The following is a 71,170-nucleotide window of genomic DNA, read 5'->3' on the forward strand; positions in this document are numbered from 1 at the left end:
TGCTGCATCTCACCTACCACTTTATGATTATCTGTTTAATCCACCCAAGGCCTGCCTTTCCTCATGATGCCCCTTATGGAGCAACCTCCCGGATATGGACCTGTCTGCAGATACCCTTTGGATCAAGGAATGGGAAACATGGGAAGTCATAAATAAGTTCCTTGAGACAAACCCCACCCATCAACTTGCTGGTTTGGAATTAATATGGCAAGAGTGGTCTCTGCTAAACAGGTTCAGGACAGGCCAAGGCTCCTGTGTAGCCAACCACCACCACTGGGGCGTCAGTGCTAACCCACTGTGCTTTTGTGGAGAGACACAAACAATGTTGCACGTTATTGAGGAGTGTCCCTTCTACAAACTAGGAGACGGATTAATAACTTTAAATGCAATTAACGAGGAGGCTATCGCTTGGTTCCACAGATTTACATTTGCTAAATAAATAATAATGGCATGTGTAGATGGCTCTTAGCGTGCCTTTCAGTGTCTTATTAAATCACTCTACCGTTCCATCCATCTGTGGGTGTAGATGAGGGTTCACAAGTGTCCAATATGTAGTGTCTTACAGAAGCCATGCAGGACTCCCAACATAAAATGTGTCTTCTGATCAGTTACTATCTCTTTCAGTGTTCCCACCCAGTTCGTTAACTCCATGGTGACCTTAGGAGCCATCACCATATGTAGAGGAATCACCTCGAGGAATCTAATCGCATAACCCATAGCAGCTAGGATGTACTGATGCCCAGAGCTGCTTTTTGGAAAAGGGCTGGTCACATCCATTGCAATTCTCTCAAATGGTCATTCAATTATTGGCATAGGTATCAAAGAGGCCCTCTTTGGGAATGTCTGGGAGGTCTTCTGGCACGCTGGACAAGCTTTGCAAAACCTTTTGATCTCTTTGTATATGCCCAGCCAGAAGAACCTTTTTAGAAATTGGGTTTCAGTTTTATCCTGGCTCAAGTGCCCTCCTGTGGGGAGAAAATGGGATATCTGAAGCAGATTCCCTCGGTACCCCTTAGGAACTAATAACTGGGCTATTTCTTCCCCTGGCCCTACTCCCTTTATTATTTTGTAAAAAAGACGTTCCCTTACCTCAAAACAAAGGTACTGTGTTATTTTCTCAGGTTTTCTGACTTCATCATTCCATCGGACCACGTCGTCCTTGTACACGTGTTGAAATGTTTCTTCTCTCTCTTGATCCTCACAGAACTGTCCTCATTCTGCCAGGTATTCCAAGTCTATTTCTTCCCCATTCTCTCTGTCATCTTCTTCTTAGCCTGTCATGGCCTCAGTCTCTTCTCTTGCTTCTTTCCAGCAGCATGGGAGCTCTGACATCTCTGTGACCTGCCAAAAAACTGTCTCCAATTTCAGCCAATCATGCTGCAAAATCCTTGGGCCTGGCAACTGGCTCCCTGTGACCAGGGGGGGGATTCCGCAGCAGACGGCAGTGGAGCCAATTTCAGGGGTGGGCACTAGCGCTTTCTGTGCCCCGCTACCAGCCAGAGCACTCGCTGCCAGGAGGGGCAACTGCACTCACACCCATACCTCTTCTATGCATTGCCTATGGCCATGCCTACTGGTAGTGTCTGTCCCAATTTTGTTATCTTCAGTTTCCTACGTGGATAAACCTGACATTCTCCATGGACACATATCAGCTTCTTTGGGACAGTGGGTTCACTTACTTCAAGAGCTACCAATGATTCTCTAATCAAGGTTTGGATACACCCAGTATCAATCATAGTGGGATACTCCTTATCAGCTATCAAGATCACTACCACTGCCTGTGGCAGAACCCCGCTGATACTGGCTCCAAAATTACAGTCCATGGCTTCTGGTCTTTCTGTGTCAACTGATCCTTCCACGGATATGGCAGACCCCAATCCTCCTTCAGCTTTGGGCACACCTGGCTCCATGTCCCTGTTCTCTGCAAGCATAACATCTATCTTCCTGCAAACCCCCAGGGTGAGGATCATGCTCTCCCCAGTTCAGTCCTCACACCCCTCACCTAATAGGTGATGCCGCCTTAAACCCCTTAGGGTCGAATCTTTCAGCTTCCAAAAAAGTTTCCACCAGCTTTAATGCCTCCTCTGCTGTTTGTGGTTGGTGTCAGCATACCCACTGTTGTGTCCCTTCTGTTAGGTCCCCTATAAATTGTTCAAAAACTATGGTATCAATTACTTTGGCCAGGGTTTTAGTCTCCGGTTTAAGCCACCACTGGGTCAAGTCTCTTAAGGACTGCAGTAGCACCTCTCTTCCAGGTTTTTCCAGGCCCTGGACTAGATATGATACATCTCTGTTGACACCTCCAGTCTTTATAATAATCTTTTAATTTTTTTTTTAATAATCTCTGGCCTCTTCACAGGGCATAGACTGCCTGGGCTCTTCCTGTTAATAGAGGTGCCAACTGATATGCCCAATGTTCAGGGGCCCATTCAGCTGCTAAGGTCAGTCTCTCAAAAGCCTCTAAATAGGTCTCCAGGTTGTCATCCTGGTCCATTTTAGGCATCCTGAAACTTTCAACCAGGCCTCCTTGCGCGCCCTGTTGTAATTCTGATTTCTCATTTAATGTCTGTTGATGGCGAACAACACACTCTGGGCCGCTTGTTCTTCAGCTCTGGCTCTCAAAAACTTGTCCATTTAGCTCTGTTGTCCCTGCAGAGGCTGGATAAGCAATTCCTGTACTTGTGACCCTGCTGCCCCTGGGGCCAACCCCTGACCATCTGTATCCATTATGTCTTGGTGCTTCCCTGGCCCTAAGGCTCGTCCCAAGGGAAAGAAAAGGAAAGGAAAATCCCCGTTTTCTTTGTTTTCACTGGATTTCTGGCCAATGCACCAAAATTGTGACCGAGCCATCTTCAATTTCCTTCTTTTTAAAGAGGAAGACATCTTGGTTATATGTAGCTGAGTCTGCACAACACAATATCCATCTGCTCTTGCCCCTCAGAAGGCTAGGGTATCCTGGTACTTACAATCTCACCTGCCATTACTTTGGTGTAATACAGATTGGGGAGGTGATGTTTCCTTTAGGGATTATCCCATCTTCTTAAGAGTGGGAACCCATGTGAGCTGCTCATCTCTGATACTGCTGACTGCATCAGATATTGGGCCTTAGGGGCCAAACTGGGAGCTCCTCTGACCCATACGCTCCTGCTTCAACCTCCTTGTGGATATTGCTTCACAGACCCTCAGTCCTTAGCAAATGGTCACAGTCACTTTACCTTGCATAAAGTCTCACACACTCCAACTCTTGTCGAAGGCTCTGGGTTTTGCCCTGGGGATACACAGCAGTACATTATAAATTAGTATGATGAAAGGTGAGTTGCTCTGCTGCTCCTCACCCATCCATCGCTCCACATATGCTGTTGTCTGTGTTTCCCTGTGGTTCAACTGCTGTGACATCTTAAAGAGTCCATCTGATCCCTGATGCCAATCCAGTTCTGGCTCTGGCGCAGAGCTGTAGCTTATACTCCCTCAGGGGTTAACAGCTGTGCCTGCAGCAGTCGGCTTGCTGCTCATCATCAGAGGAGATGTGCCTGGCTGGCTCTGCTCCCACACAAGGGTGTGGCTTGCACCAGCAAGCATCCCCACCCCTGGTTCCCAGTTGGGCCATTCTCTGCAGTGCAGGCAGAAGTAAGACATAGCTCTGATACAGTTAGCCTTGTTGCCAGAGCCCCACACTGTCACAGAGGATCCCAGACCCCTTCCAGGTGATGGGGAGGATGTGCACAGGGTTCTTTTCTTTTCACCCCCCGCCATTCTGTCACATGCCTGCTGGCTACAACCTGCAGTCCTGGGACCGGGTGGCAGCCATTTGCTTTGAACAGCAAATGAAATTGCTCCTGGGTGCCCATGTAAGGCAGCCAAGTGATTATTAATGCTGCCAGGGGCAGCACAGCCCAGGTGGGCACTCTGGCCATGGCCATCTGGAGTGGGTGCAGGGGTCCATGCAGGCAGTGGTGGCTTTCTGGGGCTGTCTGTTGCCAGGAGGCCCCTGGGTCTGACTGTGCTGTCAGTTCATGCCCACCCCGTTAAAACTGCAGGTTAGCTTCAGGTTGGCTCAAAATGAAAAAAAAAATTATGATGCCTGCAGGCTATGACCTGTAGTCCTGGGACCGGGCACCCACTGTTTGCTTTGAACGACAAATGAAACTGCTCCCAGGTGCCCATGTAAGGCGGCCAAGCAGTTATTCATTCTGTGCATTAATCCAAGGTGAGGCTTAGCAGCCAACAGGGACCCTGGCAATCAGGTGCACCCTGGGGAGCCAGCCCCTGGTCTGCAGGGGGGCCTGATCCTTCCACTGCGTGGCAGCGGTTTAGAAATGCATGTAAATAGTAATGTAATTACTGAAATGACACTAAATTCAATTAAATTAATGAAAATCCCACACGTTTCAGTCAGCTGTATATGTTAGCAACCTGTGAGCTAGACATCACCAACCATCCTGTAGCAGGGATTAGCAGTTTGGCAGCACCCCCTGCTGTAATTCAGTACCTCAGAGATCAGTGGGCTGGATTGTTATGTGGTGCCCCATGCAGTAATTTCCTGTGAATAGCGCACTGAGATTTATGATATTTAAGGACTGTCACTTGTATACAGTGACAAACTAAAACAAAACACACCATTTCAATTTAGGGCTCATAAAATAAAACCCTAAGGAATAAACCCCTGTCATGTGTACAAGTGTCGCCTCCCCCTCTGACCTTTTTCTTCTGAGAATGCCAAGTGATCTAGTCTGATCGTCTAGGTGTCTACCTCCCAAGCAAATGCCATTTTAGTCCAGATTAATTCTGGAGAGACACCAAAGTCATCAGAGGATCTCATAAGTATGCTCAGAACATGCCCAACACTGATCCACCACAATAAGTTGTGCTCAAAAACACCCCCAGTCACTGCCCACCTTTTGCGCAAATCCTCATGTTAGAACATGTGCCCAGTAAATGAGACACCTGGGATTTGGGCCCTCCTCAACCTAAGTGGATTAAAACTCACATCTTCCTGCTCCTGGAAGAGTGTCCTGATCACCAATCTCCTGACTAGCCAAGAAAGGAAGTCTGCCTCCCAGGATTCTTGAGAATGAACTCAAGTCTGTAATGTACCATTGGTCAGATCCAGTTTGATCCCATAGGCACCAACACTTAGTATACAACTATATTTGCATTAGCAAGTACTAAATAAATACACAGTAACTGGAGTTACTGTGTAGTAGCACTGCTGAGTGTGTATTTTAGGTGGTGCTACTGTGAAGTAGCCTAATAATACTGCATAGCAGTGTATTAGCACGGTCCATGTTGTGACATGCCACTGTACAGTATTTTTTGGCTACTGTTCAGTCAGCATCTTGTGCAGACATGCTCTAAGGATCCTAACTGATAAAATTGTGACACCTGTGGAATTTGTGGCAGCTGACCTGGGTTTGGAGGATGACAAATTTATACTTAAATCCCTGAAGTGGGAGTTAAGCGGGACATCAGCACTTATGCTCTTTTGTGGTTCTGACCCACACGACCTCGAGCTTTGTCTACACTAGGACATAGCCCAAATCAGTAGCTGATCTAGTTCAACCTGTGTGGATATGCAAAGCAGAAGCTTGAATCAAAGGAGGTTTTTTCTTTTTATATGCAGAGCATCACTACTCCTAGCCCAACTACTGATTCAAGGATATTCTCACTCTTAGACTTTTCCGCACCTTTGCAGGGTGGAGACAGTTTTTCAGACACACACACAGAGTCCTAAATCACAAGAAGATGCAAATTCCATGGAAGCCTGGGTCATAACTCCAATTATTCCCCAAACCTGCCGTCAGGTCAAAGATCAATGAGCGGGTTGTTGCAGAACTAGGAAGTAACCCAGATTATGTCAATGTCAGGGTTGGTTTTAGTCATCGGACAATGCTCCCCCTCTTAGAGTTTGTTTGGGGCTCCTAAATTACACCTTCAGTAGACACGGGAATGTTCTTACTATCTACAGAAATGCAGTTTAAGATTCCCTATACTGCTCAGCCTTTAGCATGGATGGATCAGTCTCCGTGACTCACTTAGCAATGGTGGCACTGTGTACGATAGACAGCAGTGCAGACTGGATTTGGACCATACAGTGATTTCATGCAAGACATAGAACAGATAGCGGATGACAAATGAATCACAGCCACCGCTGATGAGCTGGATCTGGATTATTGACAGAAATCCAAGTCTCAGATTTGGTAAATCGGCATTCCTCACATTTCTGGTGTAATATAGTTTGAAAATGAACCGTAAATCCTAATGTATTTAATCATTAATCTAGAATATAAATTTGTACACTTCTTTGTTAAAACAGTTTTATGGGAATGTGAGATATGAGGTCATATATAAACATTTTCATCCAGTGTAAATCAGTGATATATGCCAGCAGGAAAAATAATTATGTCTCCCTTTTGCATGAAAATCTGGATCCACTCGTCATCTTTGTCTCAAACATCAAAGTAACCACTTTCTTCAAAGATGTAGAGAATTTCCTCATCCAGGTGTAAATGTTCTTCATAAAATATTTTTATCTAGCTTAGAAAGAAAGATTCGAAGAAAGAAGTTTATTTTTTTAAATTTGCTGCAAAGATGAATAAGTTTAAGTATGACAATTCTACCAGTGCCTGTGAAATTTTTCAAAGGAGTCTAGAAAGATATAAAACACTTTTTAAAAATATTATTGGTACACTAACTAATGCACTAAACCATGTTAACTGAGCAGAAAGTCCAAACCAGGTTTACCAGGAAAACATCCATCAGGAGCTGGATATTTATCTTGGACACACACAAAAAAGATATAGCAAGTCTTCCTGCATGTTATACAGGAAAAAGTAGCTCTGACACCTACAGTATCTAATCTTCTGGTTGGTCTTAAAAGTAATAGAAGTAATTATTTCCAAATGGGTTGCCTGATGCAGTGCTTCATATTGCCAACAAAAGACATAACCAAGGATATTTTCTGTCACTACACGGATATCTCTAGGCAATTTATGAGCTATAACGCTGGGCTTTGAAGGGGCTGCTATCCAATCCAAATTGTCAGGAGGTTAAAAAAACTTTGCAATGAATGGAGCAGGTCAGAGAGAAAGTGATAAATGAGTGAGTTCCTCAAGGCTTCAAGAAGGATATTGAAGAAAACACTTTTCTATCCAAGCTGGAATGGCACGTCAATGTACGCAGCTGATGAGGAAGGACTTTCATTCTGAAATACTTCACTGAGAACTTGATATTATTCATATTGATCTTTTTTGAAGCAGTCAGGACGTTAGTTCCCAAATTAAAGTATTTTTCATTTGGGTAACTGCAAAAATCCCTCAAACCCCCTCAAATGTTTAGCACATTTCAGCCTTAAAAAAACCTAACTCAAGGAAAGAAAACTAATTAAAAACTAAATACATTTTGTATGCAGATAATCCCTACAGTATACTTAGCTCTATGGGTGGTTCAACTTTCAAACTGCAAAATAAGCATGCTCATACATTACTTCAAATGTATGGGAGGTCACAAATCCCCTTCAAAATGAATTTGGCAGAAGTTCCAGTTCCCTCTGATGGTGATTATATTAAAATATTCTTGTCACTTAAAATCAATCACCTTGACAACCAGGCAAAGTGAAGGAAGAGTAGCCTCCTTTTTTCTGGGAACACCAAGAAATTACTTATGATACTACCAGGTGGTTTGCTACTTTCATTTAAATTACCACCATGTATCGCACAGCAATAACCAAGACTAAGGTGGACTGTTACGAAATCCACTGGGCAGATGTTTGCCAAAGTTCCCAGCTGGCAATGATCTGACCTTCATTTAGATGATATTCTCACAGTGTTTCCTAGTATTTGTAGGGCTTTGTACACACCTTAGTCTCAACGTGTCAAATGAGAACTGCTGTTAATACGAGAACTACTCTAAAAGGCATCAGGTATAAGCTACTAAAGGGAAAATAACTGCAACCCTCTTGCCCACCTCCAAAAATCCTTGCTAGTTTTAAACATGGAATCAAACCTGTCATTCTATGAAACACAGAACATAATTAAAAAAAATAGGGAGAACACTCAATCTTTGAAGTTTGGGATCTGTGTGCACACTTCAAAAAACTGTGTATGCTTTAATTGCAGACTTGAGAACTTATGCCTTCCACAATCCAACCTAGGGCAGATTTACCTTGTCTTCATAGTTTGGGAGTTGATCTTTATCTATAGTTATTATATCCATCCAAGAATAGTTCCTTTGATCCAGAGCTGGCAAGGATTCAGATACAGTCTCATAGTTGTCAGCATCCAACTGAGGGGCAGAAGGAAAAGAAAAAAATTATAATGTAAACTTCCATAGGAGAGTGTCAAAGAGTACCCTAATTTGTGTGTGGGGACAACATTTCCAGTTATATAGCAGCTACTAACAAGTACGGCAGGGTTATCTGTAGGTTATCATGTAGTCTATAGGAAATTTTTTTTTATAAAAAAGCTTGTTTTTCAAAATCAGGCCTGGTGTGCCAGAAGGACTGTCTGGGGAAGTGAACTCAACATGTCTTCTGAGCTGCTCCTACAGGCCGCTGAGAGAAGTGACATTTTGTCATGTGATTAGCCACATGAAATGCTCTACAGCCATCCCCTGACAGAAGTGCACAGCTGCAAAATGCTTTAAAAAGTGCCTGACTCATTACATGAGAAGTGGAGCATCTTCATTAACTTCTTTCAGCGCACCCTGGGAGCAAGGCTGGGCCGAAGCAGCCCAGTTGTGTCCCCCACACTGTCTTCAGGATGGGAGGAGTGAAAGGGGGTGGAAAGAGTGTGGTCTGCAGTTTCCCCAGACTGGGCTGGAGGATGGGGACAGGTATATTGGAGCCCCCTGTTAGCAAATAAAAACCTAGGATTCTGGACTAGCCTAAGGGATTGACACAACACCTCATCTGGTGTGTGACAGAAAGGTTTTGTTTACTACAAGTAATGAGCCCAAACCAAAGCAAAGTCCAGTAATTAGCTATAAGGTGATGCTTTCTCACCAAAAAGGCAACAAGGGAGATAGTCTGTTTCTTCTAGTTTCTCGAGATGGCTGGGGTGCAGCAGCAGTTCTTGCCAGAGAGATCTTGAAGTGCGCCCTGCTAGCCATTTCACTTCTTTCTTATACCCTTAGTCCAGCATCTTCAAAGCATGTTTTTAGCTGTATAAATCAAGAGAGAGTCCCAAGCAGTATTTGACAGGAAAATCCTGTTAATCAAACTGCTCATTATTGGTTATCAGAAAGTTCCAATTTGAATGAATTACCTTCCTGAGTGATAAGAGGTTATCCCAGGGGCAGGCAATTATTTTGGGTGGAGGCCACTTACTGAGTTGTAGCAAGCTGTCATGGGTAGCCCCGCCCCTTGACAGGCACCCTGCTCCCTGGTTACCATTTTGTGACTGGAAGTCCTGCCCCCTAATTCCTGACCTTTGCCCCCAGAAGTCCCTTCCCTTGCCCCAGAAGTACGCCTTTCAGCAAGGGGTTTTGCCATCTCGGAACCAGAAAAGTACCAAATTATATTCTAAAAGTCAAGTATGTACTACAACATTCATTAATTTGATTTCAAAAAATATTTTTGATCTGATTTACACGTGTTTGTGTAGTGTGCATAGAAGTGATAGTATAATAGATTAAAATGAAATCTTACTTTTGTATATGAGGGCATGGGGGTGTAGGTTTGTGGGGGGACTGTGGGTATATGGGTTGTGGGTGTCTGTAGATATGTGGGGTGTGGGTGGGTATGGGGTTTGTGGGGGGCTGTGTGTGGGGGGGAGGGCAGCTGGGGTATGTGAGGGGGTGTGAGTATGGGGGTCTGTATGTATAGCAGTGCGAGGGGGTGTGTGGGTGCATGTGTATTGTGGAGTGTACATGTGGGGCTCGCCCTACAAACACACACACACACACACACACACACACACCTCCCACTCATGGCCCCTGTAGCTGGAGCAGCTGGCAGGAAAGCAGGGAAATGGCAGCTACAGGCAGAGAGTAGTGGCAGCAAGCAGGCATACAGGAGCTCAGGGACAGCTGGGTGGGAGCATGGGGCCTGTGCTGGTATCCTGGGGCCAGCACCAACAGGGCCCAAAGTGTGGTGGCAGGAGTGCAGGACCCCTGCCCCCATCCAGCTAGTGCCAGGCCCCACGCTCCTGCCACCACCAGCACTGGTCCTGGGCCACTGGCCCAGGCCCATTGCTTGCACCCACTCACTGCCTCTTGCCCCCCCACCCCGTAGCTGCCATTTGCCTACTTTCCTGCCAGCCACCAGCTGCTCCAGTACAATGTGGCTCCCAGCTGCATGGCTGGACTGTGGGACTCAGCAGGAGCCGGCGTGGCCTGGCCCTGAGGACTAAGGAAATCATCCAGAGCCCTCCCCTGCCTCCTCCGCCCCCCCCCCCCCCATTCTTATCTGGATTTCCCTCTCAAGCACAGGGAAGCAGGAACAGCCCTAGGGGCCCAGGCCAGAAGGCTCTGCTAAGCACAGGACTTCCAGGTGGGGGTTGGGAGTGGGAGGGTGCAGGGGCAGGGGGTGGAGCGGGGCTGAGCAGGCCTTGCTTCTGGACTCCTAAGTCATGCCAGCTTCCCCTGGGTCCTACTGCCCCTGGCAGGCAGGGGCAGATAAATATTAATTTTCTAATTTTTTTAGGGGCCCCACAGGCCAACTAGAATGGCCTGGCGGATTGGATCTAGCCTGAAGGTTGTATTTTGCCCGCCCCTGGGTTATCCATTTCTACTAAGTTTGTAATGTATAGAGAAACTGATTAACAATCAGGAAAAACACAAGTGTCCTTGGAAGAAGATCGAGGGAACCACTAGGCAAAACAAGGTAAATCAAAAGAAAACAGCAAAACGAAAGTAAATCAGGAAGAAACACTTATCACATATGGAGAATGTCTCTTCCTGAACATAAACATGAGTTAATTGCAAAAGAAATATTTACCATACTAATTAATCAAGGACAGACAATTCACACGGTTACATACCAGACAACTAGGAGCCTGCTTGAAATCATGAATATAGTAAGATAAGCTGGAAGTGATACCTCATTATTTCTTCTGAAATAGCCTTGCCATGAACTTGCAACTTTTTGTACTATGCAGTTAGCATCAGTATTTTGTATTTTAACTTTTGTGAGTAAACCCTAGCTTAGCATGAGTTTCAGAGTTGGGGGCCTCCAATTCACCCTCCCCACACTTCCAGTGCAAGCTGGGCAAACAGCAGACTGAGCTCCTCCCATCCCCTTCCATCCTTGCCATCCTGAAGACAGTGCCAGAGCTGGATGGGTGGGTGCAAGGCTAGGGTACAGAGGTTCCAGACTTGCAGCCGACTCCAAAGTGGAGCTCAATCTCCCACTTTGCCAGGCCCAACAGAGAATATCTTTTGGGTTGAGAGGATTGCTGTAACACATGACGCTTCCTCTGAAGCACTATGAGTTACAGTGGGGCTGCACATCTGTCAGCAGTCACAAAGACTTGTTTCTCATTTGAGAGCCAGATCCCTTGTATCAGAGCTAATCATGTCTTGTCCTCCCTCACAAAGAAAACAACTGGAAGTCCTTTATGAGCAGGGATCCTGGTTTTCTGTTAAAAAATCCAAAATTCTCTGATTAAAATCCAAAATTATCTGATTAAAAAGCCCCAAATCCATGTTTTTCTGTGATTAAAATGAAACACCACTACACGAAACACCCCTAGACACTGAACACAACGTTATATTGATATACTTGTGTAACCTGGGCCGTACTTCAAAATGTACCCTCTCTCCAATTGAAGGGATCAGAGCAGGTGCACAAGCGCTGTGGGAGGTGTAGGGACCCTCCTTCCCCTATACAGCAGAGCCAGACCACCAATGGGGACTTAACCATATATCTTTTAATGAGAAAAACAGCAGTGGGAACCTAACATGTATAAACCAGGAGGTATAGGGGACATGACAACACCCTGAGGGGGCAGGATTCAATAAAGGTTAGGCATTTACATTCGTAGACATATTCTTCCAGTTGACAAAAGACAGGTTTAACAAAATATAAAACACAAACAGCACAACAAATAATACTGGTTGGTGAAAAATAAGAGGCACAAAATACAAAACATCAAATATCAAGAAATATCGGGCCTAGATACCTGGAGGGGGGAAAGAGGGAAAACACACTAACTCCCCCTTCCACTGCAACAAGAATTTCTCCCTGTTATTTCACTCACCCTGATTCAACCCTGCTGGGACTAAAACTCAGATCTCCTACATGGTAGGCACAAACCCTATCACACACAGCCACCAGTGCTGGCACTGCTCTAAGTTGCAAGGGGTTTTGACCTTCCAGGAGCCCCTGACTCTTGTTGAGCTTCCTGGCCTCTTGGTGGAGGAGCAGGAATCAGAGCTGGGAACCTCTCAGGTCACTGCTCAGCTTCTTGCTGGAGCTGGGGAACCTCTCCTGCTGGCAGCCTCTTGTAGGGGATCCTGGAGCCCAGTGGGGAGCCCCTCCTGCCAGCCGCATGCCGTGCTGCTGAGGGTCCAACTGCTGCCTGCAGGTCCCACTCCTTCAGGCTTTTCTGGGGCAACTGCTCCTGTCCCACTGGCCCAGCTCTTGCCAGCTCTTTGCAACTCCTTCCTTGTGTTCCCTCGCTGGTCTCCCCTGAGTCAGCTGCGCTGCCCCTTTTATTCACCTCTGGGTGACCCAAGGGGTCAATCTGGGGACATGGAGGGTGAGTCTCTGGGGCCTGACTGGTGAAGAAAAGGAATCCCAAACCCTCCAATCATCTTTTACCCTTTCAAAACCCCTGGGCCAAATCATTACCAGATAGCCCATCATATCTGCAATTTTAACACAATTTAGAAGCCTATCAGTGCCTCAATTATTATAATAAAATAAATTCTAAATACCTATATATTTTGCCATTTAATTTTGCAGCCCCTCTCCCCCGTCAAGCCCTGCCAGTGTGACCCTCACCTCTTCCTCCCACTAACCTGCAGACAGGGCTGGCTTTAGAGGTGAGTAGTGATGGCAAACACCCAGGACAGCGAGGCAGGAGGTGGGGCGGTGTCACGATATCCCAGGGCAGGGCCCCACTGCAATTTGGGTGGGGGCAGAGGAGGAGGCAGCTAGCCAGGTGTGTCCCTCACTCCTGAACCATGGTCCTTTGCCCCCTGGCCCTGCTGGAGGGGGCCCCTATCTGCTCCCAGCATCCCAGTGTGTGGGGTAGGGTGTGGGTTTGTAGAGAAGTGGGAGTGTGAGGCTTTCTGGAGCTTGCCCCCTGCCCCAATGGTGAATCAGACATGCCAGAGCCTGGCCCCTGATGGCCCAGACCAGCTCTGCACCATCGAGGCTGTGCACCAAGCTCTGGCATTCCCAGACCACCCCTGTGCCATGAGACTATCACCCAATGGCTCAGGGCTGGTTCAGACTTGCCAGAGTTCAGCCCCTGCCCCTGATGGTGCAGGGATGGTCCCCAACCCCTGGCCCTCCAACCCCCAACATAGATGACATGTCAGGGGGACACGGGGTACATGTGTCCACCCCTCAGAGATGGAAGCTGTACGGGGGGGGGGGGGGGTCCTCATCACCCTGCATCTCCTCTCTGGGTCTGGAGTCCCCTCATGGCAGCTGCACAGACACCCCATGCCTAAGGGAACTGCAGCCACCTGCTTCGGCCCTGAGCCTAGCCCTGGCTCCAGGCCCTGGGCACTACCCCAGCTAAGAAGCATCCCAAGTCCCAGCATCTGCTCCCGGATGCTGCCTCTGGCCAGTCTGCAACCCTGTGACATACTCTCAGTGCAGAAATCTGGGGGAGCAAGTGCCTTCCCGATGGGTCACTAAAGAGGCTAGGAGCAGGGCTGGGGAGGGTCCAGGATGGCTGGGGAGGCTTGGGGCAGGCAAAGGATGGCACCATAGTCCCTACATCCAGGGGTCAAGGGTGGTTCCCTCCCCCAGGCTGTCAATACCTGATGGGGGCTGCAGGGTGGCATGCAGGGTGGCAGAGGTGGCTTCCTGCAGCTGGTGGGTGCCAGCCAGGATAAGCAGAGTGGTAGTCTTCATGGTGCCATGCAGTGCTGGGGGGAAGCATGAATGCATGCAACATGGGGGCAGCACAAAAGCAGTGCAGGGGTGCTGCTGGTGCTGCTGTGCCTGCCTGTCTTACTACAGGTCCACCCCCATCACCTGGACCAGGTGTTACCCAAAACTTAGATTAATGGCAAAAGTTAGTTTCTTTTCAGTGGGGTAGCTTATTGCTTAGGGTACTGGGGAGTTATACACTTATTAGAGACCATTAACTTATTAGAAATTGCATTATCCTACACACACACATGCATGTTTACATACATACACACACACATGCATGTTTACATACATACATTCTCGCAGATAACACACTTACATAATCAATCCCAAGGGCATTGCAGGTAGGGGTGGCCAGTCCCTATCCACTGATGGAGCGGGGTATCCGACCTGGCATGCACAGGCACGGGCTCCAGTGGTGAGGCAGGCTCTTCTCCCCACCATTCTCCCTTCTTGCCCCCTTTTATAGTTTATGTTGCTGGGCAAGATTTCTGGATGCTTCTTCTTCAGGCATGTGCTGCTCGGTCGGCACATAACAAGCTTCCCCTTATTTCACCAGTTAGAACTGGTCTTCTTGTCAAGGATGTTGCACAGACATCTGTCCTTCAATGGGCAGCTTTTGGTTGCTGACACCACAACTTCTTCCCATTACTCTGGCTGGGCTTCAGCTCTGCACCCCGCTGTCAGCCCAGAAACCTGGAGGTGGGGCTGAGTGCCCTCCCAGACCCCTCCTTAGGAGTAATGGTCCATACCGTCCGTCCAACTGCTCCACTACTGCTTTCCCGTCAGGCAGCCGCTACCCCTTGCAGGGCGTGTGTCCAAAACAGCAAGTGAGTCTCGGTAAGGGAAGCAGCAGCATGAAAGCAATAAATAAATAACTGGCAATAACTGGGGATCTTCAATGATTATTTTTAAACTTCACTAGACTGTTCTGGCTATATATTAACTTTGCTCAGTATTCATGACAGTTCCCCCTTCTTGGAGGTGGGAAAAATTTTAAGAGCAAACCAAAAGGTTGTCTGAGGTTTTGCTGTCACCTCTGTTCTCCTCTGAAATGCTGCTGCTGCTCTTGTTCCTTCCTACAATATGCTCAGTGAATTGCCAGAGACATACCTACACCTTACACACAACATAACAAGCTATAAAGACCTCTACATGCCTCAGCAGGGTACATGCTGCAGTCCCAAAAGATTCCCTCATACTGTTGTATCAGCATTTCCTATGCTCCACTGAACCCAGCATGATATTGGGAGATAGGAATACTTGATTTCTACCTTATATATCCATAAGGGATATATTTTACAGTCAAAGAACGTCTGACTTGAAGCTTCGGTGCCAGAAATACTCAATCATGTAGTCCTTCTGTCTGCACCACCTACAAAATGACACTTGCTCCATAAATGCAGCCCAATAGTTATACAGCACCATAAATATCTGCAGTGCTTCATTTTAGGAATCCCTTAGCAAAAGCTATCCCAATGCCTGTCCGTTGTGCTTTCAGGCACAAAACAACCATGTCAACTTCACATCATATTTTTCTTTGTGTCCACTGACCTCACCCATCATCCCTGACCCCAAATCACTTCTACACAGTAGGGCTATAACATGCCTTTCACTTCCCCAGAGGTATGGCTTAAAATTTGCAGTTTGCCAATATAAAATCCAGACTAACTACACATTCAAGAAGACACTTGGAAAAGGGGAAAGAAAAAAAAGGGGCGAGGGGGTCTGCTCTTTCTTGGAACTGGAAACCTGGTCCCCCTCGCCAGGAGCAGGGTGCCCAGGAGGTCCGGCTGGGCAGAAGGATGGAAGTGGCAGCTCTGAGGGGCTGAGCTCCTGTGGGACCGCAGAGCGGCCAGGCAGCAACTGCCTCCACATCCCCCGGGCTGCGGGACACGGGAGGCTGTGAAGGGGCGGCGGGGCCCGGGACCCTGCACCTTGTAGCTGGGCAGCCCCCGCGGGACCCAGGTTCCCCCCTCACCCCACCTTGCACCGCAGGCCCCGGAGCTACTTTCCAGGACAAGATGCCGAGGCGACAGCTGTGGCAGGTCAACGAGCTGCAGGGGATTGCACTGGTGTGGCTTCACAGGTCCTCAGTTGAGTCGTCTGTGTACCAAGCCTGCACCATGTAACTCTTGGTGCCCAGTCTGGGGAGGACCCAAAAAGGGAAAACCCAGACGTAGTTCCCCTCCCATCCCCAGTGCTGCTCTGATCCCTTGGCATACCTGATAGTTTTCCACTCTGAGGGACTGTGCTGAGTGGAGCAGAGACAAGGCATTGCTCCAAAGAGAGTTCTTACCCCCAAGAGCCAGGTTAACTCTTCCCTGGGCCTGCAGTTTTATAAGGCAATTGCTGTGCTTTTCATATAGCAAGCAAGGATCCAAAGCCCTTCAGGGCTGGGAAAGGGCTAATCTGGCTTTTGGGGGGTGACACTTGACACCTCCACAGCAGCTCTCTCCTCTCTGCCTCCATAGGGGCTCCTCCCTTCACCGAGGCTCTCCTGCTACGCACACAGCAGCTGCCGGGTTAGCCAGGGCTGCCCTACAGGATCACAGCCTGCAAGGCCACTTGTCAAAAAGTATTACGTGGAGAAAGATGGTGGGTATGTCTGTGCATGCATGTATGCCATGGGCAGATCTAGGATTTGAAAAGGCAGGGTTCAGAGAGTGTAGTACATCATCATGTATAACACAACACACATTTTTCTTCAGTAATAAGAAACTAGATGCCTTACTAATATGTTGTCAGGTATCCAGGCTGTAGCCATATTGGTCTAGAGGCAAAGGGAATCAAGGCTTGTGGCAGAGGTGATATTTTTTATTAGACCAACTAGAGTTTTGCGAAAAAATTCTTTCATTGCAAGCTTTTGGACACAAACACCCTTCTTCAGGCATAGGAGAAAAGATTGTAAAAGTTTTACAACACTGTTACAGTCTTTTCTCCTATGCCCGAAGAAGGTTCGTTGTGCCCGACAGCTTGCAATTAAAGACATTTTTTACTAATATGCTAGCAGCCTGGGGGCTCAGTTTCAGATTTATGCAAAATCAAAAGTGACAAGTCTGCAAGGCTGTGAAATAGGAGTTATTTCCAGTCATTACCATTCCAGTCATTACCAGGAAGAGCTAACAGGCAGCAGAATTGCAGAGGAATGGCTAGCTTGAGTAGTAGAATATCTGGACCATTAAAAAGGTGAGAGGGTCATTAACAGCTGTGGAATGAAGAGTTTAGAAGGAATCAGTAAATTTTAGTGATCCATGAAGTCAATGGTCTCCTTCACTACTGCCAGAATAGAAATGCTGCTGCTGCTGCTGCCACTGCCAGGCAGTTTGTTTTACAAGTTTGGATGGAGCAGGAATCAAAGTGGGGTGCAACTGCACCTGTCCACCCCTCCTGGATCTGCCCCTAATGTATGCATATAACTGGGCTCATGAGTTCTAGTTACAAGTTCTAGTCTCTGGTCCTAGGAGATCTTATATATTTTAAGCCTCTTAAATGCAAAATACATAAATGGTCATGAGTGCAAGAATCAGAACTCAGGATGTCATCCCCCTGGACACTAGTCCATTGTGTGTGCATGTGGGTATTGGCAGTGGCAGCAGCAGTGGTAGTCCCCCAATATGAGGGTTTTCCAGTATATAGGGAAGTCACTGCTGATTCTAGAAACATCCATTGATGCCCTAATTTATTAATCAAATAATTTAGACTTGCCCAAGATGGAGAATCTTTATGAAGGTTTTCAAAAAGGCATCTAGGGAGTCTACTCTTTTTATAAGAAATGGAGGGAATAAAAAACAAATCACTTTTGGTCATATTTTGAAAGCACAGTCTGCCCTGTGCCTGCAAATGTAAGAGCCAGAATGAACCAGACCAATGCTGACCCAGATCATATTTAATCTTAGAATCATATATTGGTCATCTCTATTTTTGGGGAGGTGAGACAGATGGAAGTCAGCCTTTCAACTCCTAGTGAAATGAGCAGCAGTTTCAATAGAAGGGTTGGGGTGGGGGAGAGCCTGCCTGCATCATCCCCCCTGGGCGGCAGGCAGGGGTGGGAGGAGGTGGTGTGTGGAATGGAGCCCCCTCACCCTCACCTTGCGGGCTGGGCCCAGCTCCCTCCCTGGTACCCCAGCTTGGGGGGGGGACCACGAGGCAGGGAGACTCCATTTCACCCCTCCCAGCTCAGTCCAGACAAAGCCCAGCTCAGTGCTGCTCTCTTCACCCTGCCCCTCCTTCCCTGCTTATCACCCCTGGGGTGGGGCTGGACTGCATCAACCCAGCCACACTACACCAAAAAACTAACCCTAGGAAATACAAATTCCCTAAGGCACTGTAAAGCAGAGTACCTTTATCTAATACTTCATTTGATGAGGATTAAGTTTTTCATGAAATCTCCCATCTTGAAATGTGCAGCCACGCACATGTGTCACAGCACTGCTGTAGAGCGCTTCCAGGGGCCTGATCACAGAAATTTATAGTCATAGAAAATTAGGATTGGAAGGGACCTCAGGAGGTCATCTAGTCCAACCCCCTGCTCAAAGCAGGACTATCCCCAATTAGATTATCCCACCCAAGGCTTTGTCTACCCGGGTCTTAAAAACTTCCAAGGATGGAGATTTCCCCAGCTCCCTGGGTGGCCTGTTGCAGTACTTTACTATCCTCTTTGTGAGAAAGTTCTTCCTAATATCTAACCCAGGGGCACCAATTATTGGGGCCCGCGGGCCACATGGGAAGTTTTCACAGGCCAAGCCAGCACCACCCCCTACTCATGCAACAACTCACAAACCCCCTTATGTGGAATGGGACCACAGGCGGGCTGGGAGCAATGTTCAGGAGCAGGAGGGGCAGACATGGCTGTGATCACAAGGCGGGGGCATGGGGTGGTTACACCTCAGGGCTCAGGGCAGAGCTGTGATCTACATGTACACTCCTGCAATGGGCATGGGTTCCATGGGCAGTAGCACGAAGGGAACAGACTGGCTGGGAGCCAAGTTGGTAAGGTGCTCTGCTAGGTGGATAGGATAGGAGCTCTCTCCAAGTGGTTTCCAGCTGGTCTCCATAGAGACCCTGGGATCTTTGGGTGAGGTCTCCATGAAGACTGCCCAGGAACCACACAGGCAGGGCACTCCAATCACATTCACCTGGCAGAGTGCCCTGTCTGCATGGAGACCCCAGGATCTTGGGGCAGTGACAGTACGGAGTCAGGGCAAAGCCCTGGTTTGAAGAGCAGGGACATGTGCTGCGCACATTGCAGCTTGGCCCCAGCCCCAGCCCCACACTGTCGGCCCCAGCCTCATTCCTATGCTGTCACTGCCCCAAGATCCCAGGGTCTCCCAGACGCTGCCCATCCACCCTGCTCCCAAATACTGCTCCCCACCAGCCTGCACCCCATACCAGCTGCCTGGCCGAGTGCCCTGCCCATGTGGGTCCCATCCCCCAACAGGACAGATAGAACTGGATGCAGCCCAGTATGATGTGAGCCTTTTTTGCAACAAGGGCACACTGCTGGCTCATATTCAGCATATTGTCCACTGCAATCCCCAGCTCCTTTTCTGCAGAGCTGCTACTTAGCCAGTCAGCCCCTAGCCTGTACTGGTGCATGGGATTGTTCTGTCCTGAGTGCAGGACTTTGCATGTCTCCTTGTTGAACCTCATGAGATTGATTTTGGTTTAATCCTCCTGTTTTTTGAGGTCTCTGAATACTAGCCTTACCCTCCACCATATCTATTATTGCCCTCAGCTTGGGGTCATCTGCAAACTTGGTGAGGGTACACTCTATGTCATTTTCCAGCTCATTGATGGATATTGAGCAAAACTGGCCCCAGAACTGACTCATGGAGCACTCAACTTGATACCGGCTGCCAACTAGACATTAGGCCATTAACTACTACCCTCTGAGATGAATGATCCAGCAATTTTCTATCCACTAAACAGATCATTCATCTAACCTATACTTCTTTAGCTTGCTTGCAAAGACAGAGTACAATTTCCCTACTCCTGTTACGGATGATACATCCAGGGTTGACAGTAGCTTTTTGGGCCACAGCATTGCACCAGGAACGCATGTTCAACTGATTAGCCACTATGATCCAGTCTTTTTCAGAGTCACTGCTTCCCAGGAGGGGAACTATTATATAAGCAGAGTTTGTGTTCTTTGTTTCTAGTTGTGTGGCTTTACATGTAGCTATATTATAACACTTTTGCTTGCGGGCAGCAGATCAACTGCCCACAAGTATCAGTTATTTTCTACTCTTCCAGTCTTCACATCATTGTCATACTTGCTTTGGATGATTTTCTGTTTTCTTCCAGGTCGTTGATGAAAGCACAATGTCAAGACCCAATCCCTGAGAGACTACGTTTATAATAAAGCTTGGTTGATGACTCTCCATTTACAATTACAGTGCAAATTCCTAAGTTTTAGTCTAAATTCATGTGGTGTTAATTTGTATCATACCCGTTCCTTAAATAAGGTGTGTGATTCACAAAGAAAATGCCTTGCAGAAGTTAACAACAGTAGCTATAGCAATCCAATTTGTAACCTCAAAGATGACATCAAGTTAATTTGACAAGTTCTATTTTTTATAAGCCCACATTGCTTGGCACTAATTAATCAATAACAACAGAGAATAGTCAGTTGTTTACCTTTTTAATTCTTTGTTTTAACCAAGGCTTATATCAGCTGTTCCATAATTTTGCCCTGATTAATGTCAGGCTGACAGGCTTGTAATTTTCTGGGTAGTTCATTTACCCGTTTTAGATATTGGCACAATGGTAGCTTTCCTATAGTCATCTCAGATTTCCCCAGTGTTCCAAAACTTATTGAAAATCAACATTAATGGTCCAGAGAGCAAGTCAACCAGCACTTTCAAAAGTTTCAGATGCAACTTATCCAGCACCTGCCAATTTTAAAGAAGCCAGAGAGGGTAGCTGCTGTTTCATATCCCCTTGAGTTACTGTTGGAATGGAAAGCATTTCATCACCGTCCTCTCATATGACTAAATCCTCTGGCTTCCCCCATTTCCCTCACCAAGTACAGAAGTGTTTATTGAACATCTGACTGTTCTGTTATTATTGATACTGACACCATTTTCACCTTACAATAGGCCTGTTGTTAAAATTCCTTTTGTTCCTAAAATAAATGAATGCTATTATCCCCATGTTAGAGTTGGAAAAGCAGCAGACAAAGTGGCTTGCCCAACATCACAAAGATGGAAATGGCAGCAACAGAAACCAAACCCAGATCTCCTGGATCCAAACACTTTAGCTCTTAAACCTCCCTTTCTCTGAGACAGCAGCAGGCTGGGGCAAACACTCAGCCTGGCCTTCCCAACTCCCTTCTGCACAGCAAGGAGATAACAAGCTCCAAGAGCCACAGCTGGAGCTCTCATAATTTGCGGGGCTGCCAGGGACTTTGCAGCCTGCCAAGCTGCCTGCCAGGGAAACAGACAAGCTGGCAAGAAATCAAGCAGGTTTCCTTGGGAAACATGCCTGGCTTCTTTTGGAAGGTTTTAGTATTGTTGTTGAAAACTGGACACTGGACATGCCATAATGAAAGGCATAAAATCCCCTCTGGGAACTCACCAACAACCCTTGCCAATGAGACTCATTCTTCCTCTTGACCCACCATATTTATAGAACTGGGGGGGGGGAACCACCACAGCTCTGTAGGGCCCCCCTCCAACCTCAAGCTATAGAAATCAAGGCAGACAAGGTTCCCCCAGTTCCTTTCTAGTCCTTGTGTGGCGGGCTCTCCGCTCTTGCCCAGCAAGCCTGGCTTGGAAAAGGACACTTTGGATTGGGAACATTTCTAACAATCAGGTAACAGCTGGGAGGGGCTTGCCCTGCCCCTGCTTAGAGTGGGGATGTGAGGAGCCCCTGGACCTGCTTGAAGACTACATGTTGCAAGTCTGGCAGACTTCTGGGGCGGGGCCTCTGGTGTAGATAAAAGATGTGGCAAGGGATTTAAGAAGAGAGGAGCAAGAAAAGCTGGGGATCTCTTCTCCAGCGGGCAATAGGCCCAAGGCTCCTGAAGCCTCTACTGGAGGAGCAGCCTTGGGAACGGTGAGAGACCACTCCGGCTCTGGACGGCACCCAGGAATGGTGCATAGAGACCCAGCCCTGGGAGCGGTGTGAGACCGCTCAGGCCCATTGTGGTGCACGGTTCGGTGCATGGAGTCCAGGCTTTGGGAGTTGCAAGGGGCAGTTCGAGCCTGCAACCCTAGCGGGTGGCCGGGTGTCACGGGACGCATTTCAGCACGCAGAGCTAGGGCTCTGGGAGCCATAAGTGGTGGCTCGAGCCTGTGACGGCCAGAACCAGAGAGATTAATAAGAAATAAATATGTGCTTCTTGGAGGCATTTGGAATTTTTGCCTAATATAAAGCTTGTAAGTTTGTAACCTGCAAATGTAACTTGTCTGTCATAAGATTAACCAAAATGATAAAACTAACTGTTCGTGGAACTGACTGGGCCCCAAAGGTGAAGCTGTAGCTGCAAGATTAGCTGACCTAACGGTTTTTGCTCACAGTTCAGCCTTGACAATAAAAACTGGATCCAACCACCTGGCACACCCAACACATTTCAGGAAAGCACGTCTCAAAAAAGCATATTCAGAGAAACCTAAAAGGGTTGGGCTTAGGCGGAGTAATGTCAATTTCAAACCTAAAGGTGCTGCACTAAAGGACTCCCGGTGTAAGTGAGGATCAGATCCTGATCAAGTGATCTTCCCCAGTAATCCCTCCAACAGCATCAATCGGGGACGCCTGACTTCGCTGGAATCACTTGACGCACATCTGGCATCGAGGGACTATCGATCAGTTGCCAACCCATGTCTGTCTATTTGTTGTTTTGAACAGCCCAGTGGCTGATACCCTCACAGTGCTCAGTTGGCCTGTGACAGAATAGACCCATCTCTCTGTTGTTATTATCTGTTATTATTATTTACTATTAGCTCTTTAATACTGCATTATCTGCTTATCACATTTATCTTTCTGCTAACAGTTGGGTGTGTAAGCTATATTAAATTTGCCTTTGCTTCACTCCCAACTTTGCCTCCTTGATCCGAAACTGAACCAAACAGCCCAGTGGCTGATACCCTCGCAGCGCCCAGTTGGCTTGCAATAGAATTGATATACTCACAGTGCCCAGCTGGCCGGTGACAAATGGCATCATGAACAGGATCAAGGATGGAGAGTTTGGAGGGGAAGAATGGTGCAGAGCAGGCAGAGGGGTCGGCCCCGCTGATTGCTTTAATAGAAGAGGTTACGGGTATTAAGAATCCAGGGTGGGATAAAGAAAGGTTGAGACCCACCTGGAGTGATCCCGCCCCAGTTCCCTGTCAGTGGGCTGTGTTCACTGCCATGCAGAAGGGCAGACCAAGGAAAGGATGCCTGTTCTGGCTGCTGACAACCTGCCTAAGACTGGGGGCAGAGGAAACCACTCAGCTCCATCAGAAGATCCAATTCCTAGAGGGTCGAGTAACCCAGCTTAAAAGTGAATTAAGGGAAGAAAAGGATTCTAGTAGTGTGGCTTGTGTGGCAGCCAGAGCAGCGCAAGACCGACTAGAGATACTAGAGCATCAGGAGGGAAAGGTACTAGTCACACAGGCAATCACCTCCCTTGAGCAGAAGGTGCAAGTGGCATGATCAGTCGAACCTTCCCCTGAAAAGGTCCGGCAGTGTCTTTATGGCGGAATTGCAAAAACTGAGCTGCGGGATGACCCAGAAAGAGAGGGTCTGTATGGTGAAATTGCAGAAAATAAGCCAGGAGGTGATGAGTATGTGAGGCTTGCAGAAGAAGCCCGCGAGATCCCACCTCCTTATGCCCCTCCGGCCCAAGAGAATTTAGGAGGAGAGTTAGCCCAAACCTTCCCAGTAGTGATGACCCACGCGAGGGCCACAAGGGGAAAATCTCCGGACAGAGACACGTTCCTTTACTCGCACAGAAATCAGAGAATTAAAAGAACAACATAAGGCCAAACTGGAGGAGCCAATAATAGACTGGTTAGTTTGAATGTATGGTGAAGGAGCCTCAGCAGTATCTGTGAGTGACACCGAGGCAGCACAATTGGGTCTCTACCCCGAAATCCAGTTGGGTCAGTGGGTCAGGCAGGACCACAATATTACTCTGTTTTCTGCTGCAATACAGGCAGCTGCCACGGGTTACGGTAACATGGAAGAAGAGCTTAACCCTCACCCATCCACATGGGCTAACTTAAAGGAAGCTATCCGCTGTCTGTATCAGATAGCTTTAACTGAAATCATTCGAGCAGGAAACTGGAGGCACGCTCTAGATGAAGAACTAGTGACAGAAGCCATGTGGAGGAAGTTTTGCCGGCAAGCACCGACAGAATACACCTCAGCCCTGCTGGCCTTACAACAAGAGTTAGTAATTCACTCGGTAAGAAATGCGATCCGGCGGTTGGTACAGTTTCTGCCCATCTTGCAGAAGCCGGGGCTTCCCAAACTAATAAAAACTGCCTAGGCCACGGCATTGGCCTCCGAGAAAGATGACCCAGCAGGGCCCCCCCAAGTCTGGGAAAGTGGGAAATGACAGATCTAAAACCCCATGGGCACAAATGTGGAGGGAGTTACTGGCGGCGGGGTTTAGTAAAGAGCAAATTGACAGGCTGCCTACTATGATCCCGCAAGCATTATGGGTCAACCACTGTGAGGGCGGGAAGGGGAAAAAGACAGAACCCTCGGCACCCCCCCCCCCCAACCCCCAGCAGTAGGAGTCTTGGCCGGCCAAGCCCCCCGAGCAAGGGGCCATCGTGGGGGCAGTAGAGGATCAGGGACTGGTAACACAGAATAATATTGGCCCCTTAACCCAAGTGCCTATAAAGATTTGTTTAAATAGAAGGAAAATCAATTAACGTGCTACTAGACAGTAGTGCCCAGCTATGTGTTTTGGACTGTGCAGAATGGAAAGGGACACGGGAAACGCCCTACCAGGTAGTAGGAGTTGGAGGCACCAGACGACCAGGACATACGGTCCGGCCCACTTTCACCTTGCCTAACAGCTCCGTAGTAACAGCAGCCACTGTCATGCTCCAGGGAGGGCTGAACCTACTGGGACTAAACGTGTTGCAGGGGCAGCGGTTTATTCTTAAGTAGGAAACCTGGCAGTTTGGATGTGCTACAGTTCAGAAAGATGAGCAGGACGTAATGACGGCAGTAGCCCGAAGTTCCACGACCCCACTCACCCTGCCAGCCATGAAGGGGGTACACCAACCTCAATACCACACACCCCCTGAGGTAATGCAACCCATCCAGGACATCATCAATTGGCAGCTGGAGGACGGAACCGTCATTTGAACTCATTCTCTATACAACACCCCGGTGTGGCCAGTATGTAAACCAACTGGGGATTGGCAATTGACTATTGACTTTAGGGCTTTGAATGCCAACAGCAACCATCTGACGGCCGCCGTCCCATCCATGACTGCATTAACAGAAAATATTAGGTGTTATGGACCCCAGCGGATGGGATCCATGGACATTAAAGACATGTTCTTTGCTATCCCCATCCATAAAGATCACTGACCTTTGTTTGCCTTCACATAGCTGGGACAGCAGTACACCTACACAGTCCTACCCCAGGGTTGGGTGTACAGCGACACCCTGGCCCACAAAGTGCTAGCTGCGGTGGTCCATGAAGTCCAATTAAGCCACCCGAAAGTGCATGTCTGGCAGTATGTCAACAATGTCATGTGGGAGACCAGGATCAGGAATTAACCATTTGTGCTTTTGAGTCCCTAAAGGAGAAGGTGCAGGCATTTGGGTTCACACTGTCCAGCAAAAAGATCCAAGAAGTGGGGCCCCAGTATGAATTCCTGGGAATCCAATGGCAACAAGGTGGACCCACCATACCGGCTAAAGAGCTGCAGAGCCTGATAGATACCCCTGCCCCCAACAACGTAAAAGAACTGCAAGCCCAGCTGGGAGAGCTTAACTTCTGGCACCCTCATGTCCCTGAGTTTAGCATGTTGGCCCGGCCTCTGTATAATTTGTGCAAGAAAAAGGCACAGTGGGAATGGGGCCCTGAGCACCAACATGCTACAGGGGCCCTCAAGGAGGTGGTAACCACCCACGCCTCCCTAGCAGCACAATGCCCAGAAGGGGAGCTCTGGCTCCACATAAAATGTCCAGTGGGGGGCCCCATTGGAGGAGCTTATGCCAGAGGGATACACCTAAGACAGAGGGAAAGCACCTTGGGTTTTGGAGCCAAGGCTGGAAGGGGGCTGAAACCTGATACACTCTGTGTGAGCAGTCCCCCGCCCAGGCAAGGGCCTAAGGGGAGGGGCCCATGGTGCTGCTTGGACATTCCCCTCTCCCACAAGGGACCGAATTGGGAGGACTCTCTCACCCTGGGTCAGGGATATATCAAGGAATAGATGTTATTAACAATGTTTGTGTCTGCACTTTATATTTTGTAATTGAGACGTTGTATTATGATGTTGTATTGTATTGATGTTGCTGCAATTATTTGGTTGTGATGGGTAAATAGTGTTATCATAGAACAAAGTAATTTCTGATTTTATTTTATAGGTATATTGTTTTCTCTGTTGTGGTTGGAAGTGATTTTGCTACAGTGTTATTTAGGGTTTGGCCTTAGTTATTGGTTAATAGTCACTGTATAAATATATGTATATGATATTTCGTTTTATGTTTATGTATATTATAATTCAATAAACTGTAAATAGTTAAGAGCATTGGCATGGAGTTGACTCTATAGAGGAAAGTGGGACCCACGCTCAAATCAATGGTGTCCCTCTCACAGAACTGTCGACTGCCTCATCTACCCCTTCCAATTGAAGACGGGCTCACCCTTAGGTGTTCCTGCGTTACACTTGCTAGTTTGGCTGTGGCCTGGGAGGAAGTTTCTCTGCTTATGCCAAAATCTTTTCAATACCTTGAGTTATGACTAGTTCACATGACATTTGCATATTTATACAACACATTTGTAGTTCATACACCACCTGCCATATTGTACTACTGTGCAATGAAGTAGTTTTAGATGGTGTCACTAGACAGCCACCTAACAGAGAAGTAGGAGGCTGTTTGGGCTACACACAAACGTGCAATGGGAAAGAAAGCACCAACAACAGGGGTTGTGTTGTTTGCATAAGTGCCATTTTACAGACTCTGGTCCTATACCAGGGGTCGGCAACCCCTGGCACACGTGCCGAATGTGGCACATGCATCCATTTTGCTTGGCACGCCACGGCCAGCTCCGGCTCCGAGTAGCTGGTGCCAGCGACGGAACACGGGCTGCTCCCAGCAGGGCTTGCAGCATCTCACCTGCCTGCTGTGAGCATCCTGGGATCCCGGCTGGCAGCAGGTCCCCAGAGCTGGGGCTGGCTGCAGCCAGAAGGCTCCAAACAGCTGTGCCGGGCTCCGGCATCAGCTCCGCACCAGCGCGTGCAGGCGTGCCTCGGAGCGGGCGGGGGGGGGGAGGGACCTGAGGCAGCACAGCCCCGGTCCTTTCCCAGCTCCCGGCACGAAGGTAATGAGCCCAGTGCAGCTGTTTGTGGCCAGCCCAGGCTCTGGGCAGCTGCAGCAAACAGCAGGCAAAGTGGAAACAGCTGCACCAGGCTGCACAGCTCCAGTGTCAGCTCTGTGCTGGCAGCAACTGCGTGTGCACCTCGGGGTGGACAGTGGGGCAGTGTAGCCTGCCACAAGGTGCCCATGCAGTTGCCACCAGCATGGAGCTGATGCCGGAGCTGTGCAACCCAGAAGACCTGTTTGCACTCTGCCTGCTGCAGCTGTCCAGAGCCCGGGCTGGCTACGAACAGCTGCGCCGGGCTCATCACCTCCGTGCCGGGAGCAGGGGAGAGACCCGGGCTGCGCTGCCTCAGGCCCCTCCCCCACTGCCCGCTGCGAGACGCGCCTGCACATGTTGGTGCGGAGCTAATGCTGGAGCCCGGCACAGCTGTTTGGAGACTCCCAGCTGCAGCCAGCCCCGGCTCTGGGGAGCTGCTGCCAGCCAGGCTCCCAAGCTGTTCCCAGCACACAGCTGAGATGCTGCAAGCCCTGCTGGGAGTAGTCCGGGCTCCAGCAGCTACCCAGAGCTGGGATAGCTGCTGGCAGCCACAGGCTGCGGGGCAGGGGCTTTGGGTGGGGGGGTAAGGGGCACAAAGTAGGGCATCCTGCCACGTACCCTTGCCCTCATTTTGTTTTTCTGCCATATCGGCACTCCGGCACCTTCTGACGTAGGCATTGTGGTGTTTTTTGGCACTCCAGCCAAAAAATGTTGCCTACCCCTATCCTATACCCTGGACAGAGGGGTAGAAGGCAAGACTCCTGTACTCTTTTCCAAAATTTGTCACCCACTTGGCACCAGTGCCAGAGACCAATACTTCTCCTATGTACCAGACAAAATATTTCAGTATTGTTGGTCATGGTTTCAACAATCACAAGGCAACACTTAACCAACTTCACGGCCAATGAAGACCATCAGTATCATCTGCATTCCTTCATACTAGATGGTCATGGAACCAGACCCTGTAATTGCCTTCTATTAGGTCATTTAAACTTGTGGTTGAGGCAGAACATACGCTAACCCTCCATGATCTGTGGCACTCATTCCCATAAGGACAGTGTTTTAGCTCAGATCAATCCAGGCAAGAATACTGAGACAACCACCACAAAGCAAGGCCTATACTTAGGAGGAACCCCTCTACACCTTTTATGTCGGTCTGATTATGCCACCTGCTGGATTGGGATGCTTTAGGTCAGTGGTTTTCAACCTTTTTTGCCTTGAGGCACACCTGGAAAAATGCCAGCTCTTAGCTGTCACTCATTTTTTGACTATGGATTTCTATTTGAAATGTCTGGGTTTATTTTCTGAATCCTGTGAAGACATCTGCACACCTAACAATACTAATATTGTACAGTATCCAGCAGCACCCTTAAAAGGATATCACAGCATCCCAGGGTTCCACAGGACCTTGACTGAGCATCCTTGCTTTAGCTACTTGATTGAGACCCATTACAAAAAAGAAGAAAAATCCACAGGCAAAAAAAAGAAGACTCCATTACTTTAAAGTTCACCCAGAAGACCATCTTCAGTCACTTGCATATATGTTAAACTAAACCCAGCTGAGGTCATAGTAGGCAACTCTAATCTCCTGTGGCTTTACCAGTACTGTTCCTTAGGTGATCTAAAGGCCTCCTGTTGGTGCTCCAAGAGGGGCATTACATAGCTGCATGACTTAATTTAAAAACACGGACTTCAGACTACATAATAATAATAAAACCAGAAAAGCAAGAAGAGGCACCAGGAAAGGCACTTGAAATGCAGCACTGCCACTGGAAAAGAAAGGGGGTATTGAACACATTTGCAAACGGGACCCTAGGCCTTTAGAATTTGCTTCCCTATCTTGGTGTAAATGACCTCCTGTTTGATAGCCTTTAGGACATGCAACACATCTCTTCTCCCTTGCCAGCATCTGCCTTTGCACATTAAAAAACTAGGTAGCAGCTTAATGACACTAATGGGTGCTGTGTGAGTAAGTTAGATGTCCGTGCCATAGGATACCAAGTTGGATCTTTGGGTATGACAGGTCCTTTTAACATGTGTTTTTAAAATGGCCGAGGATAGCCCAGGTGCTGCAGTGATGTTTGATTTTACAGAAAGAAAAATTCAAATAAATTAGACAGATGCACTCTTCCTGTAGAGAAAAGAGAATAGTCAAAAACCTCTGTGGACTAGCTTGCAGAGACATGGAGAATTTCAGCCAAGCCAATTTCTTCCTCTGGCAGTGGAAGTAAAGGGAGGAGCAACTCCTTAGAACCGTTTCCCCTCTAGCCTTAGGATCAAGACCCTCTAGTTCCTGTGTGGCGAGACGAGTGAGCAAGGGATCTGGCAAGAGCAGTCAGATGCCCAAACTTTCTACAGAAATCCTCATCCCATGGAAAATGCTCTAGGACTCTTGCCACTACACAGCCACAACAGAACTCCACCTTTTCTACAGGGGTGGTAATTTGGCTCACTGCACAGTGGTTCAAATCATTAGATTTAATATCCAAAATGCAATAAAGCTCTGAACAAACAGGTTCAATACCAAGCAACCTGTATGTACAAGAAAATGTAAGCTAGTGCTTGAGTGCTGTTTCCCTTTACTTTTATACTCTTGAGCACTATTTTTTTTTTTCCAGAGGACCCCTTACATCATTTAAATCAACATCATAGGCTGTCTCACTAGAGGACAGCTGTCCTCTATCTCCACTTTTACTCTTCCTCAATGCAATTCCAGTCTTGTTTACAAGCAGACCATTCAAACATAGACCTATAAAATTAATTTGTTCACAGGCTTTTTTTGTGTTCTCACTACAGTGAAGTCCATACTTCTGAAGACTCTCCTCTTGATAATGTCCCTATGGCAGGGATCTCCAACCTTTTTATGGTTAAGATCACTTTTTGGAACTAAAAGTCACCCAGATTCGGCTGATTTGGGGGACAGTGATTTTATTCGAATCACTGTCCTGAATTGATTTGGCCAAACCAGATTGAGCCCACTGCTACCTCGAATCACAGGCCGCACCCCCTACCCGTTCTCCCAGCACCAGCTCCTGGCTTTTTGGGTGGGGGGGGGGGGGGGGAAGCCTCTGCACTCATCAGCTCCTGCCCAGCAGGGTGCGATCCCCACAAGACCTCAGAAGCCGAGGCTGCTGCAGCCGGTGAATCCGGGAAGAGCAGGGAGCTGGGCCAGGTTGGGCAGCCACGGGTGGGGGCTGGGAGAGCAGGTGGGGGTTGGGAGGGCTCATGGCAGAGCCCCCATGTGGCATGGGGCAGTGAGGATCGCCTCCCCCTCCACCCCCCCACCTGGCAGCAGGTGGTGACACTGGGCTTTTTTTTTTTAAACAATCAATCAGAGCTGGGGTGGGTGGAGGTCAGGGGGGCGTAAGAAAGCAGGCAGGGGATGGGGCCAGGCAAGGGTCCCCCCATGGTCCCCTCCCCTGCTCCCTACTTACCAGCACAGAGTGCAGTTCAGTTCCCTGCTGCAGCCCAAGGGGACTGCACAAATTGCCAGAGCTCTCTGAATGTTTTTGGAGAGCTTCAAAACGATTTGGGCCTTTTAATTGGTCCCCCAACTCAATTTGGAGATTCAGCCACCAAATCACGCCATATCTCATCCAAAGCACCTGAAGCTCCGCACAGCCCTAATAATTATGTCTAGGAGTAAAGAAACTGATCTCCGAGGCCTCGACAAACATTACACAAGACACGATAAAATAGTTAATCTCATCTTCATTAGTGACCTGGCCACACAAACAAATCAATGAATGGCGTGATAAAAACCAGGAATAAGTTATTACACTAAATACCTAACTTTACAGGTGGATCCCATAATTCCTTTAATTGAATGTGTGGCCAGTGCCCAGCTTCTGAAGCATACAAGAACCTTTCAAGATGTCCCTGTGTTCCAGACATCTTGAACACAGGGGTGGGGGGCATACCACATGCTCCCCAAGCTGGGAGCCCATGGCACACTCCCCTGCTAGAAGCTCTGATCAGCTGATAGGGCTCCCAGCCAGGAGAGTACAGGGAGAGAAATTTGTTGGTGCAGGGGTAGCCTAGAATTGGGCTCCCTGTACCAACAATGTGGAGCACTGAGATTTGATGCAGGATCCCACAATCATACCTCCTGTCATGCATGTGTAGTCAGCCAAATTAAAGGTTGTAAGGAAATTCTTCATTCTGGGATTTTACCAACTCTTGCTTGCTTTCTCTTTAAACTACACTGGTAATTCTCAGAAATTTCAGGTAAACTGTCAAGGGCTTGAAACAGGAATTGGATGCATCTTAGAGGCAGACAATGTTCTTTGGGTAAATCTAATCTCTTTTATTAGATCAACTCAAACAGTTGGAAAAACATTTTTTTAGCAAGCTTTCAGGCATAGACACCCTTCATCAGGCTAAGGAAGGGTCTGCACATGGTCTGTGCTCTTCCTGGATGGAGTGCTAAAGCAGCCAAAGGCCAGTACCTACGCAAGAAAGCTAGTCAGTTAAGATGCAAGTTGAGGTGGTCAGTAGGTGAGACAAGTTGGGGGTGGGGCCGGCGGGGGAATGAATGTAGCCGCAGTAAAAGGATGAGATAGGAAAGTCGGAGGAAGGGAATGAGAATAGTTGGTAAAAGGTAGAGGGTTTACCTGGAGAATCAGATGTTAGGCAGGTTATAATGCGTCATAAATCCAGTGTCTATATTTAGTCCAGACACAAAAACCACCTCAACTTGCATCTTAACTGATTGGCTTTCCTGCATAGGTTCTGGCCTCTGGCTGTTTTACCAAGAGCACAGACCATCTGCAGATGCTTTCTCAGCCTGATAAAGGGTGTTTGCGTCAGAAAGCTTGCTAAGAATTTTTCCAACTATTTGAGTTGGTCTAATAAAAGATAACAGATTTACCCAAAGAACCTTGTCTGCCTATGTCCTGAGACCAACACCGCTACAACCTACACCTCTTAAGGAGGCAGCAATGGATGAATGGCCAAGTATATCAAGCTGAAGGTAGAAGACAGTATGTACATAAAGTGCCAGTGATGAAACATAATGGAGAAGCACAAGGAGAACAAGAAAGGAAGACTGAACCCATGTGAGATTAACAGAATTAAAATTACAACGAAGGCGGGGGGAGAAGAGAGAGAAATAGGGGCACAGTTGGGTTTAAATAGTTGCATTAGGATAAGGACAAAATGCACTGAATTCTTCATAGGGACCAAGGATAAGAATGTAAAAGGAGAAACAGTGGAAGAGAGAAAGAGTATAAGGAAAGAGAAAGGCTTCAAGGAGTGGGAATATGGAAAATAGGATACAGAGAGAACTAGTGACAGGAAAAGCAGCAAGAATACAGCAAGTAAACCTAGCACAGAAAACAGAGAGACAAGAATCAAGTAAAGGGGCAAATAGACATCATGATCACATACAGACAGAAAGAGATATGAAAACACTGGGGTCAGAAAACATGGGTAAGACATTTACCATAACAATTAATACTGCAATTTGCAGGTGGCTGGGTGACTGAAGCCCATTCTGTAATGGCAACAACTCATCACAATCCAATGTACCACTTAAAGCAGTGGTCACCAAACTGGGACTCCCAAGACAGATTCTGGAGCCTCTTTGGGTCGATCCTCGGCTGGGGGTACAGCTGGGTGGCTGCACATGCATACACCTGCTGCCCCCAGCCCCAGCAGGTCAATTTGTGGGGAAGGGAAGGGGCAGGGGCCAGATTGTGGCCCCTGCGGTAAGCAACTGTCAGGCCAGGTCAGGAGCAGGGGATTGTAAGTAGGGCCCCAGCCTGGCCAGGTAGTAGGAGGATTGGAACCCAGGGGGCTCCCTCCCCATTTCTGGGAGCAGAGGCAGCAGCTGCTGTGCCTCAAGTCCCACTGCAAGCTGGCCACACGTGGGCATGGCTCAGCTCAGCAGTGGAGACTCGCATGGGGGCAGCCCCAGCCCGGCTGGGTCTGGGAAGATCTGGTCGACCAGGGGCAGGTGGGGGTGCTCCTGCTCCTGGGCATAGCCATGCCCCTTATCTGTGCCCCCCCACCTGTGCTTGGTGAGCAGCAGGCAGTCCACAGCAGCAACTGCCTTGTCCTGAGTACAGGTGTGGGGGCACAGGCCCCCAGTGGGCTGTGCCCAGCAGTGAGAGCCCCCACCCTTGATGACCAGATCTTTCCAGACCTGGCCAGGCCTGGACCACATGTCTGTGCCACCACTGTGTTGAGCCATGCCCAGCCAGCAGCCAGAGGAACGTGGTGTCCAGCCACACCCCAGCTAGGTTGGGAAGTCTCCGTTTCAGGGGTGCGTGCGGGAGGGGGACGGGGTGGTCATTGCGTCTCCTGCCACTAAGCACAGCCCAGCAGAGGCCCTAGGGGCCTATGTCCCCCCTCCCCCCACCTATGCTCTGGGCACAGTGGGCAGCCCACAGCAGTCGCCACCTCCTCCTGGAGTACGGGGGGGGGGGGGGGGGGAAACCAAAACACACACGACCAGGCACACAGGCCCCCAGAGCACAGGTCCCTGGGGCCTTTGCCGGGCTGTGACCAGTGGTGGGAAAGCCCCCTGTCACACACACACACCACAGACTGCCCCAGACCCAGAAGTGTGATCCAGGCCTGGCCAGGGCCAGGCGCCACATTTGTCTGGCTGCTAGGTGGGTACAGCTCAGCACAGAAGTGGGATCGGGGCCCAGCCAGATCTAGAACACTCCGCAGTCCAGGGGTGCATGATGCAGGGTAGATCCTGGGGTACCCTTTACTTCCAAAAAATTATCTTTACCCTTAAAAGGTTGGAGACCACCGACTTAAAGGATGGCTCCAAAAGAAGGCAATACATTTCCAAGTTCCTTTAAGTTGGTAGAGAAGGGGCCTGTTCAGTGCTTCCCTGCAGCTTAGCTTGCCTGAAGCAAAACCACAGCTGCCTATGCTAATGCTCTTGAAAGCCAACACTAACACAAATGTGCTAAGTAACCAACAGAACTGAAGACAATGAACAGCAGGAGACATTAACCCAGAGCACGTGCACCTTTTTCTGAAAATTAGGTGCTGCAAATTGAGGTGCGTGCCTTAAGCAAAGATCCATGGCCAGCAATTAGGAGATTAGTGGGGCAGCTGGCTCATTGCTCTGTTCTACTGCAACTGCTGGTGACCACTAAGGCAGGGATGTGCAAGAGGGTGGCTGTTCCGTTAACCCTGCAAGCATGTGCAATTGCAAGAAGAACAACAAATTCATATCCTTTCAGTCAGACAATTTTATTTCTTCGTTCCACCTTCAAAAAAGGTGTGCATCTTATGCAAGAAACAGGCCATTTCTTAGAGGATTATTCAAACTGAATCCTAAATTAGAGCCTGTAATAGCATGATTTTCTGTACTGTTTCATGCAGAAGTATTTAATGCACAAATATAAAAATGATCAGGTTTCAGTTTATTTCTGTTCTCTTGGTCAAGGAGAAAAAATAAACATGACCAGAACTACTGCAATATTTATGAAACAATAACAACTCCGATATGTAGTAAAACCTGAAGCCCAAGCTCAGCTCTTATGGAACAGGCAACTTCAAAAGCAGCACTGTGGCAAAAAGAGGATGCAAACTCAACACTGGTTGTCTTATTTCCACAATATCTGAACCTTAACTGTGAAACAATATCTACAAGTAACATGAGTATGTCACTTCAGCCCTTTACAATACTGATGTTTTTTCAAATGGGCTAGTACATATATGTACATGTAGAATTGCATTCCTATGTAGTTTAAATAATTTCAACATTGAAACAATTCCAGCAGGTGTTGCTGTTATACTGAAATAGTAATCAGCAGTTTTATGACCACAGTCTTTCATTACAAAAATCAAGTTTAGTCACTAGCAGGTTCAGAGTTTTGTTTTCTAGCGCCTTCTTTTGCCAGTCTATCAGCTGCTTCATTCCCTGCAAAGCCAGCATGACCAGGAATATGCATCTGTTGAAATAAAGCATGAGAATGTTACTAAACCCCCAACAAAAGCCACGCAAGCAAAAGCTATACAGCTGGTCTGATAAGCAATCAGTGCTCCTGGAACAGCACAGGATTTACACACCTTTTATTCACAAGCATTTTACTCAAGGTTACCAAATTAAGTTTGCCAAATGCAGCAGATTTTCAGGGTTAGCTCTTACCTGAATTCTGGGCTCATAAAACACTTAAGTGTCCTGCACTAGTTTGCAAATGGGACAGTTCTTAGTTGACCTGGTTCCTTTAAATGTGAACCACTTCACCCATCTTATTTTCTAGTACACGGCGTCCAGACAGTGTAGAAGGGAATCTTTATCAAGTCAGGAGTCCCACCCTGGAGAGTCTAGATCAGTGGTCTCCAACTTTTGTGGGTAGATTCATAGATGTTAGGGTCGGAAGGGACCTCAATAGATCATCGAGTCCGACCCCCATATAGGGTAGGAGATCACTTTTTTTTTTTTTTTTTTTTTTTAATGATTAAAAAAAACAACCCAAGATCTACCATGTGCCACCCCCCAGTCAGTCTGTGGGGAGGCAGGCAGATTGAGGTAGAGGGAGAAAAAAAAAATATATTTGGGGACATGCCCCCAGCAGGCAAGTCTGTGGGGGAAGGGGTTCGGGGAGGGGAGGCAGATCAAGGCCCCGGTGGTGAGGGAGGGAGCGGGGCACAGGCGAGCGGGGCCCTAGCCAAGTCAGATGGTGGAACAAGTAGAGGCCCAGGGGGCACAATGCCCTCCAGGCTTCTGCTTGCCCCCACTCCCCCCAGCCCCTGCCTGTGCTCCGCTCCCTCCCTCCCCGCTGGGTCCTCAATCTGTGTGCCCTGCACTGTGGAGGGGGAAGAGGGGAAGGGAAAGACTCTTTCCTGCCGAAGGGGGGGATGGAGCTGTGAGCATTTTGGGGGGGGGGGGGGGGGGGGGAGGGGGAGGAGAAGGAGCTCCCAGATCTGCACATGGGGTGGTGGGACAAGCTGGAGCCAAGGAGGCACCAGGCTCTTCCCGGCAGGGGTGTTGGGCTGTGCTGGGCTCAGGTTGGGTGGCAGCAGCAGCGACGTTGGGAGTGGGGTTATGGCAGGAGCAGGGTAACATGGCCCAGGCCCCCCACTAGGAACAGCCTGGCGTAGTTTCCCAGACCCAGCCCACCCTCCCTCCCACACAGATCCTGGCCACATGGCCCTTGTGCAGCCTTTCCTTCCTCCCCTCCCTCCAAGGGTACAAGGCTCTTCCTGGTAGGGATGCATTACGCTTGGGGTGTGCAGCACCATACAGTACTGGGAGGGCTGGGGGGGGGGGCAGCTACAGCAAATTTTTAGGTGCTGCAGTTGCCCCCCATAGCCTCATTCCCAGGGCCACCTCCCATCCCAAGTGCAGCACAGCTCAACACCCCGGCCATGAAGACTCCAGCACCACCTGGGCCCCAGCCCACCCCACCCTGTGCTCAGCCATCACCCAGCATCAGATCAACTGGTTCATGACTACTTGTCTAGATGCACTGCCTCCAAATGGACATACTGTGGCCTTTGGAGATTTGAGTTGGATGCATCCTGGCAGACTGTCCCAGAAGGCAACATATTTACTATTTAGTTCAATGTTTGTTGCCAAATTCAAAAGCTTTTATTTAATATTTTTTACTACTTCTACTGTGCGCAACTTAGAAAAATCACTGGCTTGTCACCGACTGAATTTTTATTTAGTTGCCTATTCCAACTGCATGCTGTGGCTTCAATTAAAGCTTAAATTTATTCAATTTTAAGAAAGCCTCAAACTTTTCTATTTAAATAAAGAAACCAGAATACAAAAGTTTTTTCAAAGGGAACCTCCTCCATGAAAGTCTCCCTCTACACCCACTGAACTTTTTCTGCTAATTAATGATGTGTTTAACCTGGATTCAAGATTTAATAACCATAAAAGCAATGGTGCAGAGCTTTAGTTCTAGATTCTCTGGAGGAGACATTTCTGTTATTGGCAAATTTAGAACAATTAAAAATCTCACCTATGGAGAAAACGAGATTTTTTGTAGAACTAGACCTAGCACCACTAATTAGAGGTACCAGAACATCAATTTAAATGGGAATATCAATAAAGTTCCTCAACAAGTTGTCTTCAACCTTGAGGTGAGAGAGAACACTTCTTTAAAATAATCATTTATGCTGTTTAAAGACAAGGATATTTATGTTTTCCAAGAAAATTGAAAACCTCACCCAAACTGTCTAATTCTAGGTTTCATACATTTATATCCTACCAAGTTAAGATACTTCAGGTTTTTTTTTTCTCCCCTGCATCAGCAAAACTTTCACAGTCTAATTACCATGACCTGTTAATATACACTGACTTAGGAACCAGGATTTTTTAAAGTCCAAGTTCATTCTCAGTAATAAGTGATGATGATTCTTATCATAACATTTGGGATTCCAGCCTTATGACCATCCCCTATGAAATCAGTTCAGCATTTTAGCTTCAACTGAATCTTTGTCTTCCTTTCCCTGGAAATACCACCAAGATTTCTATAAGGTACAAACTTGTAAAAGGCAATTTAAAAAAACAAAAACAAAACTGGTGGTCAAAAAGTATGCTTTAGCATTTGACAGATTACAGTATTTTTTAAACTTGGTAACAAAAATATCACTTATTATTTTGGAAGGAACAGGCACTGTGGATATATAGCAATTAGCTTTTACTAATTATTTTCACAAATTGGAGCACAGTGAGAAAACACTTTAATGGTGACAGAATACGCAGAACTAATCTGCAGTTACTCACCCACTTTATGTCCATGTCTTCTGTAAGCTTGTCAAGTCTTTGAAAGTCCTCTTTATTTATTACATTTTTCCCTGTACTTGTTCTCCAGCCATTATTTTTCCAGTTGTCAACCCAACTTGTCACACCTATGGAAAAAAAAAAATACATCTCATGATAGGATTGAAACTATAGCACTCTTATTTTAAGCAATAACCTAGATGGTTTTAAAAATATTTAGTCAGCGTGAACCAAGGTAATGTGCATTACTACACAGAAAAAGAAAATCTGTGCCAATGGTTCTGTGGTAATGTGCCAATGGTTCAATGGTAATGTGCCAATCACTATTCTGTACCATGCTTAGCATTTATATTAAATCCACTGGCCTTTCTGCTGTCTCCTCCAGACTGACCCTACTTTCAACTTATTTTTTGCCAAAGGAAGAAGCTCCAGATTCCTGCAAATCTGTGTTGTGCAAAAGCTTCAGGCAAAGTGCTTGATGATAATCTGAAATAGAACCTCGAAAGGCTGGAGAATCCGATCCTCTTTTTCCAGAATTGTATCACGGTATGTCAAGTATTCCTACACCTGGATATATGGAAAAGTTTCTCTTGACTAGTACTGATGCACACTTTTCTGCAGTTTCAGTGGGTGAGTTGCAATGTACTTGAGTGCTAGCTTACGAAGTGAAATGTAGTAAGCTGAAATGGAGGTATTTTGTTTGCAGATGTAGATGGTGTAGCTCTAACTTCATCTTTACTAACTTTTATTTGAGGGAGAGAAAAAGGGCTAGTGCACAGGGGATTGTTTGTACACATTATCATAGAGAATGTCATATAGTAGGAGAATACATATCCAGGGCAACTAGAAGGGTTACAAAAACCTAGATGTTGCAGAGAATGTAACACAGTTTTAAATGAGACAGACAAAAAAAGTATCCCACCCTTGGTCAAGACCTTCTACATTTAAAAGAGACACTGGCCAGATCAGTTCACATTAGCAAAACAGGACAAATTTATTCCTGGCACTGTGAACAAATTACTCAGAACATACTCCAGGAAGCTGGACCAACACTGTAATACTCAGATATTATTAGGAGCCTCTCTTCATTACACTTTCTATGAATTCAGAGGACCCATTCAAAAGGACGATTTTTTCAAGGTGTGGAGCCACTGCAATTTACCCAGGCAGTCCATATGTGAAAACATTAACAATTTACTGCTAAATAAATTAACAGGAACATAAAGTATTAACTAGTGAAGTCACAATGTTTGCTTTCATAACAACTAGTGCCACACCTACTATACAACTAGTACTTTTGTCACCAAAAACACAACTTCTTCTGCCATGCTACCTTCAAATTGGGCACATTTGCTTTTGAGAGGGGAAAAAAAAAAAAACAAAGCCAAACAAACTGCTTAAAGTAGAGGTCATTTTTGTTTCTTCTCTCTCCCCCCCCCCCCCCGCCCCCTCCACAATGTCTGCAAGCAGCACTAGCGTCTTCAAGTGACATGATACACCTTTACAGGAGGCAACAACAGGCTTAAGTTATTTCCTGGTCATGCATCCTTCAATCTGCTGGATCACAGTTTAGGAGAAAGAAGAAATGGCCCAAGTTAAACTTAACTTCCTCTGCAGCTCCAGAAAAAATTCTCAGTTATTCCACTATGCAGTAACCTCCCAATTTTGGGAAAGAAAACAGACAAAACAGATGGCACTATTTCCTCATCTGACTAAGGAGGAAGCCTATCCTGGCACTACTCCCAAATCATTAAGCATGCCAACTTTTATATTCACCTTGAAATAACTTAAATATATCAACGCAATCTAATAGCACACTGCATTCACATTTTACAACAGGAAAAGCTGAGAAAGGAAAGGGAAGGAACGTACAAAAAGCAATACTTATCAGTCTTAGATCAAGAATTCAGCCATCTACAAGGAATGAATGCAGGTTTCATATCCATTTCCTCCCATAACTAAGATGCATAAGAGATCTAAAAGTTTAACTGCTTGCTGTTTACATTAGAAATTCAAGACATGACTATATACTGACTGTAAGATCACAAGAGACTGAGGGAATGGCAGAAAGTACAGTTTGTTCATAGAGAGCTTACTAATCACACCATGTATTATTTATGCAAGGCCCAAAAATTCAGTATGCCAACCAACTAGATCAAGGTGAAGAACCTGCCTTTTCCCCTTTACAGAAAAGCAAAAACCCTTGAAATATTTTAGTACTGCTATATTTTGCATCCTATGCTTCTCAAAAAAGCTTCTTCTAGAGATCCTCAATGCTGATATTTTAAGTATTTTTTCACTCATTTCATCACATCTCCCAACTATGTACAGTGCCTAATCCAGTTTGATACATACAGCGCATACTGCTAGCTTTTCCAGCGCATGCTCAAAGTCGCTTCCCCATACAGTAACTGAAAACTGCAATGAGTTACCCATTTTCTGTTCTGTACCCTCCTCCTCTACAACCAGTTATTCAGGGTTGACCAAGTGAAGCTATGTGCTCTTATGCATTTCATAAACAGCAGAGCCAAAGTTATTAACTTACCATTAATAGTGAATTTGCTGTCCGTGTAAATAACCAGCTTCTTGATGTTTTGACTCTTTGCTTGCTCAATTGCTTTGCAGGCTGCCTTAAGGAAATGTTTCAATGGCATCATAATTCAGAATAACAAATGTGAACTTTAAGTACATAGAAGCAGAACAACTACAGTGACATCAGTGTTGAAAACCATTTATCTTCCCTGGCATTAACCAACTAAAAATACTAACAGAACTGTGAAAGAAACATCATAGCAGGTAATCATGGAACAGCCAGGTGTGACCGCGTTGCTCCTAGGTTTGTAACACAACTGATTCCCATATCATATGACAGAAAAAAGGTGCAAATTGCCAAATGAAACATAACTTAGCAACAGGAAAGCCACCAGTACCAAAAAAAGGCCACTAAACAATTCTCTATCATCTGACCATCCCCAAGAGAGGCTCTGGTAGGTACCAATCACTTCCACTGCGCAATGGAAGTCTATTCTTCCTCCCAACCAGCATGCAAGTGAACAAGGCTCTCTCCTTTTAACCCCAGCCTCCAAACATATTATTTATTGCATATATAGCAATAAACTTGAGGTAGCAAACAAGCTACCTTCCTTCCCCAGCATGGAACTTGCATAGTCCATTACACTACCAGGGAAAGTTACTACTTAAGCCCCCCCAAGTAACAACTGGCTTAGCTTCTTTAGTGTGAAAGTAAACATAACCTATTTTTTTTTTTAGTGAACATGCTGATAAGCCTGTGTCACTTCAGTTTTAAGTATTGCCTTTCAATGTAAAGCAAAGTTTGTCCTCGAATAGAAGTATTTGCATTACCTTAACTAAATATTCTGTATACTTCCATTCCATCCGTTATTGTCTCCTACAAACTCCAAAGGAGTGCCAAGGTTCTACTACATAGAAATCTTGCAATTGTTTCTCTGAATTCTCTTCTACTTCTGATTTTTGTTCTTAAAACAGACTAAACAGAACTAAGTTCAGTAAGTCTCAAACAGCAGGCTAATTAGGCAAGTTGCAGACTACAGCAGCTTTTACTGCCAACTCCTATGCAGACACTATCAACAGCAATGGCAGCTTTTTTCTTGAATTTAAATCAGTGCGGAACTCACCATATGCTAGAGGAGCGATGCCCAATTCACCTGACCTTCCAGACTGGGTAAGTAGCACAGGCCCGATACGACATATTGAATCATGTAATTTGGCCCACAGTTCTCCCATGGGCCCAGAAATTTGGCATCAGCCTTAATTACTGTGGCCCCAGGAGCTGTAGCTATTAATGCAGTCATAGCTCTCCCATCACCAAATTTTCAGACCAGCAGAACACTATGGGCTAGATGACAGTGCTCTGCAGGCTTGGAGGCCATATCTCAGTCACCCCTGGGATAGAAGATCTCAAAGACAGAAGCAAGGCTCTATTTCTACACTGTGAGCTTTAAACAGTTAGTAAAGTCATGCAGAGCCAAAACCTTCAGTTATTTTCCATAACCATAGGAGTTTTAGAAAGTCTACAACTTACATATATTTCAGCTCTTTGGTTAGTCTGCCGTCCAGAGAGCCTTTCACTAGCATTTCTGTTTGAAAGCAATGTGAGACAGATTAATGCATGTAATACTAAATTGCATATATAAATACTGCCTTCTTGACAGAAGAGAGAAAAATTATTTAGTTGAAATCTACTTAAAATTCTTCCTTTTATGGGAGCTCAAGAGCTACAACTTGATATTTGGGCATGTTTGGTCCTGTTACCAATAGGGAAGCATGGCCTACACTGAAAGCAACAGTAGCTTTAATGCACTTTTGCTCCCCTGTGAAAACTCTTGTAGAAAAGCCTGAATGCAATTTCCCTTAGTACATGTCCTTGCATTTGTCCAGGTTGTTATATTCGGTCCAAATTCCTAGCTTATTTCATTATTTCCCCCAAAAATATTTCATTACTCTCCCCAAAACACATTTAATCTTTCAGTTATACATCTGATTTGTCTCCTTTTGGCTCACTACTTATTTGATTCTGGTGAGATAATCTGACTGAGCATTCATTTGCCTGAACGTATTAGAAATTATGCACAAGACCAGCATTAAGAAAGGACTGGTTTACAGAGATTTAAAGTCACAACTCAAAACACTTACAAAGGATGATTTGGCCCCCAGTAGACACCTATTCCGGCACATGCCTTTTTACGTCCATTACTTGAGCAGCAGCCATCTGTATAAACAACTGCAAAGTCACCTGCAAGAAAGAGTGTTGTCAAGACAGAGAGTTGAAATAGTAAAACAAACAAAACACACCTCAACCCCTGCCCCCCTCAAAACACAGAACAAAAAAAAAAAAAAAAAAAAAAAAAAAATTGGCAATTTCTAGGGTAGTTTTTTTATTTGAAAAATTACTCTTCCCCCGCCCCCAAACTTCTCAAGTACCGCTCCAACCTGTACAATGTATGAATGCCGATTCATTGGTAATGATGCGAAACATCAACATTTTAGCCTCAGCTTTTCCTAACAGCCTCAATTACTGCCTAGCTTCCCCGTGGGCAACTGGTGCCTCTTGAGTAAGGGGGGGGGGGGGCAGGGGCCAGCAGGGGACTTGCCCTCCAGCAGCCAGTCAGTGACCAGGGGGTCTCCCCAGCCAATTGCACTGGCCCAGAAGTGCCAGGGGCACTTCTCCTGGCACCCCCACTCCTTGGCTGGTGCTCTCAGGATGAGCATAAGTGCTTCCACATGCTCCCCTGCCCATAACTTAAGTGAGGAACGCTGGCTGTCAAGGGGAGCACCAGCTCTCAGGGGGTGCACATGCACCTCCATGCCCCCCTATGCATTGCCACAGAGCCTCCCAAATTATTATTTTTTTTTTTTTTTTTTTTATACGAGAGTCTTCTTGTAAGACATTCAGCTTCTCTGAGAATTTAAGTGTTTATACTGTATTCACGGCAATTTTTTAATTTTTTTTTTAAACTAAAAATCAAGGTTCTGACCCATGCCTGTAGGGAACAACTTCACAACCAAATCAAACCACAGAACTCTGGCTAGCATTGTGTGTTTTACATGCACTTTTAAAGAACAGAGTATTTCCCTTAAAAAAAAAAAACCTGAACTGTTTTCAATTCAGATGTGATCTACTTGAGGATGGTCCTGCTTTGAGCAAGGGATTGGATTTGATGACCTCCTGAGGTCCCTTCCAACCATAACTTTCTACGATTCTATAATCCAGCTCGCCCTTTAAAACAAATTGAAAGCTCTGCAGTATGTTCGGAACCTAGCATAACCTAGACTCAAGGCCAAGGAAGAAAACCTTTCAGATTCCAAAGCTTCTCAAAGAAAACCTTGCCCAAGTGCCTCCAGATACTACTTCTGGTAGTCGCTTTCACCAAAAAAATCCTAAATGCATTAGTTTGACAGTTTCAAGTCACGCAGATTTCTCCTACCTCTAACAACCTGAAGTTGTTGCTGCTAGTTTCTTTGTTTCCTTCCCTCTGCTTTAATCTTTGAGATAGGATTCTGATATCCAATACTTCTCTAAACTAGGCATTTGCAGACCCTTTGTTTCTACAGCTTTTAGCTTAATAGCTTCTATCTTTTGCTGTCAGTAAATGAATTACTGTGAACTGAACAGCAAATCAGTTCATATTCCCATCTTTTCAGCAGCATAGAGCTGGGATGTCGAAGATACAGCACAAGAGATTTGGCCCAAAGGGCTGGACATTTGGCAACAGAAAAAAAGAGGTTGTGGTTTTCAGAACTGCAGCAGCTGCAATTGCTAACAATGCTGCTATATATCCAGCCTTGTAGGGGTCACATTAGTATGACAGTCTGACATTAACTCAAATCTCAACTTCTGAACAGTACTGAAGACTATTCAGTGGGAGATGCACCAACCACTAGGCCATTTTCAATAGCAATTCAGAGAGATGCATCACTAAGCCACTTTTATCACCATTTTTTTCTCTACTATATATTTAGTGGGATATGGTCCGTGGTCACAAACTTCCTTTTATCACCTTATCAGAGTGTAAGGTATTTCCAAATGGGCAAATCTCCTATTAGACCAGGTTTTGGTTCTTACCGAGAGCTTTAGAATACCACAAAAGATTGCTTAGTATCTAGCAAAGTTAAAAACGCACAGCAAATGAAAACATACTCCTTACTCCAAAGAGACAACCGAGCACACCAAGGAATTATGGTCCTAATAAAGAGGCTTACCCATATATGAAAATTCATTTTTGCTTTCAGAAGATGCGTCTTTTCTTTCAGAAGAAGCCAAGCATGCTTCATTGCACTTTGCACGCTTTGCCTTCTGCTCTTCCTCAGAAGATGGCTCATATGGTCTTTTGCACGTGCTGCAACTGTGACTTGCACTTTCTAGGTAATTCGCAGAGCTATCATGTTCCCATCCCACATGTAAAGACTTACTTGAGCCTTAGGAAGAAACAACTTTGTGTTTTTGTAGAATATTAAACATCCACTTACAGTGTTATATTTTGTTGTTTTATTAGGTAAAGTGTTATGATAGTAGTAACATGTTAACATTTGACTGCCTCCTTTGAATCTCCAGCTTTCTTCCACAGAGCAAAGCAAAACAAATAAGGCATCATTAATAGTTATGAAAGTAAAGAAACCCACACGTCAAAATTCCTACAATCCCTTTCCATGCGCTGTATTCTTTAGGTTTTGTTAAGTGCAAAGTTTTTCCTGTTACAACTTTGTCTCTAGCTTATTTAAATTCCTCCATTTTCCCCGATTTCTTAACTGCCTAACCTGGGGGACGCTTGCTTCAGGCTACAACCTGGCGCAGGTCCAAGCCACCTGCTATGATCCCAGGGGGTTGTGAGATGCTGCTCAATGCCAGTGCTGTGAAGTGCAGAGGCACTACCAAGGCATCTACGAGACAAAAACCGTGGGGACAGTGCAAAGGCATGGGTCCATGTGGCCTCTCCAGCACTTCGCAACCAGTGGCTTCTTCACTTTGCTCCCAGCCCAGAACAGCACAGGGACCACAAGCGGCCTGCAGCGCAGCCCTGCAGGACTCCGACTTGGGGCTGGGGCTTCTCAGTAATGCTCTGCAAGCGGTGGGGCCCCTGGGCACCCCACTCCCCCGCACTGCCCCCCCGCAGCCTGCCCCAGCTGGTACCTGGCGAGGGGGCCAAAAGTGGCTGCGCCGCACTGCCCACGAAGGCCCAAGCGTCCTCCTCCCTGGTGAACTTCTTGAAGCGGGCGGCCGGGTACTTATCCACCTGCTCGCGGCACTCCCCCCTGCAACACAGCGCCGTCAGGGCGGGGGCGAAAGGCGAGAGTGGGGGGGAGGAGGAAGGGGAAGGGGCAAGGGCGGCGCCCGCGGGCCTGGCTCACCACGTGCCGTAGACACCCGCGCGCCGGCCCGTGCGCACCGCGTAGAACATCCCGTCGTCGCCGCCACCAGCTCTGGGGACGAGACAAGGACGGATGAGCGCCGCGAGCAGCCGCCGCAGCATAGAGAGGGCGCTGTCCCGCCCGCCGTATCCAGCCAGCTCCAGCTGCCGGCGCCAGCCCCCGCCCCCGACCCGCGCGTCCGGCCTCGCACACTGCGCAGGCGCAGCTCCCACGGCGCAGGCGCAGTACGGAACTGCTGCTCGCGAGCTTCTTGTATCAACGTCTTCCTCGTTCCGTGTCACCAGCTGAGCCGCGCCTTGAGGCGCATGCGCAATGCTTCTTGACGCTTCCGCTTATGGTCCGGGTTAAGAATCACGTGGGTGAGGGGAAGACACCTCCTACGGATTCTCTTGCTACAGGGCCCGAGTAGGGTCAAACTGAATGAAAAAGCGGTTTCCTGTCTAAAAATGGGTTTTAAAATAGTGGTGAAGTGGTTCTCTCTCTTTTTTTTAAATATTTTTAAATACGGGAGGTGTAGAGGGATGCTCCCAGTGCAGACGGCATCCTCGCCTTCCCCAGGGGCACCAGGTGTGGTTCAAGCAGATCTCAAGGACAGTGTTGCCACCTCTCATGCTTTTTGATGTTGTTCTTAAAGTGTGTGCTTTGGGAATGTGAAAAACTTAGCTCTTCCTTATCTATCTAGATACGGATATTTCTCTCGCTCTTTTTAAGAGAGAGAGAGATAAAAAAGCTAAGTTTTTCACATTCCCAAAGCACAGACCCTACGATGACAGGCTGAGAGCCCTGGGGCTCTTTAGCCTGGAAAAGCGCAGGCTCAGGGGTGAACTGATGCCACCTATAAGTTTATCGGGGTGACCAGTATCTGGGGGAACGTTTGTTCACCAGAGCGCCCCAAGGGATGACGACTAGGTCGAACGGTCACAAACTACTACAAGACCGTTTCAGGCTGGACATAAGGAAGAATTTCTTTACTGTCCGAGCCCCCAAGGTCTGGAACAGCCTGCCACCGGAGGTGGTTCAAGCGCCTACATTGAACACCTTCAAGAGCAAACTGGATGCTCATCTTGCTGGGATCCTATGAACCCGGCTGACTTCCTGCCCTTTGGGCGGGGGGCTGGACTCGATGATCTTCTGAGGTCCCTTCCAGCCCTAATGTCTATGAAATCTATGAACACACCAAAAATCATGAGAGCTGGCAGCCCTGCAAGGGGCCCAGGGCTGGGGTTTCTCTGGGAGGGAGCCTACCGCCTAGTGGTGCCTCTCATCACCTCTTACCTTGTTCTCCGAGATCTAACCCTCATTTCCTAAGTCTGAGAGAGCCTCTGGCTGCAGTACTGGTGAAGAAAACCTTGAAAAGGCCAAACAAGTGAGACAGACCTGAGTTTGTGGCAGGGCAAACCAGCTGGCCCCTCCACATCAACGGCTGTGTCTACACATTCATTAATGCGCAGTAATTACTGCATATTTAATTTAGTACTTGCTTAATGAAGTACTAAGTAGCTGCAGTAACTAGAGTAACTGTGCAGTAGCTTTGGCAAATGCCTTTTTATGGAGACACTACTGTGCAGCAGCTTAATAATACTGCTCAGTAGCTTCTTAGCACAGTCCGTGCTGTGACTTGCTACTGCGCAGTGTTATTGGAGTACTGCGCATTAAGCATCTCATGTAGATGTGCCCACTGGCTGTTAACACAGTAGCAGTCAGAATCCTAGGGCTGGAAGGGGCTCCCACAATCCATCTGGGCCAGGGACGGGCAATTACTTTGAGCAGAGGGCCGCTTACTGAGTTTTGGGAAGCCATCGAGGGCCACATGACAGGCAGCCAGGGGCAGATAAATATTAATTTTCTAAAATTTTTAGGGGCCCCGCGGGCCGGATAGAATGGCCTGGCGGGCTGCATCTGGCCCGCAGGCCACATTTTGCCCTCCCCTGATCTAAGCCAAACCCTGCCTGAGGCAGCATCATCCCTATCCAAACTATCCCATACAAAACCCTAATCTAAACTCTTAGTAAAACTACTATCAACACAAGAAATAGCACCCTCACCTGGCACAGGTCAAGTAGGGAGACCATGGCAACCAACATCCTGCTTCTGTAAAAGGTTGTTAGTATCCATGAAGATATACCAGATAAAGGGCCATGTCCCTTGCTACACAGGAAGGCAAAAAGCCCCACGGTCTGTACCAATCTGACCATGGGGTAAAATTAGTTGCTGACCCCAAAATATGGCAATTGATCTGAATCTAAGTGTGGGTCACATTAGCACTGCCAATTATATACATTCAAAACTCACTCATTATGCCTCCCCTAAATCATGAGATTGGCTTCATAAATCATGAGATCTTCAAAATAAGGATTTGGGGTTCCTTTCATTTGCTTACAGATGATGGAGATATTAAGGTTCATATTTAATTTTTTTTCTCCATAGTCATGAGCTTAGAAATTTTTGTTTTAAATGAAAGCTGTGAACCCATGCAATAACATCATTCCAGGAACAGCAAGTACTGAGAGAAGCATCAAATATCAAGGAACTCACAATGAAATTGCAAAAATTGGCTGTATTGCAGTTCAAACGCCAACTGCATGTGAGAGGAAGCATCCCTATCCAGACTATCCTATACAGACCTACAAAATATACACACAACAAAGCCCAGAAAACAGACATTGTATTGTGAGTGATACTAAGTAGTGTCTTCTTTTGGCACCTTGTAGTTTATTTTGTGGGTGCAGCAAAAAGCCACAGAAAAAGACATGTTTTTGTAAGATGATGCAGTGGTCAGTGTATTCAGGATCTCTCTCTGGTAGACAAAAGAGGTACAAAAATCTATAATTTTACATTTACCAAAAATGGTTCTGCCAATAACCTTCTGTTTAACCTGAGATGCGTAGCTAGTGTACTTCAGCTGATATCAGTAATCGGCATGAATAAGCATCACCTCTAAAATAACCAGGATCAATTAAAACCAATACATTGAATAATAACTTGATGGATTTGAAAAGGAAATCCTAGTGAAAGCACACAAGGACTTAAGCTTCCGCCCTAAAGGATATTCCCTCCTCCTACCCTCCTCCCCACACACGCACTAAACAATGGGGAAGTAAAGTCTGGAGCCCATCCCAGATGCTCCATAGACTGCCAGAACCAAAAGCAATTTATATCACTTTCGGTTCCATTTTTGTAGCTGATATAGCACAGTGCCATAGACAGGTAGTTAGCTTGGCTGATAGGTAAAATTGATTAATTTAGTGGCTGTACCAATAGACCCAGCTATGCTCCCCACCCGAGAGGTAACCACAGGCTACTTCCTGTTATGGAGTGCCCTGTTCTGTGCAAGTGAATGCAAGTGCTTCTGACCACAGTTCGGTAGTCTGGGAACAGTAAAACCTGGATCTTCTTTACATTAATTTTAACCACACTGAGAGAGTATTTCTTCATTTCAACATATCCTTGTTATGGCTGACAATCAAATTATAGCTTTGACCCAGATTAAGGTAGTTTTAACTTTGGTATACTCTGATGGGAAGAGAGACCTATGATCGTATAATAAATACTGTATTTTTCTAACTTCTTCTAATGTAGTTGTGAAACACCACATTATTCTTATTCAAAGAATGCCTGCTTTTGGTTTTCTTTGTCCAGGATTATTTACCTTAATTAGTCCTCTCAAGTTTTTTACTGAGATTCTCAGGGTTTTTTGCTGTTTGGGTTTGAGGCATATTGTACATGACTGCCCTTGGTTAGCTTTTTTCTTTAATTAAGGGTCTGCTACAGCAGAAGACTTTCACATTCATTATAGGTTTAAACATTCATTTTACTTATACTGTCCTTTGGCCAAAAGACAATAAAAGAGCAACCAGCAGTACATGGAGGGGAAACAAAAGACCTTGTGTTAAATTCAGCTCATTAGTTCTTGGGCTGGACAGACAGGTCCATAAATTCAATTTACATGCAAGGACTGATCAGTAACTCTTCTGTTGTCATGCCTAGCATCCTGATTGTGGATTCAAACAGAGGAAAATGACTTTGCCACCCACATTCAACTTTGCTCCACTCTTCCAATAACACAGGCTGCACATGATCAAATCATCATATACTTACTGCTGCATCTGCAATGAGCTTATTCAAAAAAAGCTCCAGTGTTGTTGTAGTGCTGCAGAGGTAGGAGCAGTGGATCTAATGTAGTGTGACAGCTGGATTTTACTTGTGTGACATCTGACATTTCTGGGTTAGACAACACTGTTGAGTTACACAATGCCCACGACTGTCCCATGTTTACTATTCAGAGATTTTCTGAATAAGCTCAATGTAGAACTGTTCTATATATTTATAGAGCATACAATTATATAACTATATCTATTCTCTATATAACTATATAACTTCCAGAGGACTTACATAGAAATGTAATAGAATCCGTTTAATTCTGATGGTCCATCAGAATTGTGACACAATCGAGGGACCCAGATACCAGAGTTTTCACCTTCCGTGACCCATGAGCGTCATGTTAAATTTGCGATAGCTCCGTGCAGGAGCTGCCAGCTGAGGTCCCCGGTGGCTAATGGTATCAAGGTGGAGTACTGACTTGTCCACTGGGGACCCTCACCCCCATTTTCACCTAGGGTGTTGCACCACTTGTCAGAGTGGGATGAGAGGACAGGATAGTGAACTGTATGGAGTATGAGTGTATAGACCTGGTGGCAGTGAGTGGTTCGAAAGCAGACTGGCTTGGTATCCCTTAGCCTGCTGAGATGGTAGGTTAGGAGTGCTGTGGGGCCTGCCAAGGCAGGGACCCCATGATGTGGTCCAAGGGGCTAGAGAATACTGGGAGGCAGGGACTGCCCTCACACAGGGCATGGTCAATGTAGGTGAGGGCAGTGTCCGGCAGGGCAGCCTTGCCCTCCTCGAGTAGGTGGCAGGGCATACACAGAATGGATAGCTCTATGCGCCAGGCCAGCATAGTGGGATCTGCCAAAGCCTGGCTGGCATAGTCCAGGAGGTCTGTGATATGAATGATGTTGGCCAGGACCATCCTCTGTTGCACCCAGGGCTCCTCCATCATTGGCACCACCAGTTGCGGGTGTTTCAACGGCAAGTTGGTGAGGAGGTTGGTACCCTGAGCGACCTTGTCTGGGGACCTGTAGCCACAGACCAGCCTCCAGGCCCGGAGAAGGTCCTAGTAGAAATCTTGCAGCTCTTCCAGGTCCTGTCTGGGGAGCCCTCGCAGGTAGACAAGCTGTGGGTCATACTGGAACCCTTGGAGGTGGTAGAAGGCATGTCCCAAATGGCTTCATGCCGCATGCTACTGGCACTGTACAGGAGCCTCTGAAGGGCATACAGGTGGAAGGTGCGGACCTGGCTGTGGAGGCAGATCAGCAACCCTCATGTAATGAGGGTTCAGATTTTTCTGGGATTGGGGCCTTTTAAAGCAGCCATGCATTTCTGTTTGATCATGGCTATAGAGCACTTTCAGGGGCCAAATCCGGCGAATATTGTCATTTCTGTCTATGTCCTATGTTAATGTTTAGATATTTAGTGGTTCCAGAGAGGCCAGTATGCCCAAGGAAATAAAGGACTCTTCATACCTGAGCTAATTATCTCCAAACCCACTACATATGGTAGAAAATGTGGGCAATTCAAGGACTCTGCCGCAAAGGGCCCTGAGGCAATGTAAAGTACTGCAGTAGGTGAAAGGGAGCTGCAGCATTTTAAAGTGAAGTGTAGCAATTGGAGATGGACTGTAGCAACTTGAGGGGCCTGCAGGCAATAAAATGGGGCTCTGCAGGAATTTGAAGAACCTGGTAGCAGTAAAGGGGACTGGCACCATTTAAAGGGAACTGTCCTGGCCAAGAAGGACTCCAGCATTGAGGCAGAAGCCCTGTTAAGGGAGTAGGCACAGTTGTCTGCCCTGAAGCAGAGAGTTGTGCAGGCCCCAAATCCCTAGCAGTTCTTAAGTGCGAATTACTTAGGTCACAGCTGTTTTCTGATGAGGCAGCTGAGGAGGCAGTGTGCCTGCCATGAGAGCTAGAGGTGAAATGACAGCATTGCAAGCACACTGGCTAGGGAGGTTTTTACTACAGTTGTTCTGCTTCCTACAGCTTCTTGCCCTTCTGTTGAAACTGCTGCTCATTTCACTAGGAGTTAAAAGGTTGACTTCTGTCTCTCTCACCTCTCCAAGAAAAGAGAGATGACCTATATATGATTCTAAGACAAAATATGAACTGAGCCAACATTGGTCTGGCTCATTCTGGTGCTTACTTTTGCAGGCACAGGGTAGATTGTACTTTTAAAGTATGATCACTATATTTTTAAGATTTACTAAAGGATACAGTGTTAGCGGCATAGCCATGTGGGAGCAATTGCCTGCATCTTAGTTATCACACGGGAAAATCCAGTAAGTCTTTTCTTTAGCAGAATTTGAGAAGGCTATCTCCAGAAGCAGGTGTATACAGTGGTTCCTTCATCCTTTCTCTCAGTTCCAGGTGATTTAAGTAATAATATGGCCTTTACCTCTGTAGGAGCCAAGTAATTTGTATCAATGGCAACCTATGGTGACAGGAGATGGCCTAGCCTCTGAATGAACGAGCAGCTGGAAGTATGAATAGTTTTGTTTAGTTTCCACCCAATCTAAAGAGAGCCATTTAAGGTTTAGTGTAAACATGCCTCCAACTAAATCAAGTTTTCTAACACAGGGCCCTTAGAAAGCCAAATGTTTTCAGGACATTTTAGCAAATCAGTATTTATGATGAGCTTAAACACAGCTATATATAACAGGTAAAATGTGCCTACAACCAAAGCCTCAAACTTAGCCAGCCACCGTATGTTGTCTCTTATTTCTTCCTTCACCATTGTTCTTTACCCAGATTGAAGATAGGTATAAATACAGCAACAGTGATAGCCTGCACATTTCAGTTTAAGAAGAGTAAAACAAAATACTAACTACAAAAACAAACCAAAAGTCCTTTGGAAACTTACCTAGTATAAAAGGAGAACCCAGATCAGCTCCTTAAAGAGAGTGTGATTGGAAAGAGGGGCTTAAAACCACAGCGCTCTCTCAGGAAATCATTGTCTGTGCATTGGCTTGATCAGCAACAGCACTTTTACTATACTTTTAATAAATATATCATATACTGCCAGGGACAAACACATGCTTGACTTATGCCTTGTGACCATCCTCAATAGCTTTCATATGGTCAAGTTTTTCAGAATCAGGGCTTTCATAGATTCATAGATGTTAGGGTCGGAAGGGACCTCAATAGATCATTGAGTCCGACCCCCTGCATAGGCAGGAAAGAGTGCTGGGTCTAGATGACCCCAGCTAGATGTATATCCAACCTCCTCTTGAAGACCCCCAGGGTAGGGGAGAGCACCAACTCCCTTGGGAGCCCATTCCAGACCTTGGCCACTCGAACTGTGAAGAAGTTCGTCCTAATGTCCAGTCTAACTAACTGTGAAGAAGTTCTTCCTAATGTCCAGAGAAGTTCTTCCTAATGTCCAGGCTTTGTGCATATGAGTGAGAAAACTATTAGAATAAAACATGACCTGTCCCACGAACAGTGGATGACCTACTGAGAATAAATGACTTGCTGCTGATACAAAGGTAAAAAGGTATTACTTTTAAAGCAAATAATTGGAGCTTGTGTTTTTGGAGCAGAAAAATTGCCAATTCAGTCAGTGCACCTTCATCTGGGAGAAAACAGCAAAATGACCAGGAAAGCTCTAATGCATTCCCTCATTTTTGTTTTCCCAGTATCCCACATTTGGGATCTTTGGCACGTCATGTGATACCTAGACAGGGTAATACCAAGAACTAGTGGAACAACATGTAATGAGGGAAAAATGTAGATCCCTCAGTTTTAAGGCCTCATGGCAATTTTTGACCCTTTCCCCTGGAAAAAAACCCCCCAAACTGGCAACAGTGCTGTATAAAAAAACTCCAGCCAAAAGGCTACAGCAGAAAAGATGCAACTTCTAGCATCCCATACTGCATTCACCCCAACAGTTTACTAGGGACTAACAATTTTAGAAGAACTTCTTGCTGTTGTTACCAGTCCACCAATGGTCACTCCACCAACAGCAGGAACTGTAGGAGGAGTAACTGTGGACTGGATGCTGCTGTTTTAACACAATTTTATAGAGACTGGGGCTAAACAAAACAATGGTTAAAGGTGCTGGCTGGAAGCACTGTTTTCCATAGTTGATTAAAAATCTTTAACTAGGGAGACACTCATGTCTTTTCTGGGAAACCAATGGATTTTCCTTTGATTCTCACCAGCAGATCAGATCTATGTTTACATTTCTGTTATGCCTGTGCTTGTAGCAAGCTCAGCTATGTTTTGCAACTTTAGCCTATATATGAAACAGCAGTTTAAAATGATTCTGTGATGGGTCAAGGAAGGTGAAATCTCTGGTAACTAGGTCCCTCAATTGTGTCATAATTCTGAGTCCTCTAGAAGAATATGTTATATATAGAATAGCTTATTGAGCTTATTCAGAAAATCTCTGAATAGTAAACATGGGACAGTCATGGGCATTGTGTAACTCAACAGTGTTGTCTAACCCAGAAATGTCAGATGTCACACAAGTAAAATCCAGCTGTCATACTACATTAGTGTTTCCACTGCTCCTACCACTGCAGCACCACAACAACACTGGGGCTTTTTTTGAATAAGCTCGTTACAGGTGCAGCAGTAAGTATATTCATGTGCAATCTCTGTGTTATTGGAAGAGTGGAGCAAAGTTGAATGTGGGTGGCAAAGTCATTTTCCTCTGTTTGAATCCACAATCAGGATGCTAGGCATGACAACAGAAGAGTTACTGATCAGTCCTTGCATGTAAATTGAATTTATGGACCTGTCTGTCCAGCCCGAGAATTAATTAGATGAATTTAACAGAAGGTCTTTTATCTCAACTCTGTTTACTGTTGGTTGCTCTTGAGCAAAGGACAGTATAAGTTAAATGAATGTGAAAACCTATAATGAATGTGAAATTCTTCTGCAGTAGCAGACTCTTCATGAAAGATAAAAAGATAACCGGGGCAGTCATGCACAATACAGTGAAAACCGGTGAGAATCATCAGTAAAAAACCCGAGAGGTCTAATTGAGGGAAACACTCGTGATCAAAGCAGGGCTGCTGGGCTAGGGGTCGCGCGGAGTTTCACCAGGACACCAGGAGAAGATAGACAAACGCGGCGCTCCTGGCAGGCTCGTGGGCTCGGTCTGCGCCCGGTGTGTGCGGAGGGAGAGGCCCTGGCTGGCAGGAGCCGCGGTGTCGCTGTCGGGCCCGCCGGGGCCGCGCTGAAGCGCAGAGCTGCTCTGGGCCGGGCCGGGCCAAGCGGCCGCCAGCCCCCGGCGCGGCTCTTCCCCGCCGGAGGCAGGTGAGTCCCGGGGCCGGAGCAGGGCGGGTCGGGGCCGGGTGGAACCCGCGATCACCCGCGCCCGCAGCGCCGCGCACAGCAGGGCCGGGCCGGGCCGGGCGGGACGTTTGCGGAGCAGCCCCGTGGCCGGGCAGTGGTTCTCGGCGAGCTCCGGCACCGCCTCCAGCCCCCGAGGCGAGGCAGGGCAGGGCAGGGCAGGGCAGGGCAGGGCAGATGTGCGCACAGGAGCGGCGGGCGGGCAGGACGTGCCGAGACCCGCGCTCCGCCGCGCTCGCCCCGAGCGGCAGCTGCAGCCCCGCGGGCGGAGCCGGCGCGGCCCGGTTGTGGCCGAGGGGAGCGGGGCGCGGCGGGGCGGGATCAGGTGTGCAGGTGTGCGCGGCGTCGGCCTCAGCCTGCTCCTGCTGCAGCGCAGCGCGAGCGCCCGGCACAGCCCCGGCGGCGGCGGCGGCGGAGTGCTCGTCGCGGTGACATGGCACAGATCCGAGCGCGGAGATCTCGGCGATGGCCCGAGTTGTTTGCATGGGATGTACGATCCGGGGTGGCTCCCCTCTCTCCCTGCCGGGGCGGCCCAGCCCGGCTCCACAGAGCCCAGCCAGCTGCGCCCCGGGCTCCCGCCGCCCTGCTCTGCCCCCGCCGGCACTGGCCCCGGGGTGCCGCCCGCCTGTCGCTGGCTCCCCCTGCCCCCCTTGTCCGGCCCTGGGGGCGTCGCGGGGGCGCTGGGGGCGGCACGAGCCGGCGGGGACGTGTCCCGCGGCGGGAACTTGCATTCTGCGCCTGCGGCTCGGGGCGGCAACAGCCCGGCTGCCCCCCGGGGGAGGCTCCAGCCCACCGCCCCGCAGGGGCCCGGCGGCAGCTCGCTCCCCGGCCCCGGGACTGGCGGGGAGGTAGCGCCAGGAGCCACAGCCGCTTTTTTGCTCCTGAAGCTCCTGCAGCCTGCCCGGGCTTCCCGCACCCTGGGCCGGGACCCTGCCAGGTCCTGCCGCCCTCAGCGGCCTCGGGAGGCAAGCCGTGCTGCCCCCGGGGCTGGCCAGCTCCTTTTCCCCTTTCCCCTCGTATATCTTTTTTGGGTGCATCCAAGATAAATATCCAGCTCCTGATGGATGCTTTCCTGCTAAACCTGGCTTGGTCTTTCTGTTCAGTTAACATCGTTTAGTGCATTATAGAAAAAACAATAATACTTTTTAAAAGTGTTTTGTATGTTTCTGGACTCCTTTGAAAAATCTCAGGCATGGTAGAACGGTCAGACTTAGACTTATTTCTGCTTGCAACAAATTTAAAAAAATAAACTTTCTTTCTAACATAGATAAAAATATTTTACCAAGAAAACCTGTTCAAAATCAATACAACCTCAATGGAAGTGGCTACTTTGACATTGGAGATGAAGATGACTGATGGATCCAGATTTTCATGGAAAAGGGAGATGTGATAATGCTTCCTGCTGGCATATATCACCAATTTATACCTGATGAAAATGTTTGTGTATAACTTTATATCTTACATTCCCATAAAACTGTTTTACCAAACAAGTGTAAAAAATTATATTCTAGATTAGAGTATTAGGATTTGCAGTTTATCATCAAACTATATTACAGCAGAAATGTGAGGAATACTAACTGATGCACTGAATCTGATTCTTGGATTTCTGTCAGCAATCTAGATCCAGCTCATCAGCAGATAGTTGAACATGCCCATGTCTACTGCAGGTGTCAATGAGGAGCCCCAGACTCACTGTAAGGGGTGGAGCATTTAATTTTCTCTAAGAATCTGTATAAAATGAATTAGCAAATCTGAACCTTTACAAGCAATTTTCCTAGTCCTACCCTGATGCTTAGACCTGTGACTTTGTAACAATGCATTGCAGTGATTTGCTCTTGAAGAGAGTATTAATAAAGTGATTTTTCTAACTTGAATATTTGTTGCTTTCTTCAAGTCTGGACTTTAGCACCCAACCAGATAACAGTGGGCGCATCTGCACAAGATGCTAACTGTGCAGTAGTCGAATAATACTGTGCAGTAGTGTGTCACAGCAAGGACAGTGCTAATACATTATTGTACAGTATTATTAAGCTACTGTGCAGTAGCATCACTTAAAAAACATTCACTGGCGCTGCTGTGCAGGAACTCTGGTTACTGCGCAGTGGCCTCTTGTGTAGGCACACCCAGCATTTCTTTATCTGTCTTCACTAGTTTCTATTCCTAGCCCTGCCACAGACTTGCTCTATAATGTTGGACAAACAGTTCTCTGTGCCTCAACTTCCCCAGCTGTGAAATGGAGATCTTGTAATCGTGAAGGATTGGTGTAATAAACCTCCTCAGCAATAAAGGTCTTGCCTATATTTTTGCTTTAAACAGGAAACTCATGGCCTGTATTTTGCTCACCCCTGCTGTAGGGTGTCTGGGGCTCCATCTGTGTTTAGGAAGCCAGCAGGCTCAGACGGCAGACAACCCCCTTCAGCATCACATGCTGAGCATAGCTAGAGAGAGACCCCAAAGCACTCAGCTCCTACTCGTTTGTGACATTGTTTGGTCCTTTGGTCCCCAGCCAGGGAACTTCATCGCCAAGTTGACTTTCCCCTGAGCCATCTTTCTTTTCAATTGGAGCTCCCTTATTGTCTAAGGTGATAAGGATATTTTGGTGGGTTAGCACTTACCTATTATTAACTACCACCCTTTATAATTCAGGCCACCACGGAGATAAAGAGACGAGAGAAGGCGAAAGGCTGCATATCCAAAATGGAGTTAGCAGCTTGGTTAGAGAGCTCAAACCTGCCCACAAGGTTCTCAAATTGTGTGGATTTCCCTGTTTCTCAATACCTTTAACAAAATATGTCATAGCCACATTGGAGAGTAACAGTTTAGAGTAAAAACAGGCATTGTAATGTTTTATTTTGGTTTTTTTCCTGCTTACAGAAGCTAGGACAATTTTTTTACTCCATGTAGTGTTTGAGCAGTGCTTTTAGAACACATCTGGCTTTGCAGTGTGGTGCTGGGGACTGCTCTGTCTCTAGAATAACAGCTGGATCATGAATTAAAGTCAGAAAATGCTGGGTCTTGGCCTAATCTGGATTCTTGTCAAAATTATTGTCCATGGAAAATCTCATGTTTACATTGGCAGTCCAGGTTCTTTAAGTAGATGCAATATCTTTTATTAGACAAACTGAGTAGTTGGGAAAAAGTTCTTGGCAAGCTTTCGGGCGTAATTGCTCTTCTTCAAACCATTAAAATTCCAGCACATGACCTGGGCTGAAGCCAGCTTCTTTTTTTGTAATGCTGGTTAACAGACATTTGTGTGGGACTGTTAGAAAGGGGTCATAGGTAGGGACCTACTCAAATTGCAGTTTCACAGGAATTGTGGAATTGGGCATTGTCTGTGAAATGTACCAGCCCTCCCCCCCCCAAAAAACTTACCGAAATAAAATGCTGGCTTCCCTGTGGGAGCCAGCAGCCCTCATGGCCTCTGTGGCCTGGCCATGCAGCCCACCATGAGGCATGGGTGGGGGCTGTTGGTGTTCTGTTCACCAGAGCGCCCCAAGGGATGACGAGGTCGAACGGTCACAAACTCCTCCAAGACTGTTTCAGGCTGGACATAAGGAAGAACTTCTTCACTGTCCGAGCCCCCGAGGTCTGGAAAAGACTGCTGCCAGAGGCGGTGCAAGCACCTACTCTGGACTCCTTTCAGAGACATTTGGATGTTTATCTTGCTGGGATCCTTCAACCCTAGCTGACTTCCTGTGGGGGGCTGGACTCGATGATCTCCCGAGGTCCTTTCCAGCCCTAATGTCTGTGACATCCATGAAGGGGAGACGCTGCCCCACGCAGGGCCCGGAAGGAGGCTCTGATGGGGGGCAACTGGGTGAGTGCAGGGCGGTCTCCCTCCTCTCCCTTTTCTTTTTTTCAGACGTCCCAAGCAAACACCTGATGGCTGCGCCCATAGGTCTCCCTTAGTCAAGGAGGCTTATAGTGTCCTCGGTGGGCGCTGCGTCTCCCTGGGGCGCAGCAGATAGGTCTGACCAAGCTGGGCACGGCCAGCCCGGGCAGGATGCTGTGGCGGGGCGGGGCGGGGCGGGGGGGCTGGTTCCCTGCCCCTCATCCGGGCAGCTCCCTGCTTGCACAGGACGGGACGGGGGGCACGAGGACCCAGGGGCTGCGCGCTCCCCGCTGGCAGCACACCGCCGGAGGGGCGGGCTCTGCCGCACGTGACCGGAAGGCCGGGCGCTGCCACCCGGAACAGTTCCCGGCCCGCGCCGCTCCCGGCCGCAGCGCCGACATGGTGCAGGCCTGGTACATGGATGAGGCGGCCGCGCACCCCGAGAAGCCCCACGAGTGCGAGCCCGCCCGGCCCGTCGGCCTGGAGCAGCTGCGCCGCCTCGGCGTCCTCTACTGGAAAGTAGGCGAGGACCGCTCGCCCCCCCCCTCCCGCCTCGCCTCTGCGCCGGCCCCTGCGCCGCGCCGCGCCGCTCGTAGCCGCCGTGCCGCGGGGCACTGGGCTGCGCCCGGGTGAGGCCAAGGAGCCCGTGGGCGCTGCCCGGTGAAACTGCCCCCAGACGTGAGCAGTTAGGGTCAGCTAAAGATCCCGAGCTAGGACCCACAAGGGCCCAGCCCTGCGTGCCCGCCTTGGGCAGCAGTGGTCCCCTTTCCGGGTGCCTCCTTCCGCCACATGGGCAGAGGCTCAGGATGCAGCAGCATCTGGAAGATGCTCCTGCCCACCTGGATGCTTCCCCGGAGGAAGGCAAATGGGATTTGTGCCCAGGCTAGGACCTGCCTGGGTGGTGCCTGCCTCCTGACTGCCATCTGGGGAGCTGGCTCCTGCCAGCCAGCAGAGCTAACGCAGCGCCCAGCATTTGTTTAGAACAGAAGGCATAGATTGTAAGGGGCTGCGTGAGGTCGTGGGGTCCAGCCCCCTGCCCAAGGGGCAGGAAGTCAGCTGGGATCAAACAGCTGTGGGGGGGAGTGAGGGACAGCAGCAGGGCTGTGGGGGGCATTTAATTTTCACCACGGATTTTGGGATTTTTAATCAAATGATCCCAGCAAGGTGGGCATCCAAGTGTTTTTTGAAAGTGGCCAGAGTAGATGCATGCACTACTTCTGGGGGGAATCTATTCCAGGCCCTAGGGACTTGGACAGTAAAGAAGATTTTCCTTATGTCCAGCCTAAAACAGTCTTCCAGCAGCTTGTGACCATTGCACCATGTCTTCCCTTGGGGTGCCCTGGTGAACAGACATTCTCCCAGTTTCTAGTTCACACCCCTTATGTACTTGCATGCTGCTGCCAAGTCACCCCTGAGCCTTCCCTTCTCCAGGCTGAAGAGTCCCATGGCTCTCAGCCTCTCCTTGTAAGGACTTCTCTCTTGTCTTCTAATCATGCGCGTGGCTCTCCTCTGGTCTCTTTCAAGCTTCTCCACATCATTTCTAAATTGCAGAGCCCAGAATTGGATGCAGTACTCCAGCTGCAGCCTCACCAAAGCCGAGTAAAGTGGGAGGATGACTTCCTGGGTCTTGCTTGAGATGCATGAGTAGATGCAAGCCAGAGTTTTGTTTCCTTTGCTGACTGTGGCATCGCACTGGTGGCTCATGTAAGGGATCCTGGTTTTCCGTAATAAGAAATCACACATTCTCTGAAAAAAAATTGTAAATTCTCTTGATAAAAATCCCAAAAGCTGTGGTTAAAATTAAATGCCCCACACAGCCTTGCTGCTGTCGCTGACTCCACCCCCACAGTCCCTGCCCCCCAGCTGCCAGGGCTGTAGAGCCAGGGACCCAGGTCCGCAGCCCCCTGCCTCTGGAAGGCAGCGGTTGCTACAGCAGGAGCACGAGCTGGCTGCCCCCCTGCTGCTGCCTGCTGCAGGCTCAGGTGGGGCCAGCTCCCAGTGGCAGTGTGCACTCCGGAGGGGTAGGGGAGACCCATGTCCCCCAGATCTGTGTGGGTGGTGGGGACAAGGTGGATGTGCATTGCCCCTGTGCACACAGAGGAAGTGTAGCCAGGGCAACACGGAGCTTATAGCAGCAGGCAGCTTTTGTGCATGGCCCCGCTGTGCCCTGCTGTGCCAGTCGCACACGCTGAGCTCTGGAGAGCCTGGGGGAGGGCAGCAGGGCAGGGAGCACAGCATTTGTGACACAGGGTTTGCAGCTGGCTGGGAGGGGGTTTGCAGCCTGCCTGCTCCTGGCCAGAGTGCTCGGCTGGCTACAAACCCCCATCCTGGCCAGAGTGCTAAACCTGACTTGGTCCGTCTGTTCAGTTAACGTAGTTTAGTGCATTAGTTAGTGTACCAATAATACTTTTTAAAAGTGTTTTGTATCTTCCTGGACTCCTTTGAAAAGTCTCATAGGCATTGGTAGAATTGTCAGACTTATTTCTGCTGGCAACAAATTAAAGAAACTTCTTTCTTTCTAACCTAGATAACCTAGATAAAAATATTTTACAAAGAACTTTTACACTGGTATGATCAAAATCAATAACATCCTCAACAGAAGCAGCTACTTTGACATTCGGGACTGTGGAAGAAACAGGCTTCACTCTATTGTTTGGTCACGAAGCTGTCGGAGACCTTTATTTACAAGCAGCTGCTGGGGAGAGCACCGGACAGACAGAACTTCCTCTTATCAGTCCCGCATGCCTCCCCGCAACAGACAATTGAAGCAAGCCTTTTATGTTTCAATTCAGGTCACATGACACAAGATATAACAAGTCAAAGAAAAACGGATTTGAACCAGAAAGTTGCAAGAAGGCATAGACTGTGGTTTGACCTATTGACCTTATAGGTCTACTCAGCTCAACAAGGGGAAAAGGGCAGGAGAAAGAGCAGATTGCAAAATAGGGGAAAAAGCAATCATTAGCAAATAATGCACTAACTCAAGAAGTCAGCAGAAATTAAGGCCTGGGGTTTTCTTCTTCCACAAGACAATGACCAATGTATCTGGATTTTCATGGAAAAGGGAGACATGATAATGCTTCCTGCTGGCATATATCAGAAGCTGGCTGGGGGCTGAGAGAGCGGGGAGGTTTGCAGCTGGCTGGGAGCATTGAGGGTTTGCAGCCAGCCGAGCACTCTGTGTTTTCTCTGATAAAAATGGGAAATCCGTGGTTTTCTCTGTTTTTCCGTGGGAAATGGAAAACCAGGATCCCTGGGACCACAAGGGAAATGGAAAACCAGGATCCCTGGGACATGCAGGGATCCTGGTTTTCCAATTCCCATGGAAAAGCATGGATTGCCAATTTTCTCAGGCTCTCCAGAGCTCAGTATGTGCAACTGGCATGGCAGGGCACAGCAGGGCCATGCACGAAAGCTGCCTGCCGCTGGAAGCTTCGTGCTGCCCTGGCCATGCTTCATCTGCGTGCACCGGTGTGGGGCGGGGCGGGGGGGAAGTGAGGGACAGCAGCAGGGCTGTGGGGGGCACTTAATTTTAACCACGGATTTTGGGATTTTTATCAGAGAATTTGCAATTTTTTAGCACAGAAAACAAGGATCCCTGAATGACCCCCAAGTCTCTTTCAGTTGCGGTCCTAGCAAGTATAGCACTGCCAAACCCATAAGTATGATGTGGGTTTTTTTCTCCTGAGGTGGAACACCTTGCATTTCTCAGTGTTGAGATGCCATCAAGTTTTGATTCGCCCACCTTGCGAGTCTGTCGAGGTTGGCCTGAATTGCCAGCCTATCCTCTAGTGTGACCACATTTCCCTATAATTTGGTGTCATCAGCAAACTTAGCCAGTCCACTTCTGACACCAGAGTCCAGATCATTTATAAATATATTAAAGAGTAAAGGTCTGCATACGCAGCCCTGGGGGATGCCACTGGTCACCATGCACCACGTTGATTTGATTCGATAGACTATTACTCTCTGAGTCTCGGAGCCAGGTCCCCAGCCATCAGACTGTGGAGTAGTCGAGGCCACAGTTTCCCAATTTTACCATAAGGACATACATCATGTAACACCAGGTCAAAGGCTTTTTTGAAATCCAAATATATGATATCAACCTCTTCTCCTTTGTCCAGGTGACGTGTCACCTGGTCACAGAAGAAAGTGAGGTTGGTCAGGCAAGACCTACTCGCAACAAACTCACGTTGGCTATCTCACGGACTGTTTCTTCTGTTAGCCTGTTGTTAATGGTTTCCTTGATGATTTTTTCCAGGATCTTTCAAGGGATTGAGGTCAAATTGATTGGCCTGTAGTTCCCTGGGTCTTTTTTCCTTTCTTCCTTGAAGATAGGCACCACATTGGCCCTCTTTCAAATCTTCAGGAACATCTGAGCACCATGAGCTCTCAAATATCCTTGCCATTGGCCATGCAATGATGTCAGCCAGTTCCTTTGCACTCTTGGGTGCATTCCATCCTGGCCAGCTGACTTGTGGATGTCCAGCCTTTCGAGGTGTTCCCTCACAAGATCTTTGCCAATGAAGGGCATGTGTTTGCCCTTACCCTGGTAATCCTGCATCTTGCAGGGTGATCCCCTTGGGCTGGTGGAAGATTGACAAAGTAATCGTTAAGGAGATTAGCTTTTTCCTGCATGTTGGTTGTCAGCTGCCCCATTTGGTTTAGCAAGAGTCCAGTGTTGCCCTTGTTTTATCTGACTACCCACATAACTGAAGAAGGACTTTCTGTTGTTCTCGATTCCTGTAGCCAGTTTGAGTTCAATTTCAGCCTTGGCTTTCATAGTTCACTCCCTACCAGTGCGGGCCAGTGCTGAATACTCTTCCTTAGCGGTGTTTCCTGCCTTCCATCCTTGATAAACTTCTCTTTTCAGGTGCAGGAGGTCCATGAGTTCCCTGTTGAACCAAGGGGGTCGCCCAGCCCTTTTCCTCCCTTTCTTATGGGTTGGAATGGACTTCCCTTGTGCTTCAAGAACTGCATCCTTAAAGAGCAACCACTCATTGTGATCTCCCCTCCCTGTCAGATCATGGCCTGTCAGGGCCTTGACAACTAGCCCCACGAGCTTGTGAAAGTTGGCTTTCCTAAAGCTGAGAATTTCTGCATTGCTGACAGATTTGCTAGCTTTGCGATGGATAGAGGAAATGATCAACTCACGATCACGGTCTCCCAGCTTCCCTTTGATTCTCAGGTTGCTCACTAGATCATCCCCTCTGGCCAGTACCAGGTCCAGCAGTACTTTACCTCTTGTCAGCTCATAGATTTCATGAGACAAGTAGAGCTCATCAATGTAAGTGAGGAAGTTTCGCAACCGATCGGATTTGGCTGAGCGCACTTCCCATGAGATGCCAGGGTAGTTGAAGTTGCTCATGACAACCATGCACCAAGAGCGTGCAGCCTCTGCCAGTTCCCTAGCAAATTCATGGTCAAGCTTTTCCTCCTGATGAGGAGGTCTGTATTAGGTTCCTACTGTTATATCCCCTTCACCACATTCCCCCCGTATTCTAACCCAGAGGGTCTCAGGTCACCCTCCTTGGGTGCCCATCTCTGGTTGTAGGAAAGTGTACAGCTCCTTCACATAGAGAGCTACACCCCAGCCCTTTCTTGCAAAACGATCCCCCCTGTACAAGGTATAGCCATCTATACCTGTGGTCCAGTCATAGGTGGAGTCCCACCAGGTGCCCATTATCCCTATGAGATTGTATTCATTTTTGTTTAGCAAAAGGGCCAGTTCCTCCTGTTTGTTCCCCAGGCTCCTGGCATTTGTGTACAGGCAAGTAAGCCTGCCGTTGGAAGCCATTGGCTTTCCTGCACTCCTAGAAGGGTCCTGTCCCTGGGCTGGGGTAGGAGTGAATTCCCTTGTGCAGCCTGACCTGTTGATTTTGTGACCATTGCTTGGTGGGCTTGCACTGGTGGTTGTGTGCCCATCCCCTGGCAAACTTAGTTTAAAGCCCAGTCAAGCAGGTGACCCATTCTGGCCGAGAAGAGCTTCTTCCCCATTGGAGTGAGGTGGAGGCCGTCCCTTCGCAACAAACCGCTGCCTCCTTCTCTGAAGTGCAGACTGTGGTCGAAGAAGCCGAAGCCCTTGCAATGGGACCAAAGCTGCAGTCTTCTGTTTACTTCTTCAGTTCATCACTCCATTCTATGCCTGTGACCTGTAATAGGGTGGCCACAGTATGTTTTTCCCCTCTCACAGTTAGAGTGCTGCAGTCCTCACCCAGTTTCACCTGCCATGACTTTGATGGAACAGTTCAGGAGGTGATGCTCAGTCTAGGAGCAGTCCAACCTTCAAAGGGAAAAGCAACTGACACCACCAGTTTTTTCTATAGCTGAGCTCTCTGGATCAGCTATGAGGCCAGAGGGGTCTGAATGGGAGCTCCTCCAGCCCCTACACTCCCACCTCAAACCTCCATTTGTATATACTTCATAGAATCTCAGACCCTCATAAGGGATCTGCAGTCATTCAGTGTCAAGCCAAAGTCTCAGTCATACCCAGCCTTGTAGGTGAAAACACCAGGCTTTGCACCAGGGATACCTAGCAGTCCATTTTGGATGAATGCAACCAAACATGAGCGGCTCATCTGTGCCTCACCCATCCACCACTGCATTCTCTGACATCTGATCCCCACCATGCTTCAGTTCCCAGGGCTTTCTAAGGGCTCCAGCTGGACCTCTTCTCCAATCAGGGCCCACCTCTGCCTCAGCTGGGGCTCGTTTGCCAAGGCAGTAACTAGGCCTACAAATTAGGGTATTCTTTGGTTTTGAAGGTGGCTTTGTGCGGATCATGGGTGTCTCTTATGGATGTTTATATTTTCATTTTCTTCTTTTCCTTTTGCCTCTCAGTTGGATGCTGACAACTATGAGACTGACCCAGAGCTAGCAAGGATTCGGAGAGAGAGGAACTATTCATGGATGGATATAATAACTATAGATAAAGATAAACTCCCAAATTACGAAGACAAGGTAAATCTGCTGTAGGTTGAATTGTAGAAGGTATAAATTCTGAAGTCTGCCATTAAAGTGTGCACTGTTTTTTGAAGTGTGCATGTAGATCCCAACCTTCAAAGACTGAATGTTCCCCCTATTTAAAAAAAAATATGTTCTGCATTTCATAGAATGACAGGTTTGATTCCAGGGTTAAAACTAGCAAGGATTTTGCAGGGGTAGAGAAGAGGGTTGTAGTTACTTTCCCTTTAGTAGCTTTATACCTGATGCCTTTTAGTATAGTTCTCATACTAACAGCAGTTCTCATTTGTCATGTTGAGACTAAGGCATGTACAAAGCCCTACAAATACTAGCAAGATCTGTGAGAATATCATCCAAATGAAGGTCAGATGATTGCCAGTTGGGGATTTTGGCAAACCTTTGCCCAGTGAACTTCATAACAGCAAGCTTAGTTTTGGTCATTGCTGTGCTGATACATTACAGTAATTTTAACTGAAAGTAACAAACCACCTGGTAGTATTTTAAGTAATTTCTTGGTGTTCCCAGAAAAATAGGAGGCTACTCTTCCTTCTCTTTGTTTGGTTGTCAAGGTGATTGATTTTAAGTGACAAAAATATTTTAATATAATCACCATCAGAGGGAACTGGAACTTTGCCAAATTCATTTTGAAGATTTGTGACCTCCCATACATATGAAATAATGTGTGAGCATCCTTATTTTGCAATTTTGGAAATTGAAACACCCCTAGAGCTAAGTGTACTTTATGGAATATCTGTGTAAAAACTGTACCCCCCTCCTCCCCACCCCCTCGTTAGGTTTTTGTTTTTTAAGGTTGAAGTGTGCTGAATACTTGACCAGTTTGAGGGGTGTTTGCAGTTCCCCAAATGAGAAATACTTTAATTTGGGGACTAATATCTTGATTGCTTTAAAACAGATCAGTATAAATACTGTCAAGTTCTCAGTTAAGCATTTCAGAATGAAAGTCCTTTCCCATCAGCTATGTACACTGATGCACCATTCCAGCTTGAAGTGGGATAGTCAATATCCATCTTGAAGCCTTGAGGAATTTGTTCATTTATCACTTTTTCTGACCCACTGCGTTCATTGCAGGGTTTTTTCACCTCCTGACAAGTTGGATAGGAACCCCTTAAAGGCCCAGCATTATAGCTCATAAATTGCCTAGAGAGTTCCATGTAGCGACAGAAAATATCCTTGGTTATGTCTCTTGTTGGCAATATGAAGCACTGCATCAGGCAACCCATTTGGCATTGCTTTCAAGACCAACCAGAAGATTAAATACTGCAGGTGGCAGAGCTGCTTTTTCCTGTATAACATGCTGGAAGTCTTGCTGTATCTTTTTTGTGTATATCCAAGATAAATATCCAGCTCCTGATGGATGCTTTCCTGGTAAACCTGGTTTGGACTTTCTGTTCAGTTAACATAGTTTAGTGCATTAGTTAGTGTACCAATAATACTTTTAGAAAGTGTTTTATATCTTTCTAGACTCCTTTGAAAAAATCTCACAGGCACTGGTAGACTTGTCATACTTAAACTTATTCATCTTTGCAGCAAATTTAAAAAAATAAACTTCTTTCTTTCCAACCTAGATAAAAATATTTTATGAAGAACATTTACACCTGGATGAGGAAATTCGCTACATCCTTGAAGGAAGTGGTTACTTTGATGTTCGAGACAAAGATGACAAGTGGATCCGGATTTTCATGCAAAAGGGAGACATGATAACTCTTCCTGCCGGCATATATCACCGATTTACGCTGGATGAAAATGTTTGTATATGCCTTTATATCTTATGGTCGTATATTTTCGTATATGACTTATAAAGCTATTTTAACAAGTGTTAACATTTATATTTCAGATTAGTGACTAAATACATTAGGATTTGCAGTTCGTTATCAAACTATTATACCAGAAATGTGCGGAATACTAACTGATTTACTGAATCAGAGACTTGAATTTTTCTCAATTATCCAGATCTAGCTCATCAGCAGTGGCTGTGAGCCATTTGTCATCCACTATCTGTTCTTTGTCTTGCATGAAATCACTGTATGGTCCAAATCCAGTCTGCACTGCTGTCTATCATACACAGTGTCACCATAACTGATTGAGTCACAGAGACTGATCCATCCATGCTGAAGGTAGAGCAGTGTAAGGAATCTTAAACTGCCTTGTCGTGTGTCTTTTCTGTGGATAGCAAGAACATGCCTGTGTCTACTGCAGGTGTCATTTAGGAGCCCTAAACTAAATATAAGAAGGGGAACATTGTCCAGTGACTAAAACCAACCCTGATAGTCACATAAGCTGTGTTACCTCCTGGCTCTGCAATGAACTGCACATTGATCTTTGATCTGAGAGGAGGCTTGGGATATAAATGGTAATATGAGGTTGGGGTACAGCCTTGGCCTCTGTGGAACTCTCATCTTCCTGTGATTAAGACTCTCTGTGTGTGTCTGTGAAACTGTCTCCATCCTGCAAAGGTGGGAGAAAAGTCCAAGAATGAGAATATCCTTGAATCAGTAGTTAGGCTAGTAGTAGTGGTGCTCTGCATGTAAAAGGAGAAAAGCTCCTTTGGTGCAAATGTCTGCTTTGTATGTCCACACTGGATGAACTACACCAGCTTCCAATTTGGGCTTTGTTCTAGTGTAGACAAAACCAAAGGTGTTGTGGGTCAGAGCCACAAAAGAGCTTAACTGCTGCTGCCCCACTTAACTCCCAATTTAGGGATTTAAGTTTAAATTTTCCATCCTCCAAACTCAGCTCAGCTGCCACAAATTCCACAGGTGCCACAATTTTTTTTGTCAGTTAGGAACCTTAATGTGCATCTGCACAAGATGCTGATGGCACACTAGCCAAAAAAATACTGTGCAGTGGCATATCACAGCACAGACAGTTCTAAAATGCTACTGCACAGTCCTATTAAGCTAGTGTGCAGTAGTGTGATCTAAAATGCGTTCACTGGTGCTACTGTACAGTAACTCCAGTTACAGCACATTTATTTAGTACTTGCTGATACAAGTATAGGTGTAAACTAAGTGCCTATGGGATCAGACTGGATCTGATCAATAGTATATTACAGACTTAAGTTCATTCTCAAGACGCCTGGGAAGCAGACAGAGCATTATCTCCTTCATTAAGTGCATTCTAGAAACACCTGCTGGATTTACAAGCACAAGTATTAGCAAGTACTAAATAAATGTTCAGTAATGATAGTGCACTAGCGTCTCATCTAGATGCACCCTTAGATGCCTGAATTACTCAGAAACTCCCATTTTTTGATGATGCTGAACATGCCTGAGCCACAACTGAATCCACAAAATAGCTGTTTCTCTATCTAACCTGCAATTCCTGATCCAGCAGGTGTTTCTAGAATGCACCTAGGAAGGAGATAATACTCTGTCTGCCTCCCAGGATTTTTGAGAATGTGTTGAAGTCTGTAATGTAGCATTGATGAGATCCAATTTGATTCTAGAGGCACCTACACGTAGGCATTCCTTAGGTCTCAACTCCCAGGATTATATCTGAATTTATTCAATGACTAACTTAAAATGCATAAATTGCCTTGCTTCGCTAGTCAGTAGTTTGGCAATAGGACAGGCTTCTGGGAGATGTGAGTTTCAATCCACTCAGGCTGAGGAGGGCCCAAATCCCAGGTGTCTCATTTACTGGGCACGTGTTCTAACACGAGGCTCTTGTGCAAAAGGTGGGCTGTGACAGTGGGAGTGTTTTTGAGCACAACTCATTGTGGTGGATCGGTGTTGGGTATGTTCTGTGCATACTTATCAGCTCCTCTGATGACTTTGGTGTCACCCCAGAACTAATCTGGACTGAAATGGAATCTGCATTGGAGCTAGTTGCTTAGACCAGGGGTGGGCAATTATTTCAGGAGAGGGCCCCTTACCGAGTTTTGGCAAGATGTCGAAGCCCACGTGGGTAGCCCCACCCCTTGACAGGTGCCCCACCCCTTGGCTACCATCTTGTGACCGGAAGTCCCGCCCCCTAACCCCTGACCTTTGCCATCAGAAGTTCCTCCTCTTGCCCCCAAACGTACTCCTTTCAGCAAGGGGTTTTGCCATCTCAGAACCAATAACATACCAGATTATATTCTAAAAATCAAACATGTACTACAACTTTCATTAATTTGATTTCAAAAAATATTTTTGTCCTGATTTACGTGTGTTTGTGTAGTGCACATAGCGGTGATTGCACAATAGCTTAAAATGAAGTCTTATTCTTGTATATAGTGGGGGGTGGGTATAGGTTTGTGGAGGACTGTGGCTGTGTGGGGGTGTGGGAGAGGGTGTGGGTGTATGTGGGGTGGTTGTGGGGAGTAGATAGGTATGTGGGTGAGGGAGCATGTGTGTGTGGATATGTGGGTTGTGGGTGGGCATGGAGTTTGTAGGGGGATATGTGTGAGGGGAGGGTGGCTGCGTGTGTGGCAGCATGGGGGAGTGGGTGCCTGTGTATGGCGGGGTATGTGTGTGGGACTCACCCTACAAACACACCCACACACACACACTCTGCCCCTGCCTACACATACATACACACACACACATACACACACACTGCCCCTGCCTACACACACGTGTGTACTCTTTTGGAACTGGATTTGGACCTAGCCCTTCTACCTTTCTTCCGAACTAGCACAACCCTCAGACCGACCACAACACCTGCCAGTTGATAATAGGCGAGTTTATTGATACAGAATGATAACAAAAAAACAACAATACAAACAATCAAACAATTCTATATCTACCAATCCTAGGGTTGTCATTAG

At 47.2% G+C, this 71,170-nt stretch overlaps 2 protein-coding genes and 1 long non-coding RNA gene across 6 annotated transcripts in view; 1 reads left to right on the plus strand and 2 right to left on the minus strand.

Annotated features, from left to right (window-relative positions):
* Positions 1-6,214: 6,214 nt before the first annotated feature.
* LOC109284383 (uncharacterized) lies at positions 6,215-10,332 on the minus strand. Its single transcript, XR_002091823.2, has 4 exons — positions 9,261-10,332; positions 8,999-9,156; positions 8,161-8,280; positions 6,215-6,534 (listed from the first exon to the last, which is right to left on the minus strand). It is a non-coding gene; the product is annotated as an uncharacterized LOC109284383 (long non-coding RNA).
* A 24,619-nt stretch (positions 10,333-34,951) lies between these two features.
* On the minus strand, positions 34,952-46,481 carry RNASEH1 (ribonuclease H1). 3 transcript variants are annotated; one of them, XM_059729886.1, is made up of 9 exons: positions 46,388-46,481; positions 46,177-46,248; positions 45,959-46,080; positions 45,031-45,246; positions 42,964-43,063; positions 42,353-42,407; positions 40,835-40,919; positions 38,293-38,417; positions 34,952-35,503 (listed from the first exon to the last, which is right to left on the minus strand). In XM_059729886.1, the coding sequence occupies exons 2-9, from the start codon at positions 46,224-46,226 to the stop codon at positions 35,402-35,404; spliced, it is 855 nt and encodes a 284-aa protein (XP_059585869.1). In that variant the 5' UTR covers positions 46,227-46,248; positions 46,388-46,481; the 3' UTR covers positions 34,952-35,401. The 3 variants fall into 3 exon arrangements, with proteins under 3 accessions (XP_059585869.1, XP_059585870.1, XP_019348242.1); XM_059729887.1 differs by having other exon boundaries at positions 46,431-46,449; XM_019492697.2 differs by lacking the exon at positions 46,388-46,481 and having other exon boundaries at positions 46,177-46,348.
* Positions 46,482-59,391: 12,910 nt separating this feature from the next.
* Positions 59,392-71,170, plus strand: part of ADI1 (acireductone dioxygenase 1) — a 14,412-nt gene continuing 2,633 nt past the window's right edge. Inside the window, exons 1-3 of one of the 2 annotated variants that reach the window (XM_014597317.2) lie at positions 59,392-59,421; positions 66,277-66,396; positions 67,986-68,165. In XM_014597317.2, the coding sequence (XP_014452803.1) occupies positions 59,407-59,421; positions 66,277-66,396; positions 67,986-68,165 (315 nt within the window). In that variant the 5' untranslated portion in view covers positions 59,392-59,406. Of the gene's footprint in view, positions 59,422-59,789; positions 59,956-66,276; positions 66,397-67,985; positions 68,166-71,170 lie in introns of those variants that run through there. The other variant, XM_006265516.4, reaches the window with a different exon arrangement.

This window comes from Alligator mississippiensis, chromosome 1 (genome assembly GCF_030867095.1).
Source record: "Alligator mississippiensis isolate rAllMis1 chromosome 1, rAllMis1, whole genome shotgun sequence".
NCBI classification, from domain to species: Eukaryota; Metazoa; Chordata; order Crocodylia; family Alligatoridae; genus Alligator; species Alligator mississippiensis.

What these genes read in the sequence shown, in the direction of transcription:
- RNASEH1 (XM_019492697.2), bottom strand. Translation starts at nt 46,298, where the DNA reads ATGCTGCGGCGGCTGCTCGCGGCGCTCATCCGTCCTTGTCTCGTCCCC. An exon ending in ACCAAAGAGCTGAAATATAT is followed by an intron (nt 40,920 to 42,352) that starts GTAAGTTGTAGA and finishes CATTTCCTTAAG; the next exon opens with GCAGCCTGCAAAGCAATTGA. An exon ending in AAGACATGGACATAAAGTGG is followed by an intron (nt 35,504 to 38,292) that starts GTGAGTAACTGC and finishes TTATTTCAACAG; the next exon opens with ATGCATATTCCTGGTCATGC.